Below are 72,089 nucleotides of genomic sequence, written 5' to 3'. Positions count from 1 at the left end.
TTTCTTCCTCTCTGAAATCAATAAAATATAGTTTAAAAATAAAATAAAAAATATATAGATACTATGAGCAATTAGAATCCTAAAGAAGTTCTACCCTGATGGAGTAAACTTATCGTTAGATGCCAGTGTACCTGAGCAAAGCTATTTGCAGACTATTGCAGATGCTGTTGGTGCCCCACCTCCATTATTTCCTCTTGGCTCACCCCCAGCCTCTCTGTTGCTGAGTACCAATTACTAACAGCTCATAGCTTCATTCCTCTTTGAAAAATTTGTCTGGTCTAAAACCATCTACCTAAAGGATATTTGTAAGATTTTGCACCACGACCACCCCAGTCCCAAAGTGATCTGGATCAGTGACCCACTGATAAAGTAGTGCAATAGCCTGGCCCCCTTCCCTCAAAGAAGAAACAACTTTGGTGACATTTATGCTCTAGAGATTCCTGCGGCGTGAAGATGTGGCTACACACTTTTCTACCCTGATTTCTTCACTCCCTTTTAGGCTCCTCCAGACTCCATCTCTGATGCTTATAAAAATAAAAAAAAACCTTTAAGACAATGTATCCATTTTGGTCATTGTATCAGAGCTAAAATTTATGTTTTTTAAAACTCTGACCACCTGTTCTAAAATGACAAACTAGTGTAGGGTCTAAATAAACTCCTTTGGCTAAAGATTGATCTCCTAATGGATCTAGAAAATGAAGAACAAAACAAAACAAAAACAAAACAAAACAAAACAAAACAAAAAAAACAACTAAGAGATGTTGAGCAAGAGCAGAGAGTCAAGGTTATGAGTAAAGCTTGAGTTGGCCATTAGAAATGTTATTGCTATTCCAGTCATATGTTCATATGTCAGGGCTCAGAACACTGAAGAAGGTCAATTTCCTGGCATACTCATTGAGATGAAAAGCTCTGTCATGCTCAGCCGACTATCTCCAGTTCATTACTTCTACAGCAGAAATTAGATGGACTTCGAGCAACATAAATAAACTTGATGAAATATCTAACAAATATTCCAGTAAGTTTGAATTGATAATATAATTAAATGGATCAGTAATATAACACAAATGACTATACTTGAGAGATATAAATGGTCATAGTACACTATCTAAGTATATGGCTGCATAGATACACATTAGAACATCCTTTGGAGCTTTTGCAAAATACCTTGACAAATTAAATAAAATATTCCATTTCTTCAACCTTAGGTGATTCTAATTGCTGGCTCTCCTAACCTAATCCATAAACTTCATTTTACAAATATAGAAACAAAGGTACAATACTGATAGGGACATACCAGGGAAAGATAGCAATTTGGGTATAGAAATAGTGCTATAACTCTACTTATAAAAGGCAATCCAGTGACTATAAGAATATGTGATAGAGTGATGTATGATCCATAATATATCAGTGTGAGATATATATATATATATATATATATATATATATATATATATATATATATATATATATATATTTTAGGTCTAGTAATAATTAATGTCGTTTTCTAATACTTTTTTAAATCGAATTTATTTAAACAATACAACAAAATTTAATCAACAATATAGTTGCCGTTGTTTTCTACTACTTGTGCCCAACGCTCAGGAAGCATTTTAATCCCTCTGTTATAAAATTCTTGTGATTTTGATGCAAAAAATTCGGTCAATGCATTTTGAGGCATTCTTCATTATTAAATTTTTTTCCAAGAAAGTTTTGCAAAGAACGAAACAAATGGTAATCGGAAGGGGCAATATCAGGAGAATATGCAGGGTGAGGGAGAACTTCCCATTCCAACTGGCGCAGTTTTTCAGCAGTGATTCTTGCAGTATGCGGTCGTGCGTTATCGTGGTGAAGAATTACGCCCTTCCGATTAATCAGCGCGGGTTCTTTTTCTCTTAAAGCTTGGGCTAACCTTTCCAATTGGGCACTATACACTGCACTTGTAATGGTTTGGTTAGATGGTAAAAGTTCATACTGAAGAATTCCTTTAAAATTCCACCAAACACACAACATCACTTTTTTCGCATGCAAGTCAGGGGCTGCGGAGCCTCATTTTTGTCCAACCATTGAGGCTGCCTTTTCAAATTAACATACAGCACCCATTCTTCATCTCTGCTAACAATTTGCTCTAAAAACGGCAAACGGTTTTGACAAGAGAGGAGCGAACTGCAAATTGTGACTCTTTGATTACGGTTGTTGTCGGTCAACTCACGAGGAACCCATTTTCCAAACTTTTGGACTTTGCCGAGTGCACGCAATTGATTGGAAATTGTTTTTTGTGAACAATTTAAAGTTGTCACAAGCTCTTGTTGGGTAATTTGAGGATTTTGCACCAAAAGAGCTTGAAGAGCTTCTTGATCAAAATTGGACACACGGCCTCGACCACTCTTGTCATCTAAAGAAAAATTTCCCTCGCGAAATTTTTCAAACCAACGCTGGCATTTTCTGGCGCTAACTGCATCTTGACCAAGAGAACTACAGATGTTTTTTGCAGCCTCACTTGCTTTTCTTCCTAATTGGAACTCGTAAAGCATGCAGTGCCAAATATGCTCTTCATCCGACATCTTCTTAGCCCTAGTTCTGCAACAAAAACCAAACCAAACACAAACTTTTTCAAGCAAAACTTGTTAATTGCACTTCACATGTTCTGTAGATACCACATGTTTGAAGGTTATGTCAATACAAGTCAACGCCAAGCAAGATTTTAAACGAATGTTTAAAAACAACATTAATTATTACTAGACCCAAAATAAATAAATAAATAAATATATATATATATATATATATATATATATATATATATGTGTGTGTGTGTGTGTGTGTGTGTGTGTGTGTGTGTATGTATGTATGTATGTATAAGTGCACTATGTGTACAGTATATTTTATAATATATCCTGTCTATCATAATACATAAGCTCCATTAAGAAATGACTTCATGCAAACAAATATCTAAGGCTTTCATGATGTAAAGCAGTGATTTTCAACTGGTGTGCCACAAGAATTTTTAAAACTTCAGCACTTGGCTATTTAGTCAGGGACTTTCTGCATAGTTGCTGTAGTAGAGGATGTGGAAGGCAAATACATGTGTGCAGTAAACCAGATTCAGGGCCAACAATGCCCCAACAACAATATAACCCACAGCCAAATGTGGAATCACACGCTCTTGTGGCTCCCTCATCTCTGGATTTGGGGTGTATCATCCAAGAACTGCAGCTGTCAAGCCACTGCAGCTCAGCAGCTCCTGTTTTGAGCATCTGACCCCTGGTGGTCAGTGCGGGTCATAGTGACCAGTTGGATGGTTGGACACTTAGCATATTAGCCATTTATATATATATATATATATATATATATATATATATATATATATATATAAAACTATTTTCTCTAAAACTATTTTCTCTCTCTCTCTCTCTCTCTCTCTCTCTCTCTCTCTATATATATATATATATATATATATATATATATATATATATAGAGAGAGAGAGAGAGAGAGAGAGAGAGAAAATAGTTTTAGAATTATTGAAGCTATTAAGAAAAGATTTGTAGATTGAGAGCATTCCACAGACATTATACATGTAGCAAAATATCTTAACTCCCACATTCTAAAAAGAGGACGATTGAGCTACTGAAATTGTATTAATTCAAATTGATAATCCCATTCAGTTTTTTAAAATAATCCTTCACACATTTGTTGAATACAATGAATGCAATGAGATTGATTTATAATAACTGAATTAGCATCTCCTTGGCAAATTCTTAGCAATCCATACCTTGTAATCATAAAATTAAATTGATCAACTTTATCAACTATTTAATCCATCCTAAATATGTCATGAAAAGAGAACTTGAAAATATTTTTAATATAAAGGTCTAGAGTAATGATACTGTTTTATAAGATGGGCTTTTTAAAAAATGACTCCTACAATCTTTTAAACAATCTGAATTTTTTTTTAAATCACAGTGAGGTTGGAAGTACATAAAATAAAATAAAAATTAAAAATATTAAAGAAGAAAAACCAGCATGAGGTCTCTGAGGTAAAAATATGTATCTGGCCCCTCTAGTGAAGACCTCCAAATGCTTGCCTAGCTTAGCTACTCTTTCTAATGGGTTTGCTTACACTTGCTAGAGAACAGCCACCACCTATGGTGCTAAATCCAGCCTTGAGATACAGGCTGGCAGCTCCCTTTGTCTGTCTGTACTTGTGAGAGCAGAACTTGCCCTGCAGTGATTCGCATGGGTGGGGGAGCTGAAAAACAATCTTCAAAGAGCGAAAGTGGCCATGAAGGGCAGGCTCAGGAGAAGAAACAGTGAAAGGGATTAAGTGGAATGAAAAGGGATTTTGTGCAGCAGAATTGTGGGATCTGTTGCTTACACTTGTTAAACAGTAAGAACATCACCACCCCCTGGAGTTCCTAAATAGCATCCTTAACTATGAAGTCGGATATCACAGTCATTCCTTGGGCGAAGTAGTATTGGCTTAAAAGCTGTCAGTCAATAGAAGATACTGTTGAAGTACTGTCAATGTCTGACACTGAGGGTTTTTTCATTGCGAGAGAAAACTACCAGCCTTGGCCACAGTTTTGACTAAAATCTCACGCAGTGGAAAGTGCCATAAGGAAGAAAGAGAACTAAGGAGCCTATTGATGCTACCATTCTCTCTGTGTCTTTTATGTATCATTAAGAAAGGGACTCAAATATGTTCACACCTATCAAATGTCTGGCAAAGAGAGCAGGTCTTACAGAAACCACATTCATAGCATCATTTAGAAAAGTGGGGTGTTTTTTTTTTTTGTTTTTTTTTTTGAAATGCCTTTTCAAAAGCAACATATGTCATTTTGTTTAATAATTTAAACCAGCCATTTTATGGAATGTTTCCCAAGTCATTTATTTGTTATGTGACATAGTAGGAAATATATTCCGTGCCTTCTAGTTTAAAAAAGTAATTTCTTAAATATATCATCTCTTATTACTCAGACAATTATGTGACTGTATCTTGCTATACAAACTTACACATGAGGAAACTAAATCTTTGAGAGTTTAAGTATTAGCTGCCTCCTGCATGCCCCACACTGGGGATTGAGCCCATAGCCCAGTTATGTGCAGGAATTGAACTGCAACCTCCTAGTTCACAGGTTGAAGCTCAACCACTGAGCCACACTGGCCAGGCTGAGCAACTTATACACTGAGTGGCCAGATTATTATGATCTCTGAATGTATGTGTGTGTGTGTGTGTGTGTGTGTGTGTGTGTATGTACACACACACACACACACACACACACATATATATATATATATATATATATATATATATATATATATATATATCTGGTGCATGATATATATATATATGTGTGTGTGTATATATATATATATATATCTGGTGCATGAATTCGTGCATGGGTAGGGGAGCTGAAAAAGAATCTTCAAAGAGCAAAAGTGGCCATGAAGGGCAGGCTCAGGAGAAGAAACAGTGAAAGGGATTAAGTGGAATGAAAAGGGATTTTGCGCAGCAGAATTGTGGGATCTGGCCAGCCTGTCCAGGGGTAGGGAACATGGACGATTGGTCAGCCTGCCTGCTGGTTGAATTCCTGGTTCAGGGGATAATTTGCATATTAGCCTTTTATTATTCAGGATATACACTGAGTGGCCAGATTATTATGGGTTCAGTAATCATAATAATCTGGTCACTCACTATATAAGCTATTGACAGCAAACCCCAGATTTAAATCTAAGTCTCTAATATCAAATTTCATGCATTTCACTGCCATGCATTGTTATATAGAAGAATGGAGTTAAAGTACCATCATGGAAAGATATCCTCACACTCTTTATATAAAAATAAAAATACTATACTCATTTGCAAAGATTTTGGTATTGGATCTGGAATTACATCAAAGCTCTTCTGCATCCAAAAGAACCCATGAGGAGTTACTTAATTGTGCTGAACCTTGATTGTTTTGTGTGATATTGTAATCAGTATGTAAACCCAGACCCTTTCCCAAGAATGCCTAGTAAAGTTGTTATATTTTTAAAATTACTGCCCGACTGGTGTGACTCAGTAGTTGAGCCTGGAACTATGAACTAGGAGGTCATGGCTCAACTCTCGGTCAGGGCATATGCCCAAGTTCCAGGTTTGATCCCCAGTAGGGAATATGCAGGAGGAGGTCAATCAATGATTATCTTTCATCATTCAAGTTTCTATCTCTCTCTCTGCATCTCCCTTTTTCTCTGAAATCAATAGAATATATTTTAAAAAAATAAAATAATTCAATAACTCTGAATAATATTAGCCCTAGGGAATTGTATCAATCTCCCTCAAAATCAGATAATTCTCTTTTTTATGTCCCAGTAGCCATCTATTCTCACAGAGCCAGAGCTGTTCAATTATGTCTGTGTCGACAAGCAAAGTGTGTCTGTATTTGCACATGTGTGCATTTGTAAGGTGAGAAGATTGAGGACAAGCTAGATACAGAATGACAAATGCCACATGATCCAACTTATTTGTGGAATGTAAAACAAAGTCATAGAACCAAAGAGTAGAATGGTAGCTGTCAGAGTTAAAGGGTGGGAAGGGGAAAATGATAAGTTGGCCAGGGGTACAGTTTCAGTTATACAAGGTGAATAAGTTCTGGAGCTCTCATGAACAGCATGGTGATGAGAATTAACAATACTGTGCTGAGTAGTTAAAATTTGATGAGAGTAGATAGCTACCTAGTTGTCTCTTTCACATATTTAGGCCCTACCAAAAGCTAACTGACCCCTCTCAATTTATGTTCACCTTGTTTTCTACCACGTAGATCCACATTTTCTTATTGTTATCTCTGTCAAAATCAATGATATTTTCAGTGATGTTTTCATGTATCATTTTTTTTTTTACATTTTCATAGATCTTTTATGCCTTTTGTAAACCCCTTTAAAATGTGGATATATATGTAATTGCTTTGTTTTGTGTGGCAAACATCTCAATAAAAATGTGAAATTAACTTTAAAAACTCTACATTTCAAACTTCAGTTTCACAGAACACATTTTTGCCTCTTAGATGGAGTAAAAAGCACCATGGGCCAATTGCTCAGTGGTGAGTACATTCATTTCAAACAGTGCTCAACATTTTAGGGGAAGTATAGGTCCTTTCGGCTTCTGTTGTAGAACATATCCATAAGTAGAGACCGTCTGGGCTGCTCAGACTGACATAGTCGCCTTCACTCGTTGTCAGTCAGTATTTTCTTTCGGCTATCCAAATGGCCTTTATAGGCCTTACTAGATGCCCAGTGCATGAAGATTCATGCAAGAATGGGCCTCCCTTCCCCTGGCTGTGGCACCGCCTTTGCTCTGGAACCTGAGCTGCCTTTCTGCCTTCACTCCTGCCCTGAGCTGTATTCTACCTTCCCACACATCCCAGAGGCCTGGAACAGCTGGGGCAGTGTGGAAAGCCTGTGTCCCACCCCACGCCAGCTGCTCAGTGCTGGTATATGCAAATTAACCCACCATCTTTGTTGGGTTAATTTGCATACCCAGTTCTAATTGGCTGGTGGGTGTCATGAAGGTATGTTCAATTTGGATCTTTCTCCCTCTTTTTTTTTTAAATATATATTTCATTAATTTTTACAGAAAGCAAGAGAGAGGAGCAGAGAGCTAGAAACATCGATGAGAGAGAAACATTGATAAGCTGCCTTCCGCACACCCCCCCGACTGGGACGCACCCGCAACTAAGGCACATGCCCCTGAGCGGAACCGAACCCGGGACCCCCAAGTCCGCAGGCCTGTGCTTCATCCACTGAGCCAAACTGGTCTCTGCTGGATCTTTCTCTTTTATAAACAGTGTAGATGGTGTTCAATGCATCTACATAGGAATAACGGTTATTTCATGCAACACTTTTATTTAAAAAACATTTTTATTGGGTTTCATTTATTTTAATTCCTATTGGAGAAGTGCCTGACACCCTGGCAGATTTATTAAGGCAACTTGTACAGTGTTATCCTTTACATGAATCTTAACTTTTCTATCTCAGGTTAGACTGTTTTCTTCATACTTGAGGTCATTTACCTGCAATGTCTGACTATTTCATTTGTTATTAAAGTTTCCTCAGTGAATCAGTAATTCAATTATGAATAGTTCCAGAGTAAGCCACACTCCATATAGGCTCTTCTCTCTTTTCTATCTCAGGTTAGACTATGATCCATAATGCAAGGTTGCCAATTTTGTACATGGATTTTTATTTTAAATCCATGTTTCTAACTCTGTAGCAGTGTTTGATATCTTCATGTATCTCATTTGAGGTTACAGAAAATTTATCAGTGTTTTCTTGCAAAGATAGTATGCAGTTCTGGGCAATTGATACTTATTAGTGAGTTGGTGAAGAAAGACCCTGAGGGAAATATTCTTTTTGATTACTTTTCCTGTGGAAAGAAAAAAGAAAACAACAAAACAATTTCAGGTGAAACATGGTCTCCTTGAAAAGAAGTGAAGGTGAAACTTCTGCAAAAGAGTCTGGGCCAAGAAACTGCAGTAACAACTACCTTATTTATTCAGAGAACATATATTGGGCTCCTACTGTGCTAAAGGCAATTCAGTTATGTGAGGTACAAAGATAACAAAAACAAATTGTTTCAATACTCTCTATTAGCTCACAATTAATGAGTGTGATAAATAAGTGACCAATTAATTTTTTAATGTAATTGTGAGAAATGATTCGGTACAAGTGGGGAAAGACTAATTATATATTTAGATAGAGAGGAAGATAGTGAGGTAGATATTGAATATACTTTATCTATTGATTTATCTAGAAAATAAATGATTCAGGCATGCCCACTTAATTTGGCAACATAAGAACAACTTAAAATAAATTTAAAAGAACTGATTAAAGAAGGATGCAATATAGCAAAATTTGCATTTTTTGAGTGACACATATCCTCATTGTAAAATTGAAGATAGTTTTAGAAAAATAGGATTTAAAGGATAAGTTAAATTTTTTAAAGAGTAGAGTAAATCTAAGTTCCACTTTGACTTGGCACAAATTAATCTGATGAAGATATGTTGATAATGTAGTTATGTCTCCAGTTTCAGGAGGGGAGACCTCACTATAATGGAATAGATGGTATTGATGAGAAAAGTTTTATGGAAAAGGTAGAACTGGAGTTCAACTTTGAAATCAGTTTAATATTCAAATACATAATGAGAAGGGAAACAATTTAAAGATTGGGAGAATGAATTTCGACAGCTGGAGAGAAAATAATCCTTGAATATATCTATTCTTAACATTTTAAATGCTCCTTTGATGGTGACTAATATTTGTCTTTGTGGTTTCTTACCCCACAAAACCACAGAGATTCTAGAAAAGTTCTATAATTGCCACTAATTTCTCCCGCTCTGATAAGCATGTTAAATTTCTACACTACTGCTGAAACCCACTTTGAGAAACTGAAAACAATTCTGTTTTCATCAACATTGAATTACAGATATAAAATATTGTATGGGAATTATATTTGATAAATGGGAACATTCTGTGTTCCATATTGAGTGCAGATGGTTCCAGTGTCTTTAATACATGTATCCATTTGGCATTAGCACATTTGTGTATCACAGTCTCTTTCTCATTTAGGCTTAATGATGGATAAGGTCCAAATAATACAAGATGTTCCTCAACATGTTAAACTTCTGGTAAGTAAGTGAGCAGACAATGAGCTCTCTTTTACTTAGTATACCTCACATTCTCAGCATACTTGTTCAAGGACAATCTGAACTTTTCACTTCTGGAAAAAAAATAAAAAAATATATATATTTTTTAAATGTACAATTGCTTTCCTCCAAAAGAGGGATGCATACTTTATCTGAACTATAAATTTTGCAGTGCTTCTAACATGTCAGATTATTTTCTGTAGGCTGCAGCCAAATGTTGAAGTTGGGGCAACTATCAGTGAGGTTTAGAATTTGGGGAACTGTCAGTTTACAGAGTTGTCTAGAGTTAAATTAGGGAAGAGAGGTCACCTACATTCTTTATTCATTCTAGCTGTCAAACATCTCCTCTTTTTCTCTTTTACTTTTGTTTCATCTTTGATTTTTTATTACTTCACTCCATATTTCATCCAAATTAACACAATTTCTCTTTGATATTTCAATAGATAAGCCCTAACATGGATGGTAGTAATCCAGTTGACAAGCTTACCAGCAAATGCCACTCTATTAAGTAAGATATCTCTTACCTCTTTTTATAAAATGTGTGGAAGCAATGTGAGAACCTAAATTATGAGAAACCTTTTTAATCTGTTAAAACTTTTATATGAATGAATAAATAATAAAAGGCTAATATGCAAATCAATCAAACGGCAGAATGACTGGTAGCTATGACACACACTAACCACCAGGGGGCAGATGCTCAATGCAGTCAGTGTGCTCCCATAGGGGGAAGGGGGTGCCACTCAGCCAGAAGCAGGGTTCATTGTTGGAGACCACAGCAGTGGTGGTAGGAGCTTCTTCAGCCTCCATGGCAGTTGAACATCCCCCAAGGACTCCCAGACTGCAAAAGGGCGCAGACTGGGCTGAGGGACCCCTTAAATTTCATGCATTGGATCTCTAGTTGGTTAATAAAACTATATATAGGCTTCAAGTATACAGGTCAATAAAACATCATCAGCATACTGCCTCATGCACTCACCACTCAAAGTCTCTTTCTGTTGTCACTTATCCCCATTTACCCACTTTGACTCCCATCCCCCTTTTCCTCTGGCTATCATAATAATGAACTTGTAATATTTGTGAGATTCTTTTGAAAATCTCCACACTTAAATTTAATTGTGTCCAATTAGACATCTTGGAAATGACCTATGATAAGAATGGCCTGCATCAGTTTGAAGGAAAGTGTCTGTTAATGAAATATGTTGCTGAAAAAAAGATTAAAAGTTTTCTACACTGACGGGGGTCACTGATTTTCAGGATGAGCTCTCATGCCCTTCTTCTCTAATGTGTTTCATGTCCACACAAAAGTACTTCTGCAAGCTTAACCCTGAGAACTAAATCTGGAATTCCTTCTGCTTTTAATCCCCTTTTGTCCTAAGGCAGTAAAGACCCATTGTGTACCAGTGAACTAGTATAGTTCTGAGAACAGCAAGGCATTTCTCTACATGTGTTTAATAAAAAATGAGCATATCTCAAATCTCTGGATTATCTTACGATTTATAGGGTAGAACTTGCACACACTATTGTATTTCTTTTTTCTCTTTCTTAGTGCCTCATCCCCCTGTTCTTCTAGTGTATCCTTTCTTGCTCAAGAAAAATAAAACTAAATTTTGAATTTCTTCCTTCCCTTTTTTTTCTTTATCATTTTGCTTTTTTGATTATTTTTTGCTTTCGTCAATTATTTTCAGAATAGGCTACCTTTATTTTTTATTTTATTTGTCTTAGTTTCATTTGTTTTTCTCTGTGCTCCTGCCTTTATTTCATGTTTAGAACTGTTTGTCAGCCTTTTGGGTTTTCCTACCTTTTATTTCCCCTTTGTTGATTCACTGGCGCTCTTATTTTGCTGCCAGAGTCAAAACGGATGTGAAACCAGTGTCTCGTGTGGCTTTGCTCTGTTCTGCACCACATTTTTCTTTTATGTTTTGTTTGTTACAAATTATCATGGTTTACAAACCCTTCCAGGCTTTTCAAAGGGTTTTGTATTACTAAACAGGAAAAATAAAAGTATGTAGGAGTTTCAAAGGGACAAATTCCCTTTTAGAACTCAGGATGCTTAAGCAATAGAAAGTTGGTTGAGTGTATTTTCCAACAACGTGAGGTAATGTGGTTGCTTTTATGAATGTCACAGAAGTTAATGAGGCAATTTCCTGTGGAATCACAGCATGGCACAGAGCAAATCTCACGGTACATTCTGGGGTGGGGGGGGGGGGAGCATAAGGCCTCTTTGCTCACTGGTGATTATAGTTTCAAAGTAATTCAGATAATAGTATCTACTGATGAAAAAATGATCTCTGACCCAGGTTTATCCAGGGCCTCATATACCTGGTAGCAAGGTAGGCATATGGTAACTGAAGGTATTCTTTTCTAAGTTCGTTGTTGATCCAAATGTAAAGGATTCTAAAGAGTCAATGTCCACCTTAAGATCTTGTTAGATTGTAGCTCACAGATTTCTTGAGGGGAGACCTAGGGGTCATCTCTGGCTCAAGAAGAAGACGTTACTGGGACTGTAGTGGTTTATACAGAAGAGTTCCAAGAGCTTAATGAATCCAGGTGAAACACAACAAAGCAAAACCAACTTAAAGGTCCACAGGAGGCTAGACTGCTGGAATGACAGACACAGCTTTGCCAAAGAAAGACTGCCATGGACATTATATCACTGAGAATGTTGTGTTTCTTAGCAGCACAAATTCTTCACTGTCCAACATTCACTTTACCCTAGAAGTTTGACTGTGTGGGCCTGGACTATATTCTCATGATCTTCATGTGAGGATGGTAGGAGAAGTATCCAGCCTCTCATCTAAGAATTGGATTCATTGGGATTCTCGGGGGTGGAAAAGTCCTTGAATAGAAGAAGGCAAGATATAGGTCAGCCAAGAAAATGACATGTCACTTACATACTTACTTTCTACTCTCTTCTAGCTTTCTCTGTGATGATGGACCAGATCAGTAAAGCACTCTTTACTTCTGGGTTTGAATGGCTTCGGTTTGGGGAGAATAGAGATGGAAAGAGGGTAAGGTCTAGCTATTTATTGCCCTAGTTTGCTTTCTTGGTTCTCAAGAAGTCAATGGCCAGTTTCCCTACCCAAGGCCACAACTGCCTTCTGAAGCAATAATCTCTGTTCACTTTTCTCCTCCCACTTGCCCTATCAGTCCTAAGGTTAGAAAAGTCTTTCCCACTTCTGCTCAACCCTGGGAATGTTACAATTTCTTATATTTTAACTCTGTTGACAATGTTTTCTATTTCTTCTATTAAATACATTTATTAACCTGTTGATTACCTATCACATGCCTAATATAGTATATTATTATATTTTTTAAAATGAACATTAAATCAACATCTATATATATTAAATCCTAAGCAACTAAACAACCAAACAATAAGTTGACCAGTCCCTATGACGCACACTGACCATCAGGAGCAGATACTCAATGCAGGAGCTGCCACCTGGTGATTAGTGTGCTCCCACAATGGGAGTGCCACCCAACTGACCAACCCATCCCAGCGGCCCACCAGCCTGGCGGCAGCCATTTTCTCCTTCAGTAGTCCTGCAAGTTCAATCTATGGAGAAAGATCCAAACACCGATGGACTGGCACTGCTGGCAGTATCCCAAAAGTGCCGCCAGCCTCCTGGAAGCCGGCCTTGGGAACCTTGGCTGCTTTCTTTCCCTAGAAATGATATAAAAGCAGCTGCCAGGTGGCTCTTGACAACAGGTGTGGATGTCAGTGGGACAGATCTGGATCCCAGGCCGGTAAGGGTGTCCCACCACCCACCCAGAGGGCCAATTGTGCATCTACCTCCCTTTGGGAAAAGCGCCAGATGCAGGCTCACAGTGGCAGCTTGAGCCTCTCCTGATTGGGACTGACTGGGTGTGAGCCTGCAGCAGGTACAGTAGGGCCAGGATGAGCAGGAGTGGCAGGCTGGAGCAGCAGGTGGTGTTGGACTGCCAGTTTGGGCCCAATCCCCACAGGCCACCCCGAGGGACCCCACCCATGCATGAAACCATGCATCGGGCCTCTAGTATAATTATAATTCATAATTCAAAGGTATCACCTAAATAAATCTTTAGTGTCACTAATTATATACTAGTCAGACTTTAAGGAACACTGTCCTGTGCACTTTTTATATTACTTAGCCTTCCTAAATATAACTCAGACTTGGTTTCTAAAAAGGATGTGGAGAGAATGTCCCCATCAGTAGTATTTATTCTATGAAAAGTGACTTTTATAATGCAAAGAATAAATATAATCAAATGAGAGCATTTATTAGGGATAATAGTATAATTCTTTTATGTAATAATATCCAGTGGGGCTGAGGGATATTAATAAATCTACAAAAATGCTCACTTAAGACTACATGTCAAATTTTACACAGAAAATATTTGGTATACTAAATTCTCAACAAATACCATCACTTGCTTTCAAATGTATTACTTTTATCTTGTTTCTTTGTTTGCTTTGAAAAATATTACATTTGTTGCCTCTTTAATAATAATGCTAATATATCTTTTAAAATTATTGTATAAAAGTCATATTGTTTTATGTATATTATAAATATATCTTGTTATGGGGGACAACTCTGTAAGAAAAATGGTGAATTACAGGTCACATATCTTACCCAAAGGTAAGATTTTAATTGTTTCAAGTGAGTATGAGTTAATCATAGAAAAACGAGAAAGCATAAAGCAAGAAAATGAGTCTACATCCTGGACTTATCATTTTTAGCATCCTTGACTAAGACAAAGTTTTATTTGTAGAATTTTCGAATCTGACCATTTGAATGTTTAGGTGTAAGATTTCAACTGCCTTGACTGCTATGTATACACCAGGAGCCAGGAGTTTAAAATTATTCTGAATTAGAAAGAAAAAACATTGGTGACAGAGTGATAGAGTGGTGAGTTAGATATTTTTCATAATATACCTTGTGTTTGTTCTTTTGGATAGCCCTCTTATAAAAAAACTGGACCGCCGATTTTTTTTTTTTTTTTTTTTTTTTTTTTTAGCAAATTGAAATACTAAGAATATAGTCATTGATGAATCGCTTCTGAATGTGGACCCAATTTAGAACAGAAATGGATAGGCAAGCTGTTAACAGCAGGACAATATAGGGGTATAAGGATAGAAGAAGAGAAGAACAGCATGCTTTCATGTTAATTTGGTCTGTAACCTTGGCACTAAAGTGATAATAGAAATCTCATAAGGTGTGAACGAAGGTCTCCAACCAAGCTAGTGAAGATGTTACATTATACATCAGTTATAAAACCTCTTTTGAATATATATATATATATATATATATATATGTGTGTGTGTGTGTGTGTGTGTGTGTGTGTGTGTGTGTGTGTGTTTCATACTTAATAACACTTAACCTACTGGTATTGTGGAGTAGTAGAAAAAGCATGCCCTTTGAGGTTAGATGAATGGAAGTTAGCTGAGAACATGGGCTGAGCTGTTTAACCTTTTTGCTTTTGGTGCTCTCATCTATCAAATGAGAATATTCAATCATATTATCTGAAAGGTCTTATTGAACTCCATAAAATATGTGGCTTTACATGTGTTTAATGATATGGTAAGATAGATACGGTGAAATAGGAAGAGAAGTGGATTTATTTCGAGATAAAACATACCTGGTTTTGAGGTCTTGACCTGCTTAGATCTTATTCTTCCTCACCTTGTGATCTTGAAACATAAGTTGTTATGAGACTACAATTTCTCCTCTTCAAAATGGGAATAATAATTTTTGGTGAAGGTGTTCTCATTAAAGAAAAATTGGGAAAAACATAGAGATGCACTTTCAAATGGACAGTTATATATTGGATATAACTGGGTCTTAAGTAAAACTTTAGTTGCCTAAATTTAGATTTTTTTTTTCTGGAAAAATAATATCCCTGGTTTCAGGCAGCTAAGAATAGGAATGATTCTTGCTCCATTTTCCATGGCTTGCTATGGTATTTTGTGTTAAGAAGTTGATGTAACAAGATGGTGGATTCTCTATCTTCCTGGGTCCCTGGTAGATTAACAAAACAAGCTCCCAGCAACCAAAGAGAAATAAATCTTTGTTATTATACCACAGACATTTAGGAGTTAATTTGGTTTTATAACATACATAAACATTTATGAGCCATGGAAGCAATTAAGCCTTAAAAATTGTTTAATATTGAGGCTAAAGAGAAATAGCTATGTTGAATTCACCTGACGAAGTATCAATATTAAGCATGCTTAGACTTCAAGGAACAAAAGAACTCTGGGTAGTTAAGTAACAGGACATTTGAGTTTAAAAACACAGTATTGCCTTGACCTGTGTAGCTCAGTGAGTAGTGAAAGTGGCTGAGATGACACATCAGAGAGTAGTTTGGTCCCAGAGAGGCATGTTTCATATTAGAGTTCACTAAAATTGAGCCAAGTCCATATCAAAAATGAAGAAAGTTTAAATGAGGAAAATTTTCTATTCAATAGCAGTGGTGGTTCTGGAATGTCACTCTGTGTCCCTCTTCCCCAGAAGCTCTGTGTTCCTCTTCCCCAGAAGCTCATTATTCTAAATAAATAGTAATAATTTTTTTAAAAATTAAAAATCTGGTTTTGTTTATGTACACAGGGATTCAGGGATTTAAGGCAGTCTTCTGTCTTAGGTGAGAAAGTAGAATTTATATATTTATAAAGTAGAATATATATATTTATATGAGCATATTTATAATAATATCAATATATATAAAATTGGTGTGCCTGCTTATGTTAGTCTTTATAGCTAACATAATCCATGAAGGCAGGGATTTTTTCTGTCTCGTGTGGCTCATAGTAGGAACTCAATGAATATTTGCTTTATTTACTCATAAAGTAAGTAAATAATTTAATAAAAGCAGTAGGTGAATGAATGAATGAATGAATGAATGAATGAATGACAGGTATAAAGATTGGACACAAGTGTTTGGATCAGGAAGGTGTAGCTTTGTGGCATGGTAAATGCTAATCACTTATATTAGAAACATTGGAAACAGGGTTTAGGGCAACAAAATGAAGCCTAGGAATGTCCTTATTGGTAGATACTGATATTTTAGTATCTTTCCCATCTTAGTACCAGGGGCTAGTAGGGTAGATGAATTATTTTCACACTCTAGGATTTAGTAAACTTCTAATCTGGACCCCAGGATTCTCTTTATCAGCTGTCTGAATTTTATGTTCACTCCTAGGCATATTCTACTTGGTTTTAACTTTTCATCCCACCTCTCCATATGCCTTTGTCTGGCTAATTCCTATTCATCTTTTAGCTCCCAGAAAATATTATATTCTCCCAAAACAAAGCAATTTCCGTGTTTAACAGTACTCATACTTTTATATTATTAAAGATCAGCTTCTCTTCAACGTTGATTAATCTGGAACTTTTTATGTCTAGTTTGTTGGGTCCATCATAATCATTTAATTAATGAATCCCCTAATACCTAACACCTGGAAATTCAGGGGCTCACAACTCCGTTTTATTAATAGTAATTTTCCGTACATTACCCAATTGCATTTTCAGTGCAGAACATTCAGGGGGAGGGGGTGTTCTATAATAGCCCAAAAGTAAGAAAATATATCTCTACTTTTGCCATAGAAGTGAATACACACATAAAATATTTATGCCTTTTATATAATTTATTTCGAACCTTTCTAAAGTGTGAGATTCTTAGAATCACACAGCCTTGGTAAAATTATGTAGATTAAAATTATTTTTTTAGGTATTCATACCACACTGCACTTTCTAAGCCTCATCAGTAGGAATCCACAGGAAAGATTGAGGTGGGAAGATGAAAGAGAATAACAAACCAATCTCACAATATCAATCTGGTAAGGATAATGGTAGTGTATCTGTGTGTGAAACCTACACACAAAAGTCAAACTTCCCTGGACAATGCAATGGAAAAGGACAGAATCACAGCCCTCATTCTTCATAAACATGCATATGTTTACAATATAAAATAGTCAGAAGATTATGTTGAATGTATTATTACCAGTACTTAATATTTAAAAAACACAGAAAAGGGAAAAAAAATTATAAGGAGTAAAAATTATCAAAATGGAATTTATTAAGAATTGTCTTCCTGTCTTTCTGTAAAATTCTGTGAATAATAACTTGAAAATTCTACCAAAAACATTGTAGAAAACAGGTAAGGGCAGAATAAATAAACAATCAGTATCTGTGAAAGCATAGGCATATCACACATGGACAGACATAATCAATCTTAAATCACTGTTTTGTAAGGAGATTCACTTTTCTTTTCACAGTTCCAGCCAGATTCTCTTACATATAACTAAGATGTAATAGATACAAAATAATAGTATACTTAAATATACTATACGAATCTTGGCTTATGTCTCAATATCCTCATTTGCAAAAAGGAGGGGGGAAATAATAGTTTTCCCCTAAATTTTTTACAAAGATTAAATAAGTTAGTAGTACCTTACATAATACATAATTGTGTGTTTGTGTGTGTGTGTGTGTGTGTGTGTGTGTGATTTCCAATTTGCAGCTATTACTATAATTGTTAGTACAGAGCTATCATTATGGAGAACTATGTTCAACAATACTTGAGAGGTTGTGTTTTATTGCTAATGTACACATTATTATTAATAATATGTACATTTAGGATACTGACCATGAAGAGCTTTGCTATCTTCTTTATTATATTCTGTAAGATGTTATCCTGAGGATAATAATAAGTAATATTTGTTATATAGTAACCATGTCAGGCACTTTATATATTAACTGGAGGCCCAGTGCATAAAAATTCATGCACTTGGGGGTCCCTCAGCCCAGCCTACACCCTCTCACAGTCCGGGAGCCCTTGGGGAATGTCTCTATGGGAAGCGGGCCTAAGCTGCAATCTGGTCTCCCTCTGTGGGAGGCACCCAGTGGGGCGATGGGGGGATGGTGCAAGCTGAGAAACAGCTGGCCCCACTCCCTGATTGCCCTCCTGCCATTGCCCTCAATTGCTGCCATCTCCCAATTGTTATCCCCTCCCCTCCCTCTGCCCACTGGTACCCACCTTGACTGGCCTGTTGCCGCCTACTTGCCAGCCCCACTCTTCACTAACTGGTTGTTCCACAGTTTGGTCAATTTGCATATTAGGATTATTTTAATTATGAAAAACAGATAAAACGGAGATCCTCATGCCATCACCATATTATGTTTATGGAAATTGATACATAGAAGATCAATGACTTGCTCACAATCAAACAATTAATAAAATTAGACACAGAATTTGAACTCATACCTCCTAAATTTTTGTTTTAACCATCACATTTCTTTTCCTGCCTCTTAGTGAAGATTTTTCCTCTCCCTGTGCTTTTTTTTCCCCTCTTAAAAATTGTATAAATTAACTTAAAACTTTTGTCAGGAAAAAAAAAATTCTCAAATGATGAAACGTAAAAAACCATTCCCCATTATATAGAAATGGATAGCCATATTCATTCATTTATTTTTAAAATATTAATTTTGTTCTTATAGTGAACCAGACTGTTTTCTACATGTTAGTGAGAAAACATTGAAGGGCACATGGGAGCTTTTATTACATTATTTTAAATTAAAATGAGAACTAAAACACCATATCGAGATGATGACTATTGAGCAAAGAACTGAAGAGTAAGTATTCAGAAACCCAGAAGAAGGGAATTCCAGGGAAAATAAGAGTAAGTGGAAAGCTTCTGAGAAGGTTTTTATTTCTGTGTGTTGGAAGCAGTATAAGGTGGCCATGTGGCTGGGATAAAATGGGAAGAAAATAGGGCACTGGGGTAGTGCCATGCACAAGCACAATATTGCAGGCCATGTCAGGGACTCTGGATCTCACTTGAAATCAGATAATTAGACTTTGAATTGTTGCTAATAAAAGAGTAATACAAACTAATTTAGTTTGTGACAGACAGCATCATTTCCTACTGCTTGATGGGGAAGAGACTATAGGTCAAGAACTAGGGAAACATTCCTGAAAAGGCACAATAGTTCCTTATTCAGAGGAATCATGATGAACATGGTGAAAATCAGATAGAATATTTGCTCAAGATAAAGCTGTGAGTTACTTACGGTGATATTATCAAGCATTCCTCTAATTATTAGAGCTTCTGTAGTTGTCCACATGAGCTCTCCTATATAATAAAAGCCAAACATGCTAAGTGTCCAGATGTCCAGTCATCTGTTCAACCAATCAAAGTGCAATATGCTAATGATATGCTAAGGCCTCTCAACTGATTCCTATGACGACGTGCACTGAGCACCAGCTAGCAGATGCTCTGACTGGTAGTTTAGCTTGCTGCTGGGGTCTGGCCAATCTGGACTGAGTGACATGGGCCGGACATGCCCTGGATCCCTCCCATGGCCCCTCCCCCCAGCTGGCCCCGCCCCAGATGGGTTCCCATTAGGGACAGGGCCAGCCAAACCCTAATTGTGCACAAATTCATACATTTCATCGCTCTAGTGTGAGCGATAAAAGCCTACAAACTGAGTATGCATTATATGGTGAGTAGTTTCTAAGTGGAATTAAAACTGACCTTTGAGTAGTTGTAGCCCTGAGTATCAATAATATAGTCTTTTCATTGTGTAGGCATCATTGTGAGGATAGTAGTCAAATAACCAAAAGTTAGGATCTAAGATATGGTGCAAAAACAGGATTTCACATAGGTATGGTAAGGGGTTTTGTGTGGTAATAAGGAAAAACAAAAATAATTTTAGTGGTTGTCAGAATTTTGGCATCCTCCAAAACTGTATGCATATTTTGAATGATTATAAAGCCAGTGTTTATTAGCATAAAGTTCATTTTCAAAATTAAATGTTATTATCTGTTAAAGTGTGTATATATTTTTTGGGACACCATTTATACATGCCATAAAAATGCCCACAGTGTTAACAGTGGCAAAGCAATGTATGCATGAGTACATGAGTATTCATCTTCTACTGCTAGTACTACTAAAGCACTACTAATAATTTCAATGGAATTAAAAGGGGATGAGAACTTTTTTTTAATATATTTTATTGATTTTTTACAGAGAGGAAGGGAGAGAGAGAGACAGCTAGAAACGTCGATGAGAGAGAAACATTGACCAGCTCTTGCACACCCCCTACCGAGGATGTGCCTGCAACCAACCTACATGCCCTTGACCAGAATCAAACCTGGGACCTTTCAGTTCCCAGACCGATGCTCTACCGCTGAGCCAAACTGGTTTTGGCAATGATGAGGACATTTTTAACTGATAATTCTTTATAATCAAAAGCATATCAAGTTTTTGTGAACTGGAGGATGATACAATTCTGAGTATCCTCCTTTAGAAAATAAATGAAAAATTATGAATAAAAAATGAGTTTCACAGCCTTGCAAAAGCCTGTGCAAGGAAGAGGTCCAGAAACATAATCTTTATTAGCTTTACTTCTTATCCATCATTTTCTCATTTATTGCTTCTTTAAGTTTTAGCTAGCAGTCAGCAAAGCATTTTAAACACTAGGATTATAAGCTGTTACACATGACATATTGAAAAATGTAGATTGTGTGTGTGTGCACCTGTTTTTGACTTTTGGTCTGTCAGCCTATGCAATCCATTCTTCAAAATTATAGGGAGAACTGAGAAGTTTCAAGGGGAAGAATGGAAACTCAGAACTTTACTGAGACATTTGTACTAAAAATAGTCAGAATTGAAAAAGAAGAATCATTTTTCTAAAGACATACCATCTTAGGCTGTGATATTGTCAGTTCTTAGAAGCTGGCTAGGGTCAGTTCCTCTATCGCTTGAATATGAAATCTCAGGAGATAATATAAGAATTAGAAGAAATTGTGTTTGTTATTTTTTATGTAAGCTCTTTATTCTTCTTTCATATTTCAGTTGTGATCCATAATAGAGCTAACGGTCATGTTAAATTTTTTTTTTACAAAGAAGTTAACAAAAAGCAAGATTTTGTTAGAAATTCCTGAGGATGGGGGGAGGGATTCATTTGTGTTTTCAGTGTCATTTAGAAATTAACATGTCATTATTACCTCTGGCACCTTAGATACTTCCTCGTCACAAAGTTTAGATCTACATGCAAAATAGATTTAGAATAACCATAATTACATTGCCTTTCTTCCTGTTCTTCCTCTTTCTTCCACTCCTTTCCTGGTTACACAGGAGCGGAGTAAGGCTGTAGCCCATGTTTTAGAGTGCATGAGCAAGAGTGGTCCTGAGTGAAAACAGAGAGGTCATATAGAAACTATGTAAGAATCTATTTGGACAGGATCTTACCAAGAAGAGTGTTTGCCAATACTGAGCCGGGTGCGCAGGTGCACATGTGGTACATGTGAGTCCCAGCATCAGGCCAGTGGCTTACAGTCACCACTTCTCTTTGGGTAACCGTACTTTCTTAAAGCAAGACTGCCATGCAATTGACTTATTGTGGTGCTCATTTCACAATATGCTGTACTCTTGAAACTAATATAATCTTATATGTCAATTATATTCAATGATTTGAAAAAAGAATGGTTTACCGCGTTCTCCCTTTTAATGATAGTTAAGAAAGAAATAAGGGTACTACCTTTGTTATTTTGCTTTCTAGTTATAGACGTGTGGTGAGCTACGATTTGTGATTAAAAACAAGAAAACAAAAGAGTTATGTCTTCTCCCCCAGAATATGTATCTAACCTTACTAATGGGCAATTTAAATAAAAAGGGTAAATTATTTAGATAGATGTGTCCATTATACCATGAAAAATGAGGTCAAGAAGACATATAAACAGCCAATAGATATATGAAAGTATGTTCAACCTCCCTGGCAATTGGTAAAATGCAAATCAAATGAGATACCATGTCACATGTGTTAGAGTGGCCCTTATCAACTTGACAAGTGATAGGTAACAATGGTTGGAGAGCTTGTGAAAAAAAAAAAGGGAACTCTCCTTCATGCTGGTGGGAATGTAGACTGGCACAACCACTATGGAAAGCAGTCTGATGATTCCTCAAAAAATTCAGAATAGAGCTGCTATATGACCCAGCAATTCCTCTCCTGGGCATATACCCAAAAAACTCGAAATCATGTATTGATAAAGATATATGTGCCCCCTATGTTCATTGCAATATTATTCATGGCGGCCAAGCCATGGAAACAAACAAAGTGCCCTGCAATTGAGCGCTGAATAAAAAAGATGTGGCACATATACACAAGGAATATTACTCAACCAAAGACAGGGTTAAATAGCACCATTTGCAACAACATGGATGGACCTAGAGAACATAATGCTAAATGAAATAAGTCCGTCAAAAATAGCTCAGAACTATATGATTTCACTCATATGTGGGATATACAATTGAAACTCATGAACACAAGCAGCGGCCTGATGACTGCTAGAGGAAAGGAGTTTGGGGAAGAAGGAGGCCCTGATATATGGTGACAGGAAAAAATGTAACTTTGGAGAGTGGGCACTATGCAGATCTTGTAACATAGAAACCCACACCTGAAACATGTTCATGCTGACCAATGTTACCCCAATATGGAACTGAAGAAAAAATCAGAAATCAAATGTTGATTTATGTAATTGGATAGAATAAAAAATATTGTTCATATTACTCAGGAATCTATATCTATATATCTATATATCTATATATCTATATATCTATATATCTATATATCTGTATATCTACATATATCTATATCTCATCTATATCTATACCTATTTATATTATCTATCATCTACATCTAGAATCTGTACCTATATCTGTCTACTAGAGGCCTGGCACACAAAATTCATGCACTGGGGGGTGGGGGGGGGTCCCTCAGCCTGGCCTGTGCCTTCTTGCAGTTCGGGACCCTTTGGGGGATGTCTACCTGCTAACTTAGGACTGATCTCCCCGGGGATTGGGCCTCAGCCAGCAGCCAGACATCCTTCTCACAGTCTGGGGGTCTCACGGTCTGGGACTCCTCTCTCCTTACTCCCCACCTGCAGTGGATGTGAGAGAGGCTGCCACACCACCACTGCACTCTCCAGCTGTGAGCCTGTCTCACTGCTCCTTAGCACTGCCTGGGAGGTGGGAGAGGCTCCTGCCACTGCCGCTGGTCTTGCCAGGCCTGAGCCCAGCTTCTGGCTGAGCGGTGCCCCTTCTGTGGGAGTGCACTGACCACCATGGGGCAGATCCTTCATTGAGCTTCTGCCTTCTGGTGTTCAGTGTAGGTCATAGTGACCAGTCATTTCACCATTCAATCAATTCACATATTATTCTTTTATTATACTAGCATAGGATATCTGTATCTATATCATGCCTATATATCTATCTATATCTATATCTATCTATGCTTTCTATGTTTATATATATATATATATATATATATATGTATATATCTCTACCTATATGTATATCTATCTATATCATCTATATCTATCTACAAATATATATTTATAGCTTCTTTAGCACAATGGAATACCTCCTGCTGTGAAAATGTACAGCCAAAATTTTAAAACTGCTCTGCAAAGCAGTCTGTCTATCAAACTTTTATTTGACTGGCCTGTCTACCATGATTCTTAGTGTCTACACATTTCAAAACCACCAGTGTGGCCTCATAGTTTCCATCCTTCTCTTTATGATTCCTCTGTTCTTAAGCAGTTCTTTTTCTAGTTTTCTGATATTGTATTCCAATAGTCCACATGGCTATGAGAAGGAGCCTTCATAGATACAGAGCTAAGCCCACCACCTAGTTTGAAGAACGTTTCACACTCTCTACAAGCCTCCCAAACTTCACTTCTTAGTTTTTGACCCAAAACCCCTTTCCTCCAGCAACGTGTAATTACATAGTTTCTCCAAATTGTAGGCTTTTTGTGACCTTCCGACTTTTCACATTTGCTATTTCTGCTGTTGGAAATTCCCTTTCTGTCCTAGCATCTGGGTTCAGGGCTCTTCATCTTCATTTAATCATTTGCCTCTGAACTTGACCTTGCCCTAGCTCTATTTCATACATAAAGAGATTTATTTATATTTCTAGCAGAAATAAATCTCTGTATGGTTATGCCTATTCCTGACTTCCCAACATTTAACTGAAGGCTTAGCCTAGAGTAGGTGCTTGATAAGTACCGTTTTTCCCTAAAAAAAAGACATCCTCCAAAAATAAGACCTAGCGCATGGAAAGATAAGACATCCTCTGAAAATAAGACATAGCGCAACTTTGGGAGAAAAAATTAATATAAGACACTGTCTTATTTTTGGGGAAACAGGGTATTTGCTGATTGTATGAATGAATAAATGATTAATGCCAAGATAAATAATGCTGGAAGGAAGTGAAAAGGGAAGGGCTAAAATTTGGGAATTTTCTAAGCTATGAACAATTGTTCTTCAAAACCCAGGACAAAATTATAAAATTGTTTGCTACTTTTCAGTAAATTTAGGTCTTCATTACATTTTATGAGTTTATTTTGTGCCCTGAATTGAAAATTTTCCTAATGCAACTTGTTTTAATTGTAATCTTACAAGTATTAGTATTTAGAGAAGACAGCAATCTGATGGTGTGATTTTCAAAATACTAAAACTTTTTCTGGGGAAAAAAAAAGTTTCTACAGGCAAATGAAATTATTCCTAAAATTATAAAGTTGGATTTATGATTCATAATTTTAAGTTTTAAAACTTAAGTATACATTAAAAGAGTGGTTTGCCTTACCTTCAGCAGAGTCCTTCCATTTATGCCAATGAAGTCAAGTGTGATTAGAATTAGTGTAATAACCACATTGGAATTCAATTCCTGAACAACTTATTTATTATTTTGTGGTACTAAACTGGTAACTTAATTTTTGGAAATAATTACTTCATCTGTCAGAAATAATAGTAATGATATGATATTAGAACCAACATATTACAGTCAATAAATAAATTGCTTCTAGAACAAAATTGCCTATATATAAATATTTTAAATGTATTTTTATTGATTTCAGAGAGGAAAGGAGAGAGAGATTGAGAGAAACATCAATGATGAGAATCATTGATTGGCTGCCTCCTGCATGCCCCCTACTGGGGATCAAGCCCACATTCTGGGCACGTGCCCTTGACTGGAATTGAACTCAGGACCCTTCAGTCCATAGGCCGATGCTCTATCCACGGAGCCAAACTAGCTAGGGACTATATATATATATATATATATATATATATATATATATATATATATATATATATATAAATCTTGAGTAAAGATTAGCTTTTCTAAGTTTCAGATTTCCCATCTGTCTGTAAAAAGTATAATAATATGCAAAGTGTCTCCTCTAGAGTAACACTGGGAGGCCAGGAGTTTAATAACTCGCTATGACATGCGTTGACCACCAGGGGGTGGTACAGAATGAAAGAAGGGCCTGGCCAGCAGCTAGCAGTCAGGAAAGGGAGGCCTCAGCTGGCAGCTAGAAGGCCCTGATCAGCCCTGATTACCAGCCAGGCCTAGGGACCCTACCCATGCATGAATTTCGTGCACTGAGCCTATGGTGATAATAACAACAACAACAACAACAATAATAATAATAATAAAATGTGTATACCTCAGGTTTGTTCTGAGGATTTACGTGGGTAACCCAGGAAGAATGAGTGTCTAACACTCAATAAAAGTTTGCCAATATTTTTTATTTTCTAAATCTTGTTTTAAAGACTGGTATACAGTTGTTTCCTTTTATGTGTTAAAAAAAATTAGCATAGTTCTTCTCATAGAGTAAAAGCCCACCAAATTTATTATACTTACATATTTTTACATAGATACTTATTAAGTTTCTTTTTACATATAAAGCATTTCGCCTTAGCTTTGTAAAACTTTGAAGCCCATTTCCTGCTCTTTGAAAAGGGAGATGAGATACTACAATAGTTAAAGAGGAAAAATAGTTACTTGGGATTGTTTATAAATTTAATGATCCAGATCATTAATCAAAGCCACATCATTTAGAGTATATTTTGTTTTCTGCCATAAAATAATGAAGCCAAGCCTCACATAAAAGAAACTAAAAATGACATTCCACCCCCCAAAAAAATAAAAAACAATGACGTGAAGCTTGGAATACAAGGGGGCAATAGAAGGCTGTGATCCTGTCTCCATTCATACATTCGATGGTGCACATGAGATAAAGGATATAAAAACCTGTGGAGAGAGATTCTTAAAGGGGGTCATTCTAAAAGCTTTCAGAAGTGCCTCTCAGGTGGGCAATAGCTCTCACCGTGAAGTTTGCCCCCAAACAACTAATATCAAACTCATTTGTATCATTTCAATTTGGAGCTTTAATCATTAGATTACAGAAAACATTTCCAAAAAGTTCTCTAATAATCAATTTGAAATATTAATAAAGGTCCTGAGAGACTTTTTTTTTTTGTGGTCCCAAATATAGTATATTTCTCCTCATGTATTATACATTGTTTAAATTTGTGTAACATAAATAATACATAACTAAGTAATTTGTTTATAAGAAATACACTTTTTGTTCACTGTTTCAACTTCATCAGCATATTGTTATTCATATTTCCCAGGTAAGCTAATTACCTACGCCAGCTGAGTCTTGGTCAATGTGCATAGCATGTAAAACCATTAGGAGGAATGATATCAAATTTTGAAACAGGCTGTGAGTCATCGGATGTTTAAATTTAAAGGAAAAGTAAATTTGTACAGATTGATTTTATCACTCAATCCAATACATTTTTTGTGTAAATGTACTTTATTCATTTTAATTTCTTACAAGGATAATATAGATAAAAATCTAATCTGGAAAAACTATGTAACAAAGTGGAAGTTCTAAGCTCTTCCCAGTGTGAATAATATTCTTCACTTAATTTGGAAACACAATCTCTTATAAATAGGATGCAATGTCTCGCAGACATATCTTCTTCCAGAATGACTCTCTTGAACCTGAAAGGATTCTTTCCATAAGGATTTCAGACTTCAGCAAATTAGCCAATGTTGACAGTAGTGCATTTAAGATTTCTTGGTGTATGAACTAATCTGGATATCTTGGAGATTTTCATTCTGGTTAAATTCTTCCTACTCTTACACTCTCTGAAATGTAAAAATACAAGCAAATTGTGTTCTATGCAGTCTCAATGCAATAAAATGAGTTGGTTTATTTGAGCATGAGTTTATGCTCACATGGAGTGCTAGGGAATAAAATCAGAAATAAATTGGCACTGTATTTATAATTCTATTTGGAGCTTTTAATAAGATGTTCATGGGGAATAATATTTCACTGGGTGTCAGAACATGGAGAAAATGTAAGTTAGTATTTTTTATTTCTCTTAAAATTAATTTCACAAATAAGCATAAGTAGTCTGGCGGGCATGACTTAGTGCTTGAGTTTTGACCTTTGAACCAGGAAGTCAGGGTTCAATTCCTGGACAGGGCACATGCAGGCTCCATCCTTAGTAGGGGGGTGCAGAAGGCAGCCAATCAATGATTCTCTCTCATCATTTATGTTTCTATCTCCCTCCCCTTTCCTCTCTGAAATCAATAAAATACATATCCTATCTAACAAAAGAGTAATATGCAAATTGGCTGTCACTTCAACATACAAGATGGCCACCTCTATGTGGACACAAAATGGCTGCCACAAGATGGCCTGCAGGGGAGGGCAGTTGTGGGCAATCCAGCCAGCAGGGGAGGGCAGTTAGGGGTGATCAGGCCTGCAGTGGAGTGCAATTAGGGGTGAGTGGGCTGGCAGAGGAGGGCAGTTGGGGGAGACCAGGCCTGCAGGAAAGAACAGTTGGGAGGGGACCCAGTCCTGCAGGGGAGAGCAGTTAGGGCAATCAGGCTGGCAGGGAAGCAGTTAGGTGTTGATCAGGCTGGCAGGGGAGTGGTTGGTGGATGATAAGGCAGGCAGGCAAAAGCAGTTAGGGGCAATCAGACTGGCAGGCAGACAAGTGTTTGGGAGCCAGCAGTCCTAGATTGTGAGAGGGATCCCAGATTGGAGAGGGTACAGGCTGGGCTGAGGCACACTCCCTTCTCCCTCCCATCCCCCTGCATGAATTTCAGGCCTCTAGTTTAAAAATAACAAAAAATAAAACAAAACAAATAAGCATAAGCAGGTATGAAGGTATAAAAAATTATTCTTTTCTTCACTCTTTTTCTGGGTAGCTACCACATCAAAAAAAATGAGCACCCACTTCAGTGTCAAACCTCACTCCTGAGTCCCTCTTCATTTCATGTTTGTCACTTCCCTCTTCCCCAAAACTGATATAGTTCTAGACATTACCTCATAAAACCATTATGGGATAATAAGAATGGCAACATTATCAATTCATATTTACCGAGCAATTTTAAGGTAAGAATACATACTTAACAGAAATTTTTATTATATATATATATATATATATATATATATATATATATATGCCCTAAGCGACCTTTAGACCATTTGACTGGTAGCTATGACATGTGCTGAGCACCAGGGGGCAGATGCTCAATGCACAGGCATGGAAACATGGAACAGAATGATGAATCTCAGAAGAAAGTGGGGAGGGGGATGGCAAGAAGAGATTCACCAAAAATCTTATATGCATACTAGAGGTCCTGTGCATGCATTCATGCACCAGTGGGGTCCCTCGGAACTAGCCTAAAGGGATTGGGCTAAAACCCACAGTCCAACATCCCTTGAAGGATCCCAGATTGTGAGAGGGTACTGGCCAGGCTGAGGGACCTCATTGGTGCACAAATCTGTGCATCATGCCTCTAGTAGTTGATAATATTCTATTGGTGGAAGTCTGAGACATATATTTTTTTTACTCAACAGCAGGCTTTGTAATGGCCTTGTATAAGTAATTCTCAGTGATAAGTTTTGAAGGATGTTTTGGAACTCCAATAGAAATGTTTTGTTTTGTTTTGTTTTTGGATTTGTGTGTGGGGTTTTTTTTGTTTTTTTTTTTCTAATTATTTAGTTTCAATACTAGTCCCTTGCCTACAAGGCAACTGACATGTCTCTAGCTGACTGCTCACCAGCACCTTGTCTCTTCCTTTTATTTGATCATAAAATTCTAATTCTCAGCTGATGGAAGTCTCTAGTAACTGAGCAGAAGAAACTCAGATATCTTGAATCACAATGAAGGGTCAAGAAATTTGAGGACTAATTTGTCATTTTTTTCATGTTTTCTGGAAAGTTCTTTAATGAGGTTTTTCCTGAGAAGAGCAGTTTTTCAGAATGGACATTTTTGTCTGAGGTGCAATGTGACAAATATTTTTCAATTTTTTTTGAAAAAAGAATAAAACTTTTTTTGAGGAAGAGGGTATTAAGGACATTCATTATAGGATAGCTGTCACATCATCTTTATATGCCTTTTGCTACCTTTTTCTGCTCTTCCATATTATTCCCTCATTTTTCCTCTACTGCCCCTCAGCCTCCTTATCCTCTTCCTTCCTCCTCCTCCTTCTCTTTCTCCTCCTTTTTCCATCTTTATCTGCCTATTTACATACAAACACTCGCCTATCTACATACCACCAAATAACTATAAAGATTATAGATAGATGAAATATACATAAATAAATAGATATGTAAATATATAAATCAGCAGGTCCTGTTGTTTCATTGTTTCTGTAGAGTCCTACAAAGATCAGAATAACTCAATAGGTGCCAAGTATTCACACACCCTAGGACAAGGGTGATACCTATGAAGAACAGGCTAGCAGTAGATAAAGATTATGAAATGACTTTTGTTGGCAATGTTCTCTACCCTAATCCGGGATCCTTAAGTAAAGTTAAAAAGTTCACTGTGAGGCTGAAGCAATTGATAGTGAGAATTTCTTTAGAAATATTGAAGTGCATTATCAACCCTTTGTATAGTTTGAGGAAACAAACAATGACATTTGATATTGCCAGGAAAAAGCCTCAACCAAGTAAACTGGCTAGCTCCCCTGACTGAACAGAGAGCTATGGTAGGAGAGCCTTGCAGTGGTCACAGAAGTCAGCAACAAGGACTGGCTAAGACCGTTTCAACCCGATAGGGAGGAACAATTCACCAGAGACTGATCCCAATGCTCATTATATCATCATTGTACTGAAAACTATCACATAAATCACACCCCCCTTGCCTTGACAGTGGAACAAAGACCATGACACTTACAGAACAGACCATATTGGGAACAAATCCCCTCCCAACCAGGAGGTGGAGACATAATTGGATGCCACAAAATTCAAAAACATAAATTCCCAAGAACTAACTGACCACATGTGGAATTCACACTCGAATTGGACTGAATCCCCTCTGACGTGCCCTTTTTGCTTTTTCCTAGTGGTGCCCAGGCACTCACCTCTTTCTTTTTCTCTATCTGAATAAAACTTGCTTCTTCTCAGTCATTTCTCTTGAAGTGTTTCTTGGCTGAGTTAAGAACCTGAAGGTGGCCCATGAACAGTCCTGGACCATACTGGGTCAGGGCCAGCTCCCAGCACAGAAGTGGTCCACTACAGTTCCATGATACTTTGTGATTGTACCAGAAAGTGGCTTGAGGTGCAGCATTTGATTCAGAGCTGATAGGTTGTAAGGTGCCAGCCCAGATAGTGTTCCCAGAGCTGCAGATGAGAGGAACACACCCAGTGGTGTATGTGTAATAACAGAAACTTGGCTTGAAGGAGAGGGTTAATAGTTGGTAATGAGGAGACAGAAGGAAGCTAGATAGACAGGGGCAGGACAATTGGCGGGGGGGGGGGGGGGGGGGGGTGCGGGGAAGCAGAACCTGGGAACCTTAGGCACCTCAGCTGGTCAGGGGAAGAAGGGTGTGCTCAGGAGACATAAACTTTAGAATGGATGGATGGTGCTAAGATGAGCAGCTTGGTGATAACTAATCACAGGACAATGAAGCAGATAGTCAATCCCAAGAATGATACCAAGGCAGGAGCTAGCAAGACTGTATCAATCCCTAGACAAAAACAAGAAAACAAAAAACAAAACAAAACAAAACAAAAATCCCCTCTATCTCTCCTCTCTCTCTTCTCTCTCTCCTCTCTCTCTCTCTCTCTCTCTCTCTCTCTCTCTCTCTCTCTCTCTCTCTCTCTCTCTCTTCTTCCCCTTGGCATTTGGCATGTGGACCTCACACATGGACTAGTGGACTGTCATTGGCTTGGATGCTGAAGTACACCAGGCTACAACATGGAAAGGAAGCTATGGACACTGGCCTGCTTTTGGAACCCAGCTGCACTTTTTCTAGGACTGGCTTCCCTCAATAAACTTTGCTTCAGCTAACTTATTTTTGTCCATGAAGCCATTCCTTAGTTTTGTGAGACAACGAATTTGGACCACCACATTTTGATTTCAGTACCAGTCATAGTCAAACCACAGTGTAGCAGTCCAATCATAATCTCCCTGTCTCCTTTTTCTTTGTCCACTATTCTACTCCTGCTTAGGAGTTGAATTGAGAAATAGAGAAGGGGAGGAGTTGACTTTGCTTTCTTCCTAACCACAGGTTTTTCAGGCTGAGATTGGCTCAAGAGACCGGAGGTTTACAATAAGGATGAGACTGTGAAGAGTATGTATTTCATTGGAATGAAATCTGTACCTGGCTGAGAGATTTTCTTATTATCTGAGGGTAATGAGAAAAGTTACCAGGCATACCAAGAATTGCAGGAGAGTCAACACTGTGTAGTTGAGGAGGAAGGGAAGAGATGATCAACAAGGGAAATAAAGCAGGCAGGGGAAAGGGCAAAGAGTCACCTCTTCTGACCCCGACAGAGCACAGCTCATTCTGTTGTATGTATAATCAGAATTATCATGTGCCATTCACTGGGCTAAATACTTTACATTCTTTATCTTCTTGACATTCATTTAAATTTAAATCCAAATGCAAGCATTGCCTTATGTGATAATGAAAATAGGGTGAAAGAAAATCGTATACAACATGTGCAGCAGAGCCATAGGAGAGTTCGGATTTGAGAGGGGAAGAACATGGGGCTGCAGTAGGAGAATGTCTATGGATGTTTAAGTAGTTTCCAAAATGGGCACAGGGAAAACAACAACAACAAAAACCAAAACCAAAAAAAAACAAACAAATAAAAAAATGGACATAGGAGAATTGTTCTTGAGAGCTAATGGTCATTGCTTGGGTAGTATTTATCAAGAGTGTGAAAAGGCCAAAACCTGTTTGGCTCAGTAGATAGAGCATTGGCCTGTAGACTGAAGGTTCCCAGGTTCAATTCTGGTCAAGGGCATGTACTTTGGCAGCTGATCGATGATTCTCTCTCATTGATGTTTCTAACTCTCTATCTCTCTTCCTTTCTGTAAAAAAATCAATAAAATATGTTTTAAAAAAAAGTGGTGAAGAAAAAGAGTTAGATGGTAAAATCATGTGCAAAAAGGGTTGGAAAGAAAGCCACAGAATGTGATTTCTGGAGAAAGTAAAAACTTCTGAGGAAAAGTACAAGTCATTCACATGCTTTTCATTTCAAGCAAAGCTGTAGCATTTATTTCTCCATGATGGAAAAAGTTTGCTTTTATATTTTAGATTCCAGTATATGGCAGTAGAGAAAAAGAGAATTTTGTTTAAAGACAAATATCTTTCTTGGTATATTTTTCAAACCAGGTTAGTTTTATTTGGAAAGCCAAAAATTCATAGGTTCTTCCTATTTTAGGGAGAAAAAAGCTCTCAAAGTTTATGGGTGTTGATTTTTTGTTACTTACCCCCAAAGCAAACTCAGATATTATTTTATCTGTGAATTATGGTTTGGAAAATAAGTTAGAGTATCAAATATATGTTGCTGTTATTATGAGATCTAGTTTTTTAGCCACATACCTTAAGCCATCTAAAAAAAGAAAGAAAAAAGATATGTCCACTTAAACACAGACAATTAGAAGAAAATAAATATAAAGGTACAAGTGTGCAACATTCTTTTTTACCTTTTTGCAAACATTTAAAACATGAATTCCCTACAGAGAATAGATAAAAAGAAATTGAGTGCTTTCTTACAATTTGCAGATAGAATAATTTGTATATACACAGTAAGGTTAAGCATTCCAAAATTTTAGATCTATTTCTATGCCTCACAGAATTAGAAAAACAGCAACTGTATGTTTCAAAAATGTGGTAGCTATTTTATTGTTCTCTAGTCACTCATGTAATTTGACCATATTTACTGTTGACTTAGAAAAAAAGATAGTAGTAACAATATAAAAGCTCAAAGAATAGCTTTCATCAAATAGAGGAAAAGATTCACCATTATTTTAGGTAATGATGAGGAAAACAAACAAACAAACACAAATACTGGCAGTTGAAACATGAAAAAAAAATTTTCTTATTTAGAATTTTTCTTTTCTGTTTGTTGAATAAACTTTATTAGGCTCATTTTGAAATTTGTTGTTTTTCATATGTGAAGGTTGAGCAAGAGTAAATGGAAACAAAATGGTCGAAGCATTCCATAAACATTTGCTCATTCAAAGTTTGGTATTTCTGAATCACATTCAATGTCAAAGTGGTCATTGGACGTTGGTCAAAGTGTCAGCTTGTCCACATAGCATCATTCCCTATCATCCAACCATCTCCAAGTATTTTTAAAAAAATATATTTTATTGATTTTTTTCAGAGAGGAAGGGAGAGGGATAGAGAGTTAGAAACATCGATGAGAGAGAAACATCAACCAGCTGCCCCCTGCATATCCCCTACCAGGGATGTGCCCATAACCAATGTACATGCCCTTCACCGGAATCTTACCTGGGACCTTCCAGTCTGCAGACCGACACTCTATCTACTGAGCCAAACCAGTTTCGGCAAGTATTTCTTTTTTAAGTAATTCTTTTTGCCAGCATTGGTTAATAGTATTAAATAAGTTTCAAGTGTACAGTTCTGCAAAAGCAGCATTTTTTAAAATGAGTGTTCCACTGTTTTCTTCAGATGTTTTTCCAAACTGGTAAGAGCCATTCTGCAGGTTTGAATTGATAAGTACCTCCTTCTCCATTCACAAGCCCCTCAGTAACTGCTGCCTGGGTGGTGGTGATTGGGAAATGACCTGGATTTCATAAATGTTAAATGTGAAAATGTACACCTGGGGATTCACAAAATATTGTCAGAGAGCTTACTGGTGACTTTCAAATGCACTCTTAGAAAATAGAACACCGTAAATTTCCTCAGGACTTGTTTAGGATGTAAAGTGATGGAAACAAAGTAATATTTGCATTTGGAAGATTATCCTTTAGTTCCTTACTGCAGAGAACAGCTAAAGGGTATTGAAACCTTATTCATTCTGTGCTTTATTGCACTGTAGCTCTTGATTTTTTACACTATTATCCTTCTCTTTTCTTCTTGGCTTAATTCCTTTTTGTTTCCTTTATTCTTTTTCTTACCTTTGACTCTCCCAAGAATCTGAGTGCCTTTTAGACACCCAGACACATGTGAAAGCATAAAAAATGTTTCTAATATGAACTAATTAAAATTATTATGAAACATGAAAAGGCACCTTCATCATTAACTTTTAAGATAACCCAGTCTTTTTTCTTCCTCTCTTACTAAAAAGGATTCAAAATTTCTTTGTTCCGTCTCCTCCTCTGCCAATCTCTGAGGAAGTTCAGCCTTTCTTGTTAATTCCCTTGGGGGTATAGCTGAAGACTTCTGACTGAAAGGTCAGTGGCCAATCTTTAGAAGAGGACATAGAAGAATAGTCACATAAGCTAGGAAGATCTTGAAAAGACAGAAGGACTGAGGAAGTTATCCGCATGTGATGACCCCACGCGCTGTGTATTTAGGAAGGACCATGGTGTTCTATGTGTTCCCACTCTTTTTATTTAGGAAATATCTGCAAGAAACTGTGAAAGTGGTCTTGATTACTTTTTTAAAAAATATATATGTTTTTTATTGATTTTAGAGAAAGAAAGGGAAGAAAAATAGAAACATCAATGATGAGAAAAAAAATCTTTGGCTGGCTGTCTCTTGCACGCCCCCTACTGGGGACCAAGTCTGTGCCCTGACTGGGAATCAAACCAAGATTTTCTGGTTCCTATGTCAAGGCTCAAATACTGAGCCATGCTGGCTAGGCATGGTTACCTTTTTTGTTGTTTGACTGATACACCAGGATGAGAAATAGGCCATGTGGGTCACAAAATTATCAGTGGTACTAATGTTATTGTTGTCATTAGCTAGTTAATATCAATAAAAGAAGAGAGCAAAAGGAGAGTCTGCCATTGTAAGCCTGGTCCTCTGGGCAGCTTCACCAGGAAGCTCCAGCTTCACACAGCATTGTCCCTCCAAGGGGATTAACACTCCTCTCTTCCCCCATCTGTTACTGGATTATTGCAGGGTGAAGGGGCAGATAGCCAAATGCACAGTAGAAGTTGGATGATTCAGGGGAGGTGCTTGCCTTTTAGTCTAACCTGGGAAAAAATAGATTGACCAGGGGTAGACCCTATCCGAAGTGCAGGACATCTTGGAAAGTTAATTGCTTAGTTTGAAGAAGATCCTAGTTAAAGTCTCCAGATAGCCCTAGCCAGTTTGCTCAGTGGGTAAAGTGTTGGCTTAAAGAATAAAGGATCCTGGATTCCATTCCCATCAAGGGTTACGTACCTTGGCTGCAGGCTTCACTCCTCCTCCCCCCCCCCCCCCCACACACACACACACACTACACACTTTGGTCTGGGCACATGCAGGAGATAACCCATGGATATGCTTCTCTCTGTATTTCCCTCTCTCTTCCCCTCTCCATAAAAGTCAATGGGAAAATATACTTAGGTGAGGGTTAACAAAAAATACTACTAATAATAATAAATAAAATAAAGTCCCCAGACAAAGAGTTTCCTCTCTCCGGTTGACTTTTGCCTCTCTATTGCTTTGTAACCAGCATTTGCCATGTGTTTACGTGTGCTCTCTCCATAGCCAAGTGGCCTTAAGCAACTACATGGCCCATGGCTGTGAGGACCCCACACACAATGGACTGCACCTGGGAACACAAGCTGAGCCAGCCAGAAGAAGGATGAGCTGTAATATGGTACAGGAATTCTGGGCAGTGGCCTTTGTTCTGGCCCTGCTAAATGTAAGATTGGACTTCTTCCATGGCAAGGACAGACAGAGATGGGGACCATACCCCCCTTAATTTTATATCATCTCTAAAGCTTTCCATGGAAACCCATCCTCCCTTGGGAGCCTCAGGAAATTCTTTTCCTTGAGGCATCCCCAGAATTCCTCTTCCACTGAGTCCCAAATCCAAATGCACTCCGACAGCAACGCAGAAGGAAAACAGGCAAAGTGTTTTCCGTTTAGAGAAGCAGTGTGTGCCGGCAAGCTGGGAAGGACACACCCCAGCTGAAAGTTCAATGTCAGACATTTTAGTAACACTTTGGACGAACGTGATTGTGAAAGGAGATTTAGGGGTAAAATAGGCAGGTTTAGGGAATTTTAGGAATATAGGGGGTCCATGGGGGAACACTGCAAAGGTGGGGGCTTGCAGCTGCCAAAGGCATACATTCACAGAGGGAAAAAAGAGGTGCCACAGGATAAGGGAAGAGGAAGACATCCATTCACAGAAAACAAGGAAAAGCCACAGGGTATGGGGATAAAAGGAAACACTTTCACAGGGGTAGAGAAATGCTGACAAAGGGGAGATTTTCACAGGAGATAGAGAATTCTACCACTGAAGGGGGAAAGGAAAGGGAGTACTGTTAGGTTGAGGCAGGGGGGGAAGCCCAAAGCTGATGCAAGCATCTGCAAGGTGGCTAGCTGGCTAGCTGACCCTTCCTAGGGCCTTCCTAGATCCCTGGCCTGAGGCAGGAATTCCACACCTCTCATGGCCTCCACCCTCCCCTCACTAAACAGCTGTATAAAAGAAGTACCTATGCCGCTTTTTGGTGCGAACTTCCCTGGCCCACCCTCAGCCCAACTCCCCTCTCCTCCCCCCCACCATCACCACCACCTTTTAATAGCCTGAACTCCATGTCTTGCATCTGAGTCACAAACCTTTCAGCTGGAACCTTCCAGGTACCAGGTGGGTTTTGAAGCTAATATTCTATCAATTGGAAGGCAGCATCAAGAGGCAAAGAAATGCAGTCTTTATAAACCTTAGGAAAATGGAGCTTAGTGGGTCCTCCCTGTGTAGACGTCTGTACTTGTTTCTAATAAATTGTCGCCTTTCACATCGCACCTTTTGCCCACAGCTTCGTTGTTTGAATCCACCTGGACAAGAACCCTGGAAAGAAACCACCCTTGCATCCTGCTCAGGAAAACAGCCCGACTCAATTGCAGTTGAAGCAGACAGTGTGAAACATCAGTCAACATTACATACATAGTTAAAAAAAAAAACAACTTTTGATTGCAGTTGCCCTGTGACACAAACAGATAATCACAACAAAAATCAAAACAAAAAGATAAGATTTGAAGCTGCAGTTTAGTAAGACCTAATGATAGGCCTGATTTTATGTGCTGCTCTGACATCTGTAAAACCTGGGGGGCCTGGTTTGGCCTAACCACAAGTTTTCCTCTCTACTTTGCTCCTAAGAATAAGGCCCCCTCGCCAAACTGAAGCATCCAACTTGTATGAAAACTGCTGTTTGAAATTTTAACCCTGCTATTTGGCTTCTGTGGATTTAACCTTCCCCAGATAAGGCCAGGCTCTGGTTGAGGTCTCAGGGCCCCAGTACACACTGCTCTTTAAGAACTTGCAAGAGGGGGCCATATTTGGGAGACAAAGAGTGTAGAATCCTATAAATAGGGAGAATTCCTGCATGTTGGGGTCCAGAATTTGAGATATATTTTCCTCTGGACTCACACTTAATAAATGTAACTCCATCTACCTAAGTATTGCTTTGTTCTTCTTTGGTTTTCTGTAACAAACAACCCTCCATATCCAGGACATCAGATGCAGTCCCAGCTTACCCCTGAGAAGCAAGTTTCAGTTTCCCGCCAGCCTGTGGCTTGATTCAAAAAGCTAATCATATCCTGTGTGGGAATGCCACGCACTTAGTATTTCAAGGTCAGCCTCCTTCAGCTCTCAGTTGCCCTGTCTGAGTCTCACCCTAACGTGTTTCTTTGTGGCATGCCAGTGCTTTCCGCCTCTGGGCTGAGGAGTAAACTCGTCTTGCTGTTACCCATGTTGGATGGCCTGAAATTGGCCATTCCCATAATCCTGTGGGACGGGTTTCCTCCTTCATCACTGAGGTGAAGAGAAGTCAATTAAAGCCAGGGAAGGTGTCTTGTGCAGAATAAATGTCCGACATCACTGTGTTAAAATGAAGTAGTATTCATGACTTAGAGCAAGTACAGACATTCACACCTACAATTTCACATTTGGTCAACTTGCACTGTTTGCAAGGCTCCATGCTTTCAAATATTGAAAACTGAGTAACCACACTTCACAAGAACAGCAAATCTCTAGTCCGCGGAGGAGAAGATGTTTTGTAACGCTTAGTGTTGCCTAAGTACTGAATTATTTCTGAAGGGCTGTTTTTCCAAACATTCTTTTTTTAAGATTTCAGGTGAGCTGGTTTTTGTTTTTTTTTGTTTTTTTAGCCCCAATAGCCTGAAACTGCCTCAGGACAGAAACGCCTTTTTGTGTTTTCTCCTTTCATGAGCCTGCCTCTGGGCTGTGCTAAGAGGAAAAGGCAGCTGCTTAGTTTGCTATCCTTATGGAAAGACTGGCCGGTCATGTAAAAAAAAAAGCATTGGGATTTGTTTATGTGTTGCTTTATATGTTTCACCTTCTTACACTTAAAAGAAAAAAAGCCAGATAACTCATCCCGTGCACATCAGAGTGATGTGGGCACACCAGGGCACCATGCTTCTTGTTAATCTTTCCGTTTGTGAAACTTTATGTTTACAGTAAAGTTGTTACCGGCTGGGACCTCTGTTCTTTTTGTTGATGCAGAAAAGAATTTAAGGTCAACAAAAATAAAAGTAAAGCAAAATGGGGTTTATTGAGGGCTTGCCAGTTTGTGAGGTGGGTGGGGGAGAGACAGAGACAGAGAGAGAGAGAGAGAGAGAGAGAGAGAGAGAGAGAGAGAGAGAGAGAGAGAGAGAGAGAGAGGAAGAGAGAAAGAGAGAGAATGGCAGAAATTCATGCTACCCCCCCAATTCCTGGGTTTAAAAGAGGGATTTTCTGGGTGGAGACATTCATTTGCATTCAGGTTGATTGACAGAAACTGTCTTTTTCCCTTCTGTGTTCATGCCCTTTCCCATAATGCATACAGAAATACCCATTGGGGGTGGAGTCAAAACTGCAAATTTTATTATAATTTGTCCATGGCCCTAATAAGATGGCATTGGCATTGAGGTCGTGTAATTTTTCTCTGAGCTTTTGCCAAAATCTAACTGGCTCTGAACTAGCCTGCTGGCAGTCTGCTGACTGCTAGCCCACCCATAGAGGCAGGCTGAGGCAATATTGGTCTGACCCTTGTTCAGTACCCCAGGGCAGGCCCCACCCCAGCCGCCTATGTCTAACTTCCTACCTTACAAAGTAGCAACCCAAAAAATACCTGCAAACTGAATATAAGTTCTATAGTAGCCTGATAAAATATTGTGATAGAGTGTTGAAATTGTGCACTAGTTAAACAAATTATGACATTAATGTTATGCAATGTCAATTATTATTATTATTATTATTATTATTATTATTATTATTATTATTTTACTGTTTTCTTTGAGTAATCCCTCACACTGTTTGTCATTATCCTAATATATAAAAATTATGGGTCTGTCATGACCAGAGGTTTAACCAACCAGAAGTCAGTCCTGCAGTCAGCTCTGGGTTGCTGAGGTGACCCAGCACTGACTGCTGAAGGAGCTGAGAAGCAGGCCTGGAGAGAGGACTTAAGAGAGCAACAGGGTCTGATCCTCAGCCTCTGTGGAAGCTGTTGATTAGCATTTGCCTATCTCTTTCTCTCCAGGCCTGGCCAGCAACCGTGCCTCCATTTCTCTCCAGGCCTCCACTGGAGCTTCTAATCAGCCCTGCCTTTCTGATCAGGCCCTATTGATAGGCACAGAGATACTGACTGGCATAGAAACCAACCAATTAGAACCAAATCCAGATCAACGGTGAGGAGCCAATGGCTGCCAAAGAGACAAAGCTTTTGATGCTGACTGGCATAGAAACTGACCAATCAGAACTAAATTGGCCAGCAGAGGAGGGCAGTTGGGGATGAGATCAGGCCTTCGGGGGAGAGCAGTTAGGGGTGATCAGGCAGGCAGAGGCAGTTAGGGGTGATCAGGTCAGGAAGAAAGGGCAGTGGGGGGTGAGATTAGGCTGGCAGGGGAGGACAGTTGGGGGCAACCAGGCCAGGAGGGGAGGGTATTTGAGGAGGACCAGGCCTGCAGGGGAGGGCAGTTGGGGGTGATCAGGCCAACAGGAGAACAGTTAGGCATTAATCAGGCTAGCAGTGGAGTGGGTTGGGGTGATCATACTGGCAGGCAGAAGCGGTTATGGGCAATGAGGAAGGCAGGCAGTCGAGCAGTTAGGAGCCAGCAGTCCCAGATTGTGAAAGAGATGTTGGACTTCCAGTGTAGGCCCAATCCCTACACTGACAGTCGGACATCCCCCTAGAGGTCCCAGGTTGGAGAGGGTGCCAGCTGGGCTGAAGGATACCCTCCCAGTGCATGGATTTCGAGCACCAGGCCTCTAGTAATGAATAAATGTCATTGTTGCCATTTCAATTTGTTTATTTTTTTCCGTTCTTCTTAACTGATTTTTATTAGATTATACATCCCCTTAAATACTGAAGCTGGATGATTTGCATATTTTCCTAACTTCCTAATCTATACTTTTTGAGCTATATGCTTTATTTTGATGGATGGTGTATTAGGAGAAGTCAAATAAAGAAAGTGGCAAAAATCTATGTACAGAGAATTTAGACAATATTATCCCATTTGGGGGCAAAAGAAATACATTTAGAGATTGTTAGAGATTTTAAACTGAAACTTTTATTTCCCTGATATACAGTTAAGTGCTCCTTTGAAGGCTTGTGAATATTTTTATCTTGTCTCTCAAGATACAAGAATGAAGTGAATTTTATTACAGCTTGACAGTTTTGTGAATGTTTTTTTCTATTAAAGTACTTGATGGAAGCACAAACCTATTGGTATTAATTTATCCCTCCGTTCACTTTATCTACAGCAACACTAAAATTGTCCTAATAAAATATATAAATATTTAGTCATTAAATTTAAATGAGTTATAGCATAAAAAGGAATTAACAATAATATAAAAATTGAATAAATTTGACTATATTAAAAGTAATAACTTCTATTCATCAAAAAACACAGCTGAGGGAATTAAAATGCAATCCACAGAGCAAGAGAAGATATTTTCAATGCATATATACAACTAAATACATTTATCTAGAATATGTAATGACTATCTGTCCCTCAAATATTATATTAAAAAAAAAACAATAGAAAAATGGTCAAAAGACTTGAACAGACACCTCTAAGAGAAGATAATTAAATGGCCAAAAATCATGTCAAAATCTGCTCAACTTAATAGTCATAAGAAAATGCAAATTATAAACCTTAATATGACATCTATTTACATATCAAAGGCCAACTGGAAAGATGAAAAGTACCAATATTTTATAAGAAAGGGGAGCAAAGAGAACACTCATTCCCTGTTGGTGAGAATGTAAATTGGTACAACTACTTTGTAAAACTGTAAGATCTGATAAAGCTGAATAATTAAATATCCTCTGAGACACAGGTTCTACACCTTATCGTACATTTAATAGTAATGTACACGTATTCACCCCCAAACATGAAAAAACAAGTTTATCAATGCACTATTTGTCACATAACAAATTTGCAAAAGTTCAAAGGCCCATAAATAGTTAAATGACTAAACAACTTGGAATGGATTCATATAATGGATTACTGTAGGAATTGGAATGAACAATCCAAAATTTCACACAAGAATTGTAATTCTCACAAGTATAAGAGGAGAGAAAAAAACAACCGACTAAACCAACATAAAAGCACACATATTGTGTGATTCCTTTTATATGATATTTAAAAAATAAAACAGGCAAAGTTAACCTAAACTATGTTAGAAGTTGTGTTGTTAATTTATTCTGTTGCATGTAGTACCTGGAGGAATAATAGTGGCTTTTAGGATGTGATAATGTTCTGTTCCTTGATCTAAGTCCATTTTGTTGGTAAAAAATTACTGAGTTGTTTGTATATGAAATATGCACTTTTCTGTATCTATATTTCACTTTAATATAAAGTTAAAATTATAAATCATTGCTAATATTTTCATTATAGTATTTTAAATCAAGTAGTTCATAGTTCTGCTTCATAGTTTAGAGTGTAGATCTTAGTCACTCAATATAAATTATACTTTATAGCATATTTCCCCCCATTATTCCTGTAATTAAAGATATTTCTATTGTTGTGTGGAATTTTGTCATAACTGAGATTGGTACACAAATTATAGATTCCTAAACTTTAGAAATATAAGCCTGAGGGGATAATGGGGATTGTTCTTAGAGGAATGGAAATGATATATACAAAATTATAATCTGACTCTTAAAAGTCATCCAATAGCCTTGACAAGTGTGGCTCAGTTGGTTGGGTGTTGTCCCGAGCATCAAAAGATTATTGGTTCTATTCCAGGCCAGGGCACGTGTGCAGGTTGTAAGCTTGATCCCTGGTAGGAATTGTGCAGAAGGCAGCTGATCAATGTTCTCTCACATCAATGTTTCTCTCTCTTCTTCTCCCTTCCATTAAAAAAAAAAAAAAAAATCGCCGAGGCTGGTTTGGCTCAGTGGATAGAGCGTAGGCCTACGGACTGAAAGGTCCCAGGTTCGATTCCGGTCAAGGGCATGTACCTTGGTTGCGGGCACATCCCCAGTAGGGGGTGTGCAAGAGGCAGCTGATAGATGTTTCTCTCTCATCAATGTTTCTAGTTCTCTGTCCCTCTCTCTTCCTCTCTGTAAAAAATCAATAAAAATTTTTTTTTAAAAATAAAAAATCTATGAAAATATTTTTTAAAAAGTTATCCAACAGTTTATTCCATACTTTCCAAATTAATCATGACAAGCTTGTCCTGATTATTTCTGTGCAGAGGGAGCTACCAAAAATATTCAATATGATGGATAGTATGGCATGGAGGATCTAGGCAGTAGGTGATACTGAAGTTAGCATAGGCATCATTGCTATTGTTCCAGTTGGTCAATTCTTTCAGAAAAGGAGTTAGATAAATAAGATCATATTTCATAGGAAAAGGATGCTCATAAAAACCCACCAGGTGAAGGAGGGCTTTAACAAAGCAAATGTCTTCAGGAAATGACCCCACTTTATTTCTAAAAGTACTTTGCTTTAGAGACAATAAATATCAAAGATCATTCACATAATTTTTTGACATGGCAGGGTTGAAACATAATAGGGGGCTAAATTCATTGGATGGCTTTCTTTTTCTCCTTGGTGAGAGAGACAATTGCAAAAATACTTTCATCTTGAACAATTCATAAGAATCCTATCTAATAAAGATGGAATACTAAGCAAATTTACTTGACAAAGATGGTGGTGCCCAGGCCCGGACGCTTGTGTTGTTGCCATGGCAACATCTCAGGTGTTCTGCCCCACCCGACTGCTCCAGGCCTCTGGGCAGCACACGTGCAAAGGTGCAGAGCAGCCGGGGCAGGGCAGGGCGCCTGCTATGAGGGGGGAGGACAAGGGGGGGAGGGAGCTACAGGAGGGTGGCAGGGCAAGAGTGAAGGCTAAATGCAGTCACCAGAATGAAGACTTGGGTTCCAGGTGACAGAGGGAAGCCGGTGTCAGCAGCCAGAGGAAGGAAGGACTATTCTTGCACAAGTCTTCCTGCACAGGTCTTTAGTAATAAAAATAAAATAATAAGGTCCAAATGTTCTGAGTCTTGGGATCACCATCCCTGCAGTAATGATGGATAACCTTCCCTGCCCTAATGACTATCAGGTAGAACAAGTGAAGTAATGCTGTTGTTAAGAGCCTTGTATTGGTAGAGAAAGCTAGGCATCCAACAATTGATCTACACATATGTTATAGTTCAATTACAATAGAAATTTATGTGATTATATATTATATATATATATTTTGTATACACACACACACACACACACACACACTGAGACGCCAGATTATTATGATCTCTGAATGCATAATAATCTGGCCATTCAATATATTAACCCTTTGCACTCCGAACCATTCTGGACATTGGCTACCAGCTACTCCGAACCATTCTGGACATTGGCTACCAGCTACTCGACGCTACTTTGTGAAACGTGCATTGAATTAACTCAATTCCCCGTAATCACTAATAAGCTGCAATGTCCCCTGAGAGGGGACATCCGAGTGATATGCTAGAATTCCGATGTCCCCTGAGAGGGGACAGCGGAGTGCAATATATATTATAATATATCTATATAGTTATATTAGAGGCCCAGTGAACAAAATTCATGCACAGGGGAGGGTGGGGGGGTCCCTCAGCCCAGCCTGAACCCTCTCCAATCTGGGATTCCTCTCATAATCCAGGACTGCTGGCTCCCAGCTGCTTGCCTGCCTGCCTTCCTGATTGCCCCATAACAGCTTCTGTCTGCCAGCTTGATTACCCCCTAACCACTCCCATGCCAGCTGGATTGATGTCTAACTGGTCCCCTCCCAGCCCATTTGCCCCCAACTTTTCTCCTCTGCCGGCCTGGTTACCCCTAACTGCCCTCCCCTTGCAGGCTTTGTACCTCCCAACTGCCCTCTCCTACTTGCCTGATCACCCAAAACTGCCCTCCCTTGCAAGCCTGGTCCCTCCCAACTGCCATCCCCGGCTGGCCATCTTGTGGTGGCCATCTTGTGTTTACATGGGGGCAGGATCTTTGATTACATGGGGGCAGCCATATTGTGTGTTGGAGTGATGGTCAATCTGCATATTAAAGTCTTTTATTAGATAGGATAGAGGCCTGGTGCATGGGTGGGGACCAGCTGGTTTGCCCTGAAAGGTGTCCCGGATCAGGGTGGGGGTTACCTTGGGGTTTGGGGCGGCCAGAGTGAGGGTCCTGTGGTGGTTTGCAGGCTGGCCACACCCCCCAGCAACCCAAGTGGAGGCACCGGTATCTGGGATATATTTACTTTCTACAGTTGAAACTTTGTAGCCTGGAGTGGAGCTAAGCCTCCTGCTTGCTCCATGGTGGCAGCCATTTCTGTTTGGATTTGTTTACCTTCTATAATTGAAACTTTGTAGCCTTGAGTGGAGGTTTAGGCCTGCAAGGGCAGGCAGAAAGCTTGGCTTTTTCTTTTTTCCGTGAAACCCAAGCCTCTGTGGCTGTATCCATCTTGGTTGGGGTTAATTTGCATACTCACTCTGATTGGCTGGTGGGCATGGCTTGTGGTTGTGGCCTCTGGAGCAGAGTGGTGGTTAATTTGCATATTACTATTTTATTAGATAGGCCAGTGCACAAAATTCAATGCATGAGGGGGGGGTATTCCCCAGCCTGGTCTGCACCCAATCTGGGACCTCTTGAAGGATGTCCTACTGCCAGTTTACAGGTATTGGGCCTAAACCATCAGTCAGACATCCCTCTCACAATCCAGGACTGCTGGCTCCAGCCGTTCACCTGCCTGCCTGACTAATTGCCCCTAACCACTCTGTCTGCCAGCCTGCTCACCCCCAATTGCCCCTGCTGCTGGCCTGCTCACCCCCAACTACCCCCTCACTACTGGCCTGTTTGGCCCATCTTCCCTCTCCACTGGCCTGCTCACCCCCAACTGTTCCCTGCCCCCCTCCCCCACCCCCCATGCTGGTCTGCTTACTCCAAACTCCCCCCCACCCCCAGTGTCCTGATCACCTCCAACTGACCCCCACTGATGGCCTGCTCACACCCAACTGGTCCCCCTGCTGGTCTGTTTACTCCCAGTGGCCCAGTCCCCCATCCTGGCCTAATCACCCCCAAAGACCCAAACTCCCAGCCCCTCCTTTTTTTTTTTTTTTTTTTTTTTTTTTTCCCAGGGCCAAATAGAAACAAGTATCTGGGATTTATTTATCTTCTATAATTGAAACTTTGTATCCTTGAGCAGAAACCAGGGCCAACCAGGACAGGCAGGAAGCTTGGCTTTCTCCATTTCACGGGCAACCTAAGCCTCCTGCTTGCTCCAGCTCCATGGTAGCCACCATTTTGTTAGATTTGTTTATCTTCTATAATTGAAATGTTGTAGCCTTGAGTGGAGGCCAGGGGCAACCCAGGCTACCAGCCACTCCTTGAACGAGGCCAGGACATCCTGTGTGGGTGGGAAGCTTGGCTTCCTCCATTGCCAGGGCAACCCAAGTCTCCTTCTGGCTCTAGTTCTGTGGCCGCTGCCATCTTGGTTGGGTTAATTTGCATACTTGCTCCTGATTGGCTGGTTGGTATGGCTTGTGGGCATAGTGGAGGTATGGTCAATTTACATGTTTCTCTTTTATTAATGTAGATATATACTGAGTGGCCAAATTATTATGTGTTCACAGGTCATAATAATCTGGCCACTCAGTGTATATATATTTCAAGATTTTTTCATGGAGATGAAAGGCTTTTGATTCAAAAAGTCAAGCAGGGTCACAGACTTATTGAACTATCATCTTTAATTCATAGCTTTCAAATTTAATGTTGGTATTCATATAACCTAGAATAGAACATATAGAAAATGGCACATATAAATTTTTTTGGCCAGTCCTGCAGTGGTAGTGCTGCACAATATTTTTGCTCACACTTCATTTCTTAGAACACAGTCCCATGGCCACATCCAATTGAAAGATAGGCTAGGACTTTATAGAATAATTTTTCAAGAAAAAGAAAAATTGGTGAAAGCTAGCAATAACTATAATATTCACCTACATATTTGTACCTTTACCACTGTAATCAACATAAGATTCATTATATATGCAAAATCCCTGAATTGGTTCTCAGTACACTTTTTAGTTTGTACATGAACTCATGCCCTTATGATTCCAACTGTTGTCTACTTCTCAAACATCCGAAACTCTCCATTCTTTTCCACAAATAGTGATAGCTGAATCATATGATTCAGTTCTGAAAACTCATTGTCTCATTGGTATGACTTTTTTTTTCAATGTTATATCATATACATGGTGGGATCCAGTCACCAAGTAAGTCAGAAATAGTTTATCTATAGACCAGTCTTTGAATTACCTGGCCAAGGCATACATAGCTGTCTCATGATATTTTCCAATGCACATAGATGCTATAAGTTCAGTTTCATTGGTCTATCACAGTGTTTCCCAAACTTTTAACATGTGTGTACCCCTTCTATAATTTTCGTAACACTTAGTACCTCTCTTACTCATGAGACCATAGAATTAGGCCCAGCTAAACACGGTGCAATGCATATCCCCACCAAACTCCGGTGCAACTTGTACCCCCACCAAACTCTTCCTGTACCCCGTACTTTGGGAAATCACATTGTCTTCAAAGGCATTGTTTAAACAAGTGGATCAGTCTTACCATGGCTTTAGTAATGTTAATGTCCTATGGTCCTCTCTTCATATCTTATGAGTTTTTTCCCCAAAGTCTTCCAATCTCTACTAGTTAAACTGATCTTAATACATTCTTTTTAACTTAATTAAAACTAATATGTTTATGTTTAATACTTTTCATCACTATTATCAAAGATGCACACATGATACTTAAATTAAAAAACCACTGATAATAAAAAACTAACAAACATTATTTTCTAAGCATTCTGTAAGATCTAAAGAAGAAATAAAATCATTATCTATATTTTAGATATAAGGATACAACAGAGAAAGGTCCAGCAACTTGCCCCACATCATATAATTAGTACATTCAGGCCAGGATTAGTTTAATTCAATATGTATGGACTTAGCTACCAACCTTGGACCTCTTATGATAGCCAACCATATCAGGCTACATTAACTGTTGCTGGGAAGCTTCAAATGTACACAAAATAAATTATGCTGAGTCACATAACAGATTACCTTCCTTTTATTTTCTGAATTATCTTCTCTATTGATATTTGGAAGTATCCTCTACATCACATAATCTGAGAAAGAAAAAAAAAAAAACTACTGTGGAAAATGCAGGATTTGTTTATATTAAGAAATAATGTCATAGACATGATAATACAAATCAAGCTGCAAACTCATTTATTTAAACAAAATACCTTCTTGTCTGATTTGTCTTCATTTCCTCTCTGGTACCTGTTCCACTAAGAGCATGAGTTCAGAATAGCACTTAGGTGGTTTGTGGAAAGGAAATGATTCCAAGTAAGTGGTACATTCTCAGTTAATTATCTATTAATGTCTGAATAACCTTCTTCATTTGTTAAATTATATTAAAAATCATCAAGTGTCTTTATTATTTTTATTCTCCCTTGAATATTCTTTCAAGTCCTATGATACCTTTTCTTTGAAGGAAACCCTGATATATTAAAGTTAAATGTCTTTAAATCCAATTTAACTCACCTTCCATATGTCATTGGAAATATGTAACCACCAAGGGGAAGGGTAAAATGATCAATTTTACTGGTGTATCACAGAAATACATTGAAAGTTTTACTTTAACATTTAGAAAACTTTGCTAAAAAAGAATTATGGAACAACAAGAGGCCTTTTCATCTCTAGATCCTTTTCATGAGAAATCTCAAGAGAAAGCTCATAACTGTTGTTTCTATATTCATCTGAAGGGAAGGAAGGGGACAAACAATTGAAGGTGAATTTAACAAGATTTAAGCAGTAAGACTGGAATTAAATGTTGAATGTAAAAGAGCTATCATCAGACACTTGCAAAGAAGTATGAATCTAACCGTGTCTTCATTAAACTTTCAGCTTAAGCTTTCTAAAGGTTGAGTAAAATATTTTAATTTTGTATCTATCAAAAATCATGAGTTAAAGGTACAGAAACCTTTGCTGTAGTCTATTTTTAATAGATGTTTCCAAATTCTATTTAACATACCCATTTTAAATGACAGCACCACCTCTTTTGACTAACCTTGAGAATAATAAAAATATATTAAGAAGATATGCTTCAGTACTGATTACCAAATGCTATAAATTAGAAATTAAAAAAAAACACTGGCTATAAGAAAATATTTAGAAGACTATGCAATAAGTTTTATTTTTAGGAATTTAGAGATTACTGAATATCTTGAAAAATCCAGCCAACCCTTTCTTATACCTTCTCCTATATTTTCTGTCTTAGACAGTTTGTACCTTTGTTCATCTACTAGTAATTACCAGGAAGCTGGAAGTTGTCTTAGACTCCTTTATCCTTCAATATCTATAAAGGAGTTACTCACCTCTAGAAGGTTTAACTTCCTTATCTCTCAAAACCATCTTTATTTCTTTACCATCCTATTGAAACATAATTCTCATACATTGTAATTCATCCCTTTAAAGTGCACAAATAAATGGTTTTTAATATATTCAGAGTTGTGCAATCATCTCTACAATCAGTTAATGGATGGATGAATAAAATATGGCATGCCCAACAGTGGAATATTAATTCAGATATAAATAGGAAAGAAGTACTGACACATTCTAAAATGTTAGGTCATTATTGTCATCCTCAAAGGAAATTATGTACCCATTAGCAGTCACTCCTCATCCTCTCCACTACCAGCACCACCACCATCAGCAATAATAACCTCTCCCGCCAGTAGTAAAAACGAAGGATCTCTTACCCTTTGAGACAGCATGGAGGAACTTGGAGACTGTTATGTTAAGTAATATAAGCTAGTCAGAAAAAGACAAGTATCACATGATCTCACTCATATGTGGACTCTAATAAACAACATAAATTGGTGAACAAAATAGATTCAGAGACATGGAAGCATGGAACAGACTGACTGATCTCAGAGGGAAGGGGAAGAGAAGAGAGATTAACCAAAGAATTTATATGTATACATGCATAACCCATAGATACAGACAATAGTGCGGTTAAGGTCTGGGGGATGCAGGGTATAGGGAGTTAGTGGAGGGGAAAAAAGTATATCTGTAATATATAAGTGTATAATAGCTCATAAAATATAATTTGCAGATGGCCTCCAACAAGCACCATTTTCTTTCCTTCTTGTAGGTTCCTATTGCTTCATCTTTATTATTTTTAACATTGTTTACATTGTCAAATTATTTATTATATATCCTTGTAACTATAATATATTTTTGACACAAAATAAGGCATATGTGAAGACATATTTTTGAGTTATATATGTTACTTTGAGAAACACAAAATATACCTTGATCAATGATATATTTAAATGCATTTCACTGAAGTAAAAAAATAGTGTTCAAAAACAAGACCCAGCATAATCAACAAAATAAACACAAAATATATTTGAGCAATAGTTCTACTCATATCCTATGTAAAAAAGGCTGAGTGCCTGTTAAGAGGTCCATGTTGCTATTAAAGGCTGTCAGAAGGCACTCAATAACCTGTGGATTGATAGTGTGAGTTAAAAACTCTTCTAAGATACAATTGGAGAACAGAGTACTAGCAACCTCAGCTGAGAAAGACAAGTATATGACTTTACAAATCATTGTAATGAGCACCCTCACAGTGCCCAGCACATCTAAAGGTGAGTGCCAAACGTGACCCTGCACTCTTTGAAAGGCTGTCACCTGGTTTAAGAAGACTCTGCTTAGTCATTTGACTCAATGGCCTAACCTATGTCAGTAACCTGGAATAATTCTGTAATGGTCTGATAACGGGAGACTGGAAAGACAGAATTTAGATATTAATGATCGATTTTCCTCATTGTGAAGAACTTGCACTTCACTACGGTTTTTTGTTTGTTTTCAAATGTAATTTTTTTCTTTTCTTCTTTGTTTATTCTTGGCATTAATGTGATTGTTATTGAGCTACAGGGTCTAAAAACTTCTGGGACTTAATTACTTTTATATTTTTATTTTTTAAGATATCTTTCATTGATTTCAGAGAGGAAGGAAAGAGGGACAGAGATAGAAACATCAATGATGAGAGAGAATAATCAATTGGCCACCTCCTGCACACCCCCTATTGGGGATGGAGCCCACAACTCAGGCATGTGCTCTGTCCAGAAATTGAATGAGTGAAGCATGAGTTCATGGTTCCATTTTTGGACAGGGCACATGCTGCCAGAGGCCTGGAGAGGCTGTTGTGGTACAGAATGTCTATGTTGTTGCCTTGGCAACAACACAAGAGCACCATCCCATCCCAGCCATTCTGCGCCTGTGTATGCAAATTAACCCACCATCTTTGTTAATTTGCATACTCACTCCTGATTGGCTAGGGGGTGTCATGAAGGTATGGTCAATTTTCATCTTATTCTTTTATTAGTATAGATTGTTGATTATATTCCTTTTTTTTAAAATATATATTTTATTGATTTTGTACAGAGAGAAAGGGAGAGAGATAGAGAGTTAGAAACATCAATGAGAGAGAGTCATCGATCAGCTGCCTCTTGCACACCCCCTACTGGGGATATGCCGGCAACCAAGGTACATGCCCTTGACCGGAATCGAACCCGGGACCCTTCAGTCCCCAAGCCGACGCTCTATCCATTGAGCCAAACCGGTCTCGGCTGATTATATTCTTTTGCTTTACTTTATATCCCATTATCTTTCTCATCCTGGTCAAGCACCAATCTTCACTGCCTCAGAGGGAAATGTGAGTATCTACCAAGGCTGTTTGCTATATTAATAACCTTGAGAAGCTAGTCCAAAGCAAACACTGATACAGGACATTCAAAAGTGCCAAGGAGCACTAGTTCCTCAATGGGAATCCTTTACAATGTGATCTCCAAGGGAGCTGCAAACTATGGATGGGATTGGATCCTCATGGTCGAGCTTACGTAAAACATGCCTATCGTATAATAGAACAGCAATATCATAATAATGGTCACCTGTCCTAAATAATCACAGAAATATTAATGCCATCATTTCTCTTTCTTCTATATGAGGTATGTACTATAGAAACTGTTCGACTTTATCCTGTGCTGGGATCATAAGAGGCTGTCTAACCTTGGCACCCAGAGGGAAGCTGGCAATAGGCTTCCCTGGCACACAGGAGAGAACATGCTCTTTGGTCTTATCTCTGCCTCCATGCACGTCTGTGCTGCCTGCTATGACATTAGGCAGGTCCGTTTGTCATGGAGTGTCATTTGTCAGAATGAATTATCCACAGTCACCTACACTGCTTTCTTAGGTCTGCCGGTGAGTGTCCCTAGGTGAAAACCTTCAACTCACCATAATGAGAGTGCCACAAGATGAACTCCTCACTTTAAATATAAAACCAGTTCCATTGCTTCAGACACAAAGCGCCAGAAGAGAGGAAAAAAGAGTATAGGCTAAAGCTCAACCTTATGCCCACATGGCAAAGCTTCAGTGACCCTCTCTTCCCTGCCTCTGTTTCTCAGGGAATATACAATTTTTTCTGAAGACACTAGTTAGGGTGGTGGGATTTCAATTCATTTTGCTACACAACGATACCTTTCTAACTAGGATGACTTCCTTCTTCCAAAGAGCATAGAACAGTGAGGACATTAAAGGGTACAGGACTTAACAATTAAATCTGTCATCTGTGTTTATTTATTAATTAAATATTTAAAATGTAACTTCAATATGCCAGAAAAAAGAAAGAATTGTAAATAAATTCTGCATGGTCTTCGATCTCATGACATTTGCCTTTTTGGGAAAGGGAGGCCTGCCCAGAGGGACAAATATGTAAAAACTAAATAAGATATTTTAAGGGATTAGTAAGTATAACAAAAAGAGAAAGAGTTGTAGTTAGGAAATGATAATTTTGGTCACATGATGAAAAAAAGTTATTTTTGAGATGTTAAAACAGTATATGAATAGTAAGTATAATCATGCAATTTTACAATTACGGGTAAAAATAAATAAAATGCTTAAGTGGGCAGTTGCTGGACATTATGAAGGAAAATGAGGCAAGTCAGTGTGGGCACCATAGAATGAATGTTTGGGGGACAAGGATTCACAAAATGAACAGTGGGTCACACTTCCTCTTCCTTTCATCTTCAGGTTCTAGAAAAAGTGGTTGACCTTACTGTACAGAAAACTGGAAACTTAATGTAATCATAACCCTGGGGAGAGAGAGAAGGATCCCTAATGCCTGGGAGGTGGCTTCCTACTGCCAGTTGGACCATGGTGCTGCTATGAGTTGTGCTGGCACTCAGCTAGATCTTAGTGACCACTTTCTGAACACACACACACACACACACACACAAATTCACACAACATCAACATTAAACTGGACCACCTTGTCACCATAGTGAATCAAGCAAAAACATAACCTCACTGTTATGTGTGAACTCAGACAAGATGACAAACTCCCCCACCCCAGCTAATTTGAGTGACTGCTATTTCTTTTCCAGCTACAGCTTTCATTGTTCCCTTTTCTAGGTTGAAATATTAGGAAATCAAATTGCAGAATTATCCTCACTTCCCAACATCATTTAATCTAAAGCAAATTTCTAATTCTTTACATTTGCCTCCAGGTCATCTGACACAAGACAAGAATCTTACAATAAGCATTTTTAAACATAGTCTGAGTTGTCCTTCAATTCCCTTAGCAAGTTACACTTTTGCAGTCATACTGCAAGCATCATTTAGCAAAAGGCAGAGCCCCAAGCATCTTGTGACCACAAGGCCATCTCTCTCGAAGACCCCAGAGACAAACTGCACTCAGAAGCAGACTAGCCCAGAATGAAGTCAGTCCCAAGTTGCAACACATTTCACCCTTACCCTGCAGCCTTTACATTTTTTTCTTTTCTTTCTGGTGTGGGATTTGGGAGTGTAGTAAGATGTTCTCATCTAAGGTCTGCAGGTTGATGGAGGTAGAATTTGTCCTTCCTTGGCAAGCAAGTGCTTCCTGCGATATGAATATATACCTTTTTAAGAAATGTATTTTTATTGATTTCTGACAGGAAGGAAGAGGGAGAGAGATAAAACATCAATGATGAGGGAGAGTAATTGATCAGCTGACTCCTGCATGCTACTCAACTAGGGACCAAGCCTGCAATCTGGACATGTGCCCTGACCACGGAATCAAACTGGACCTCACCAGTGAGCCAGCACAGCCAGGCTGACCCGTACCTTTAACTGAACATTTTAAATGCTGGGTCTTCCACTATAAGGAACTTTCACTCCGTTTTACACATTAGGGAATGAAATCTCAGAGAGAGTGAAACTTAAGGTCACACAGTTGCTGAGAATCTTCTTATATCGCCCCCTTCAGAAGACCTCAAATAGGGGAGAATTTGGGAGAGTGAAGTGGGGAGGGGAGATGCTCTGACTGATAAAACTTAGGGGCAAAGGAACTTGAGTGTGAAACTTTCCTTTATATTTGCAATGACTTCCAACCACAGTCCAATGTGTTCAACCACAGATGTATTCCCAGTGGTATTGGCTGGAGGGCATTATACCACTGAAATAATTTCTTACATCTAATATAAACACAAGAGTAGTACAAGGATTTTGTGTGTGTGTGTTTGTGCAAGCGTGCACACATATCCAAGGTAAGACATATATATATTAATATATTTGTATTGATTTCAGAGAGGAAGGGAGAGAGAGAGAGAGAGAGAGAGAGAGAGAGAGAGAGAGAGAGAGAGAGGAGAAGAAGGAGGAGGAGGAGGAGGAGGAGGAGGAGGAGGAGGAGGAGGAGGAGGAGGAGGAGGAGGAGGAGAGGGAGGAGGAGAGAGAGAAGAAGAAGAAGAAGAAGAAGAAGAAGAAGAAGAAGAAGAAGAAGAAGAAGAAGAAGAAGAAGAAGAAGAAGAAGAAGAAGAAGAAGAAGAAGAGGAAGAAGAAGAAGAAGAGGAAGAAGAAGAAGAAGAAGAAGAAGAAGAAGAAGAAGAAGAAGAAGAAGAAGAAGAAGAAGAAGAAGAAGAAGAAGAAGGGAATCATCTATTGGCTGTTTTCTGCAGGTCCCCTACTGGAGTGGAGCTAGCAACCCCTGGGAATGTACCCCTGATGGGTAACTGATCCGTGACTTCCTGTTCATAGACTGATGCTCAAACTGAGCCATTCTGCTCGGGTGGTAAAATACATTTTACATTATCTTTGTGACTTGGATCTGGGAATTGAGGAGAAAGGAGAATCATTTCCAGACTGGTAGCTTTTCATTATACCCACTTAATATTAATATTACTAAGAATTTAACATATTGTGTTCCCAGTGCAGTATTAAAGGGGCCAAACTGATCTTGCGTATGATGTAAATAAGTGATAAAATATCTATGTGGGGGAAAGAGGAAGGTTATAAAAGAAAATAAAGATACATTTTTTCCCAAGAGTAAGTAACTTTTCCTAGAACCCAAATTTAGATATCATTACCAATTAATCTACAAGAACATAATAACAGTGTAACATATGGAAATTGCCTCAAAATTGCAGGGAATTGGCAGTTCATGCTTTTTATATAGGGTGCTTGGTGAAATGTGCTCATGCAAAATGACTTGAATTAGAATTTTGAGAACAAATAATGGTTAAAATATTTTTAACACATAAAAAAAAGAGACATTCAAAGTTACCCAAAAATTAAATGCTGAGAAAAAAATTTACTTAGTCTTAAAAAAGGTCAGCACTTTGCTTTAACAATTAGAAACATTGAACACCAGAAAGAGACTTAGTTGGTAAATAAACACTCCATTCAATATAGTTGTATCCAAAATAAATTGATTATATAAATGTGATGCTCTCTTACATTAAATCTGTTTTTCCATGGAGAGAGAGGGTTCCATTCTCAGACAAGTGATTGCTCAATAATTAAGGGTGTGAGTATTACAAAAATTGTTTTATGAAATTTCATAAATGGCAGCAACCTAGTGTCAGGACTAGATACTGGTATTACTGTCAGTATTTGTGTTCTAGTCATATATATTCACTTATGGGCATATATACTTCACTTTCAGTTGTCAGAATGTGATACCTGTCTCTGATTTAGATACCATGAATCAAACAAATTGTATAATTTGGACAAAAATATCATGATAGAAAATTGTATTTTATGAGGAAGTATTTGGTGAAAAAAAAATAGTATGACTGTTTCTTTTTTAAAAAATATCCAATTCTGGAAGTCCTAGGGAATGAATTTGGAGGCAGTCTGCAGACATTTATTCTCATTTCTAAGTGAAGGACCCAATAAAAAAAAATGATCTCCTGCTATACAATTTTTCCTTCCAAAAAAAATGAATAGAAGAGAAAATATCAAAAAAGTCAATTTTCCTGATTAAAAATTAAGCTCAACTTTGACAATGTGCCCTCAAATGACCCAGTCAGTGATATCACATTTTTAATTTTATTATTAATTGTGATTCATATAAAATTTGCCAATATTTAATCCCAACTAGTTGTCATTTCAACAAGATAACTTTAGCTTCTGATATGGCTTTCAATAATCTCCACCTCCTGATATTCATTCTCTTAAGGATTATAAGAAATAGTATAGGCAAAACATAATGAGAACTATCTTCTGTAATTAGTTCATAAAGACTGGGGTTTTAATCCTGTTGGCATTCCTAATTTATTGCCATCTCAGTTTGCAGGAATTGATGAAACAAACCGTTCTGTTAAGATGCCCAAAGGGGAAGGAAAGTAGGCATGGCCTCCAGCCAAAGCGAATGAGGCACTGGGGCCCTCAGTCCAATTCCTGAGGAACTGAATCCTGCCAACAACAATGTAAATAAGCTTAGAAGAACATCCTTCTTCACTCAAGACTTCCGATCAGATTGCACACTTATATGAGACTGTGAAGCAGAGAACCCAATGAAGCTATAGTTAGATTCCTGACTCACAGAAATCATGAGATAATAAATATTGGTTGCTGGAAGCCACTAACTTTCAGTATAATGTGCTATGTCGCAAGAGTTAAATAATACAAGTTATATAAAATATATACATGTATATCTACAGATTTGCTGCAGTATATGGTAAATGAGACTGTACATAAGATGTGAACATTGTTTTCTAAGATCCAAGAGAATGAACTCAGTACCAACAATAAAGTGAGATGCATGATTAACTCAAAGTATTTGCAGCTTCCACAAATACAAATTCTGAAAATAGAAATATACCAGGGAGAGGATGGGTATAGTTGGCATATTCTCTGGCTAGGGCTGCCATAACAATAAAAATCTAGCCAATGTAGTTAAATCCAAGATACATAGGTTATAGAAATGGGGTGTCCTCTCACATTCCATCTATTTCCTCATTGAGAGAGGTTGTTCCATCCTCAGACAAGTGGTTTAGACCTGATGGCTTAAAGAACAGATATTTTTCTCATGGTTTGGAGTCCAAGAGCAAAGTGTCATCAGTTTGTTTCCAGTAAGGCCTTCTTCCTGGTTAGTAGATGGCAGCCTTCTCACTGGCCATAAATCTGTAAATTCTCATGGAGAGAAAGAGTGTTCTCTTCTTGTAAGGGACACTAGTCCTATTGGATTAGGGCCGCACTCTTACGACTTATTTTACCTTATCTCCAAATATATCACATGGAGAGTTAGGGCTTTTTCATGTGAATTTTAGGGGAACATAATTCAGTCATTAAAAGTGGGTCATTTTGTTTCCCTGTTTTTGAAAAGTATTCAATATTTTGGAGGTTTAATAATGAGTTTATGAACAAAGATCTGTTTGTTCCTTAACATATATAAACAAAATTTTTCAAATATAATGCCAATCAGTAACTTTCATTTGTAGCAACTGAAAAATATTACTTATCTGTTTGTTTGTTGGTTTTGGCTCCTGGACTAAGCAAGTACTTTTATATTTAGCCAAAAATTTTCAAATGTCTTAGTGTATGATTTTTTATTTTAGGCAAACTCTCTAGCTTTATAACCATTTTATTGATTTTTCTTTTTCTTACCCAAAGAGGAAATGATCTAAAAAGCAATTATTTGTACAGGTTTACTAATTCCACTTTAGCTAAAGTTCTAAACTGTGAAGAGCTTTTTTTACATCATGGACCATTTATCTATCTCTATATATAAAGGCCTAAGCAACGGTTATGACCAAATGACCGAATGACCAGTCAACTAGTCACTATGATGCTCACTGGCCACCAGCAGGCAGACACTCAATGAAGGAGCTGCCCCCTGGTGGTCAGTGTACTCCCACTGGACATGTGCTCAACATGTCCAGCAACCTCTTGTGGTGGGCCAACCTCTTTTGGTCCCTACCTCCAAACCCTGAGCCAGCTGGCCCAAATAGGTACTGGACAAGATGGCCCCAACTGGCCCTGATCAGCTCCAATCACCAGCCAGGCCGAGGGACCTCACCCATGCACGAATTCATACACTGGGCCTCTAGTTTTCTAATAAGGGAACACACTGTTTCTATTTTAGGGGACTTCCAACCATCTAAAAGAAGGTACAATATTCTGTTTACCAATTTTTATAAATGAGTTTGGAATATGTGGGTCTATGAAATCAACCTGTGATTATTAAATTAAAACTAAGCTGTTCAGCATAGATTATGTGAAAAAGTTTTAGCGGCTCCACCCTATGGCCTATAACTATAAAAGGTAATTTTGGAGTTTTCTCTCAAAATGTCTTTGGGTTTATTTTTCTACCTCTTTCTTTATATGAGAATGTGTAATTCCCACCTTTAGTGCTCAACATGTCCAGCAACATCTATGAGTGTGCAGCTGACATTATCTTCCTTAATATTTAGTATTGTTTTATATTATAATTTTTTTATATTTGGATATAAGAAAATATTCCCAAGCCTCATATTTTTGCTTACATAACTTTGTTATGACAAGTAAGGGTCCCTGATACTTTTCCCTATATTAACTAATGCAATTATAGTCACTTCTACTTGCTCTTAAAGTCAGAATATTTTTTAAATAAAACAGACTTAACATCCTGAGAGATAATAGTGACTTTAAATCTGTAAATAATATTTGTTTTAAATAAGAAAACTCTAATTCTGATTCTAAAATGAAATTACCTAGTGAATCCAAAAAATAGGATAATGAACAAATGACATGATATTAAGGAAAAAAATTATCCTGTGATGGAATTTACATGGAAATTGTGTCTCTTCACAATATTTGGTAAAAGGAATATTCACTGTGTACTTTCAGAATGTTAAACTGAAGGTCATACACAGATAAATATTTCAATAGATATTATTATAAAAAAGAGATGCACTTGAAAAGCATTGCCTTGTTTAAACAATAATCTATGAATTAAATATCAAAACATGTGAATATTAATTCAAAATGTGTTATAATTTAACACAATCAATATTATTTAGAATTTACATTGAAAACAATCACCAATAGGTGGTGCTGCTGTGACTAAATTTGATTAAGCTTCATGTAAATCTGACCCCAGATTCTACTACTTTTACTTTCTTGTATATTTCTATCTTACAGTCTGCTTGGCAACTGCTCAGTAGTGCACTGGTTATAAAATGTCACTGAAGATAAAATGTTTTCAAGTATTTAGAAGTCTTTTTCTATCACCATCATTTAAAAAGATGAAAAATAGGTCAGAGATCATAGCTATAAAAAATACACTGCTTAAGGTGGTACTTATCTGATAAATGAATATACAAGTGCTTGACTCAACTGGAGGTTATGAATTTTGCATAAATCCCTTTATCAAGGTTGAATTACATAATGTCTCATTTAATGGCATATCTATGTGACATTCCTTGTCAAGCATTATTTTTCTTTGTCAGACTAAATATTTGATTTGTACGATATAAAGAGTATTTCACTGACAGAAAAAAAGGCATATTTTCAATTTCCAATTAAACCTGAAGGATCAGTCTAGTGAATGCATAATGTATAACTATGGAAAAGTATGATTTTGGACATATAATACTTAAAGTAAAACACCAAATCTATTATAGTTACTTTAATTTTATTGTAAAAACATTTAATTATAAACAAATTTAAAATGAATTCAGATAGTTGGTATAAGAACTATTATAATAAAATTTGATACATGCAATGATTTGACGCAATAGAAATCACTTATTAAAAGAAAATGTTAATAACAAACCTTTAGTTTTACATTTATATGATAGTTTGAAAATACATTTATTTAAAACTATGCTAGATATTAAAAAAAATAATTATCAGGCTGTATCAAGGGGAATATTCTATAAATAAATTGTTTTAATTTGTCTTTTCTTTTTTGAATAAATTCATAAACAGAAATTAAAATTTCTTTAACCAGTAAAAATGAGATTTTTAAAGCCTAAATTATAATTTTTATTAGCAGTATTTTATCCCCTAGTTTTTTCAATTTTGCCCATTCCCTCTGTCAATTACATTTTAGCCATTCTGCCATATAATATCATTCAATATTATATATTTAGGCTGCTAAAAATATAATTAATTTAAAATAAAGGATGACTTAATATTCTCTATGTTATACAAAATATTAAATGCTAAAGTTGAGTTGTGTTCCTCCCATTCATAAGTTGATGTCTTCAGGAACTCATGAACATGGGTAACAGTGTGATGATTGCAGGGGTGGTTGTCTGAGGGGGCAGATGGGGAAAGGAGGTGGAAGAAGGCATAGAGCGGATAAGTGGTGATTAAAAAAAAGAAATAAAATAAGTTTTTTTTTTAAATTAGAGAAAATAAATAAGTAAAAACAAACAAACAGAAAAACAACAGTGACCTTACTAAGAGATAAAGTCTTTAAAGAGGTAATCAAATTGAAACTAAGTCATTAGTTTTCAATCCAAAAGGGCAAGTGTCCTTGTGAAAAGGGAAATTGAAAATAGATACCCATGGAGGGCAGACTGAGGTGAAGAGTCTAGAAAAGACAGCCCTCCAGAAAGCAAGGAGCAGGCTGGGAATAGACCCATCTCTCACAGCCTCAGAAGTAACCTACCGGACCTGCACCTTGAACTGGGACTTCTACCCTCCAGAAATGAGAGACAAATGTTTGGTGGTTTAGCCACTCTATTGTCATTTGTTTGCAGTCCTAGCAGACTAACACACCAGTTACCAACAATAATAACTGAAAACTTTGTCACTATATCTTATGATTCAAACAACTTTATAATGTGAGGGGGAAACACCATTTCCTAAGTAAAGCTTCTGATCCAATTATATATATAGTTCTCCTATCTTGAATGTTAGTACCTTTTTCTAATTACAATTCACTGAAAAAGTAATTTATGTGACCATTAAAAAAAATCACATATGTTAATACTAGAGGCCCGGTGCATGACATTCATGCACAGTGTGTGTGTGTGGGAGGGGAAAGGGTCCCTCATCCTGGCCTGCACCCTCTCACAGTCTGGGAGCCTTTGGGGGATATCCGACTGATGGCTTAGGGGAGCGGACCTAAGCTGTCAATCACACATCCTTATCCCTGCCATGGAGGCCACCACTGCCGCTGGACTCGCCATCTGTGAGCCTGGCTCCTGGCTGAGCAGCACTCCTGCTGTGGGAGTGCACTGACCACCAGGGGACAGCTCTTGTGTTGAGCATCTGTCCCCTGGTAGTCAGTGCACATAGTAGAGACTGGATGTTCCACTGTTTGGTCAATTTGCATATTAGCCTTTTATTATATAGGATTAAATAGATTATCATTTCCTAAGAAATTAGAGTATTCTTGATCCTTAAACTTGCAAAAAAAAGGTAATTATTATTCCAAGAAATGTCATAAACAATTGAAAGTAGAACATTTTATACAGTAGAATATGTATTGCAAGCCATCTTGACCATAATGTCTAATTTTCTGTTGATAGAGATTTATCATAGTCAGCAAATACTTTCGTGGAAAAGGAGAGCATTAATTATTGAGGGCAACTACTGAAGTGTTTGAAACTCTTTTTATTCAATTAACATATGACAGGCTTCTAATTTTGCATTTTCTTATTATTCTTTCAATATCAACATGTTAACCTAAAGAACATGCCCTAGTTCTTCCATCTCTCTCAGTGAAATACATTTCCTTTTGGAACTTTTCATGGATTTGTTTTTATAATAACTCTGGAAGCAAACAAATATGGCAATTCTTATTCAGATGATGATGACCTTTTTTAAAATTACTCTCATTTGGACAGGCAATACCTGAGATATGTGCAGAGTCAGTTCACTGAAAGCTTATGTACTTGGAAAGGAAAAAGGCAGAAATTGTAAATCAGAAAAAAAAAATTTTTTTCTTCAGAGTTTTACCTGATTTCAATTCTAATTTGTTCATAATTTTCCCTCTCTCTCTCTCTCTCTCTCTCTCTCTCTCTCTCTCTCTCTCTCTCTCTCTCTCTCTCTCTCTTTTTACAATAAAGGTGTAATCCAAAACCAACCTTTATATTTTCTACTTTATTATTTTAAAATCTACGCTTTTAACTAATTTAGACCAATTATTTTTTACTACTAAGACACTTCTACAGCAACAAAATAACCATAATCACAACCATACCATGGACACACATATTGAACGTAATTGGAATAGAGGCACTGCATTGTCTCCAGAATGGCTGCTAGACAATCTCCAATTTAAACACACACATGTTAGGCATTTTAAATAATACTATAAAAAATAGTAGAAGTAGTCAGGCATATTAAATGAGTCATCAGGAATAGAGAGGACAAATGGAGACAGGATATTTGTTTTGTTTTTATAAAGAAAAGTTGAAAGACCTTAATTGCTCAGAAAGCTCTTAAGGTTGGTGAAAATCAGTAACTCACAGTCTTTGCAGTGTTAAACATGAAGCAAGCCTGTAAAACTCTCAGCTATTGAGATATGCCTTTTGGGGACGTTTAATTCTCACTTGGGAGAGCAGAATACAAGTCTTGAACTTGGAGTCCCCAATGTAAAATTGATATGAAAAATACTCATATATTTTTAAAGTCTAGGGGGAGAAAAAAATGACCATTTTTGTTGGCAAGTATAATTCTGTTAGGCTCTAGGTAGCTAAATTGATATCTTTAATTCTTGCTCCAATAGATTTGATTCTTAAAATACATTTTTGAGATGGTTTAAGAACACTTTACTGCAGTCTCTTAAAAATGTACTTTAATTTAAAGCCCTCAAAATATTTGAAAAACCTATAACATTTGCTATTTATCGTTTAGTGTGCAATGTATGAGATCTGAGACACTGGGAATACCGTTGTTGTTGTTGTTGTTTCTAAAAAGAAAATGTAAACTGCAAAAACCCCTTCCTTATAGACAGAGAATGGTATGTATGGGAGAAGCATGAGGCATAGAATGAACAAATTCTATTAAACAAGAAATAGAAATGTTGAAAACAAGACTTTTAACGATATTGCCAATGGCAGTTTCAGGGCAAGGTTGTTTCTGAATTAGAATGTCAATATTTCTGGAAACTCTCTAACCAGAGCAGAAAGGTGCAGCCAAGATAGTGTTCTAATTTAAAAACTTAATCAAGTCAATATGAACCTAAACAGTTTCTAAGACTCTGCTCCATGTCAGTTCCGGTTCAAAAGCTTCTCCTTAACTTCCATTTCCTGTTGTCTCTCCCCACTGCTTCCTACCATGTTTTTTTCCAGACCCATGCAACTTACTGCTTTCCCCTAAATGTAAATGTAATATTTTTGCTAACTCTATACTTTTAAATATATTATTTTAGGTAGTATCTTCCAAATTGTTAAATCAAGTCCTGGATCAAATATTTATAGAACCTTTATCCACCTTTCCTCAAAAAAGGCAACAATCATTCCCCATTTTGTGAGGTCTCATGTCACTTTGAACTTTATTTGTCCATATTAAAGTTAATGTCCAAGTCAGTTTTCTGAGAAACAAAGCCAGATATTAAAGATGGAGATTATTGTGCAGGTAGTTTTGTTAAGGCAGGTCATTTTGTTGTGTTGTGTTGTTGTTTTTTTTAATATATTTTTATCAATTTCAAAGGGGAAAGAAGAGGGAGAGAGAGCTAGAAACATCAACGATGAGAGAGATAGGCTGTCTTCTGCATTCCCCCACATTGGTGATCAAGCCAGCAATCCAGGTATATGCCCCTATAGGGAACTGAACTGTAACCTTCTGGTTCATTGTTTTGAGCCATGCCAGAATGACTCAGCCAGGCAAAGGGCAACACACTTTTAAGACTGTAAAAGTCTGTGAAGCAGGAGAGGATAGGGAAGGAAGCTAGGCAAATAGGTGTGTGTAAGAATATATTCTCGCCAAAACCGGTTTGGCTCAGTGGATAGAGCATTGGCCTGTGGACTGAAAGGTCCAGAGTTTGATTCCGGTCAAGCGCATGTACTTGGTTGCGGGCACATCCCCAGTAGGGGGTGTGCAAGAGGTAGCTGATCAATGATTCTCTCTCATCGATGTTTCTAACTCTCTATCCCTCTCTCTTCCTTTCTGTAAAAAAAATCACTATATATATATATATATATATATATATATATATATATATATATATATATATATATAGTGATATATGCATAATATATATCACATATATCATATATATATAATATATTCTTACTGATTCAAGAGGTAGCTCTGATTAGCTCCTCAATGTCTCATATATTGATATTTACTTATCAAGATTACATTCTTTGCAAAAGTCATTAAAAAATCAAATGATACTCTTGAGAATGGCAATGTATTGTTGTCTATACTGTATCGATAACATATATGAAAGAACAATGGATGTCGTATAGAAGAAAAGAAAAAAGTTTACAAATGAAACCTACTCATTTAAAATATTCTAAATACAGTATTTTAAAAAATGTTTATGTTCACACAATCATATTGAAAATCATATTTAACAACAACAACAAAACCCAAAGCAAAACCAATTAAACATGACTGGTCGACCTTCTTTTTGGATAAGGGATGCTAATTGACAACAGTACATGGACCAGAATTGCTCTGTGAGAACTGTAGAGACCTAGTGAGAAGCTACAGTGCCCAGGCAATTATAAAACCTAGAAGTGAGTCCAGGAATATTATCTACATTTGGCACACCAATTCATGGCTTTCTGTCTATGCAGGGTAGCAGAGCAACCAGGATATTACACGCTGTGTGGGATCCTCCTTCAGGATGAACACAAAAGCGTGGGCCATGTGCCCAGGGCTCTAGCTTGTCTGAGTGCTGCTCTTGGGACTGATTTGTCTCACTCGGCTCATAGCACTGACAAGACCAGTGGTAGGACTTGCAAACTACTGAAAACAAGCAAGCAGCTCCACATGTTAAAGCAGTCACTTTGTAGGCAGACACTGGGAAGAGAAAAGTCTCTATAGAGATTGGAGAGGTCCTGCAATGCCCAGCAAGGCACACGTCTGCCAAGTCACCTTCTCTATAGGCTACGGCTGAGGTACAAAGACTAAAATCCACTGGTGTGCATGGAGCCACTCTGGCTTAAGAGCCTCATCTATATCTATCTATATCTATATCTATCTGTATCTATCTATCTATCTATATCTATATCTATATCTATATCTATATCTATCTATATCTATCTAGATCTATATTATTGATATATCTATATATATTATATCTATATCTACATCTATATCTACATCTATATCTATATCTATCTATCTATCTATCTATCTATCTATCTATATTTATATCTCTATCTATCTATTTATATCTATTTAGCTAGCTAGCTATGCCTAAGCGACTATCATGACTGAGGGATCAACTGGAAGGACTGATCTACCAGTGACTATGATGCACACTGACCACCAGGGAAGAGATGCTCAATGTAGGAGCTGCCCCCTGGTGGTTAGTGAGCTCCCACAGCCAACCTCCTGGGGAAGGCCAACCACCTACAGTCCCTCCCCCTGCTGTCTAACCTCTCACAGAGTTCAGCATCCATTCCTTCTGCACCTGGCCAGGCAGCTGTCGCCTCCTCTTCTGACCCTGCCAGTGCCTTTGGGTCCTAGGCTGGGACAGGCAACTGGGGGATGGGTGATTGAAGATGTGGTCCCTTTTCCAGGGGGAATGAGGGCCAGCTCCCTCCTTGAGGCTGGCAGCCAACATCCCATGGTCTCTCTGCTCTCTCTCTCCCGGGCCAGCAGGACCCAATCAGCCTGGCCCCAATCAGCCTGGCCCTGATTGGCCTTGATCACCGGCCAGACCTAGGGATCCCACCCATGCATGAATTCATGCAGCAGGCCTCTAGTATACCATAAAAGGCGGTAAGTCTTGGGACAACTCTATGATCAAAGCTTCCAATGTTCCCTTGAGACATGTACCTCCTCATTTATGAGTCACCACTCAGAGAAATGCAAAATAAGGATAACTTCTGCCAGGGGCTTCAGTTCTCCCAGTGGTGGTGTAGCTTTTATCATAAAATATATTATATATTGCCTAGTAACATAAGTGACACAACACATCTTTATCTGTTTCCAGGGATTAGGAAGTTAACCAAAGGATAAATATCCAGGCAGAAAAGGATTTTGTTAAACCTTTGCTCTCGTTTGTGAGAACCAAGGATGCTATTCTGAGACTTGACAGCCCTTCTGATATAAATGTTGCTAAGTAATATATTAGGAACCAAACACCAACTGATATCATAATTACATATAAGAAAATTCAAAATGTAATTAATTTTTTCAGATATAAATTAGTTACACTATTAATAGAAAATTTTATTATTGATGCTATCTATTTAAAACTAAGAGCTATATTTTTCACCATCGAACATAGGAAATGTATAAGCAAATTTAAGTAAATATTTTTTATTTCTTGGTACATTTTTCTAGTGATGTCTTAATATAAAAGAATTATTTTAAAAAAGATTGTAACATTGAAGATCCACATAAATTATGGGTAATCATTTGTTTGAAATGATTAGCTTATTCTCAATAACTGTTATTTAGTGTACAAGAATGCAAAATAGAGTCTCTTCTTAGCACAAAGGATGTTCTTATTGGTAAGAGAAAAATATAACTAAAATCCTGTTCTTATGTTTTAAAATTCACATTTTAACTGGAGATCAGTGAATAAAAATAAAAGTAAAACACCTTAAGTGGGATAATATAAGTATTTCAAAATGCTATGATAATATTAAAAGGGAAATATCACTTAAGTTTTTATGGTTCAAGAAAGATTTCATTGAAGGACTGACATTTGAACTTGGCATTGGGAAAAGTAAAGTTTAATAGATCTTGAAAGCTATTTCACCAAAGGAAGAAAGTGGGGTAACTCAGAGAGATATAGATACATTTAGCATGTTTATTAAAATGTAGTTTGCTATTTGTTGGAGTGCAAAGCAAGAGCATTGGAGTCTAGGAGTTGGAACTAAAAAAGATAAATAAATAAATCTGGGATTAGGGGCAATATAGTAGTAAGAAAAGCTAAGCAATTTTAAACCTGCACTGAATTGGTGTGAAGTTTATTATTTACAAGAGTTATATGCATAGATTTTGAAGTCTGTATTGTAAATAAGAATCTTAAGACCCAAGGACTATAAGTCACTTTTTAAAAAATCAATATTCATTAAGTATTATCACTAAAGTTAAACCTAAGTCTGTCTGACTTAAAGATTCAAACTCTTTCCACTAATCCATTCAACCAAAAAGATCAGTAAATAAACTTGTATATCATGCTAAAATATTATTATTATTAGGATTTATGAAATTACTTAGATTATTTAAAAACTATCAAAAGTATGACATTGTAAAAAGAACAGCAAAAAATAATGATCCTGGAAGGAAATAACAATGTTCTAATGGTGTAACAGTATGTCCAAAAAAAAAGCCACTTTAAAAAATCCTTGAATTTATAGGTATTCCCCTTATTGGGTTATGGTAATTCCCAAGAAATTTACCCATTAACTAGTAGCCTGGTACATGAATTCATGCACATTGAAAGAAAATGAATTAGAAGAAATACTTTAATATTGCTATTTGCCCTTTCTCCATAATAAAAGTGTCAACCAAATTCAGGATCAACAAGGACAGATTGAAACACATGCATGCAATTGGCACCAGTGAGAGCTTTATATATAGCATCTATGTGTGTGTCAACTTAGCCTTTTATATATATATAAAATAAACTTGCTTAATTAGATCTGAGTTTCTGATGTAGCTAAACTTTTTCCAGCCCAGTGAAGTACCTAACTTCTCTTTCAGGTAATTGTCAGAAACACAGCAGTAAATATCAACACAAAGCAGATTATTGTAGATCACACAGGGAGAACAAAAGGTAAAATATTTAATTGTAGCAGTGTTTGACTATTTTCTGTGCAGTGAGAAAACCTGAAGTCATTTTCAAGGTCCACCCTTTCTTACTTCTTTTCAGTCCGGTCAAGTTTCTAAGCTTTCTAAACCTCCATTTTCTGTCTAATGAAAAGAAAATAGGATTCCACTGGGTCTTCTGTCTACCTAATCCAGGACTTCTGAGGATCAAATAAGTTGAGGCATGGGAAAACACTTCACAGACATTTGGTTAAAGTGTAAAATGTTCCCACCTGGCTCCAAAGCAAGCCGTGTCCCTGGGCTGAAGAAACTGCAAGGAGGCTAGTTGCTAGGAAGAGGATGCTGGGCATTAGTAGGTGACATCATTACCTGGCGCTCCCAGCCACCGTTTCCAGGCTGGGCTGGGCTGTGGGCTGCATTTTGCACCATGGGATCTTGGCAATGTCAGCTGTGATTTGGTGTGTTGTTGCTCTGTGGTGGTGGTGGGGCCTGGGTTGAGGGAAACTGAGTGTTGCTCTGTGGGCACCAGGTCTGTGGTGCTGTTTCTCTATAAATGTCCAGTGCACATCACGGCAGCTATTGTATTGAGCATCTGCCCCCTAGTATTCAGTGTATGTCATAGCAATCAATTGGATGGTCGAACATTTGGCATATTAGCCTTTTATATATTTAGATAACTCATTTTCTGCAGTAGTGGGAAGTCCATCGATCTTCAGAAGCTCAAGTTAAATTATGTAATTGATTAAAATATACTCTGTATTTCTTTTTTGGTTCCATTAATTTAACTTTATCTTTCATGTGTGTATGTGCACGTGTGCGTGCGTGTGTGTGTGTGTGTGTGTGTGTGTGTGTGTGTGTATGCACACACACACACACAGGCTGCCAGCATTTCACCAAGTGTTTTAGCTTGAGAATTGACACTGGACTGCAAAGAAAGTCAAAACAAGATATTTAATTATTCTCTGGACCTACATAATAATTTAGAGAGTATAGAGTGTCTGGGTGCAACATTTAAAGAGAGTCTGCTGAAGCCATCAGACGAGCAAAATCCTTCTCCACCAGCTTCAGTGTGTAGTGTGTTTGAAGCCTGCTGTGAGAGGTAAAGTTATTGGCAGAATTTGTTTTTCTCTCCCTTGTCATTGCAGTGTCTGATCCATTTGGATAAACCCTTATCATTGCTAGAATCATGAACAGGAAATAAAATCACTGACATCAGAGAAACTTATTCCTTTTCCAAGAGCAAACATGGTGATTTGTACAAGGACTCAAATTTCCTGATTCTTTTGGATAGTACATTGACCCAGACATTTATATTTAAAAGGAAGGAAGCCGTTGGCAATTTCAATTTACTTTTAGACACTGACCCTGGATGTTATAGAGGCAATAACTTGCAAAAGATCGTGAGAAGGGATAGGAAGCAAACTTGTCACAGATAAAAAACTTTTATCTTTCCAGTTTGTTATTTAAAATAATTAATAACTATTTGTGAGCAGATGGAACTACTCCAGTTCTACCACAGTGGCCTTTTCTGTGTGCCACTTGCAGCGCTTATGTCTATGGCACTAGGCATTTGAATCAGAAAAGCTACTTTGGAAAGGACCTGAATTTAGGGTAATAAAAAACTTCTGAAATGAGTCCTGTTCGTTTTCAGGCTATATGCAGCTGCACCTGTTCAGACACAGTTCCAACTGGCTGTGGTTTAACCACTCCCTCAACACTCTTGATTAAGAACATGGCTTCATCAAACAGGTCGGGAAGCTCTCACACCTGTATTTGAGTTTAGGGTTTCTTCTTTCAGAGGTCGGTCTTCAATTTTGTACAGAAAATTTTGTACACAATTATTTCTCTGCATCTGTCTCAGAGGCAGCCCTATCCCTAGGAGATGATATATGCTACCACCTCACCATACAGCAGAGAGTCAGACGTTGCTTTTACCAGACATTTAATTCCTTACCCCACCCCCTAGCCTCCACACACACACACAAAACTGAGACAGAGTAATCAATGAAAAAATTTTGTGAGCATAAGCTTTATTGTCAGGATAACCTGGAGCACAAGTTCCAACTCTGTCCCTAACTGCCTGTGAAGCCTTAGTTAAGCCACTATAGTTCTTTAAGTATTATTTTACTTGTCTATAAAATGGGTGTAATCATTCATTGTTCACATGGCTTTAAAGACTAAGAGAGATTATGTGTTAAACATGCTAATGGAATTCCTGATGCATAAGATGGCTTTAATAAATTGAGGTATAAATTGTTCTTTAATTTTAAACCCAAGGATGTTTAGTCATTCCCACACCCTTAAATATGATAGCCCTATCTTTTTTTTTCCTAATTGAAATCATGTTATGAATTTTAATCATTGAAAATGTGTTCTAACAGTAGTCATAAAATCAACATTAGCACATATACAAAGGACAAGATGTCAGTTTGACATACAAAACACCACATATTAAAATTGGGTCACTAGAATTATAGGCCTATCTCGAATTCATTCCCAAGGTGTCTCTTTCGCTTATCAAGTTGGGACTTCCTTGGCAAGAAATATATCTCTCTCTTCCTCCCTGGGTCCTGACAAATAGTGAATTTTCCAAAAAAAATTTTATGAATGGTAATTTGATAAATATGCTGCATGATAATATTTTAGGAAATTGCATAATCACATTACATAAAAAAGAAAATCAGGAGTCTTATGTTTCTCTAAATGTAACTCTAAAAGCATGAAGAATGGTGTATAGAAACACATAATAATGTAGAAATGAATGAATGATGGGATGTTTATTATTATAACTAATTATTATAACTAATCAAATAAGTGGGTATTTTTCAGTCCTTGATATAAAACTCTACTAGTTCAACTTTTATTCCCATTTAAATATTATTAGTAGATGTAAAATGTACCTTAAAATAATATCATGCTTTTTCTATCTATTTAACCACAGATATCTTCCCATTCCCATAGATTTTCTATCGATATTACACTATACTGTTTTAAAAATAATCCAATGTAAATGTGTAAATAATTTGAAGGGAAATATAATTTTACAACTATATCTATAGATTATTGTTATAAATTGAAAGACAATATTTTATTTTTTAAATTAAATCACTATAAACCCTAATTAGAACTGATAACAGAAAAACACATTTGGATTAAATCAGTGCTTTTGTATACATAATATCTATGTCTACACAATGTATGCTGTTAGACCATAAATAATGACAACTATAGGATAATCTCATTTCATACCCAATTTTCCTGAAGTAACTCTGTTTCTAACTACAGTTATACTTCCAGATTTACTTGTATAACATTCCTACAATTTTTTAAGGTCTCAAGCCAGGATAGAAACTCATACTTTAAAAATAAAAAACAAACAAAAAAATAAAGCAAAGAATTACTCATATTTAGGACTTATGTGTTTTTAGTTTGTCAGTGTCTATGATTTAGAGAAATAAAATTGGGACATAATCAAGAACTATATGCTATAT

Source organism: Pipistrellus hanaki (genome assembly GCF_964339955.1).
Source record: "Pipistrellus hanaki genome assembly, chromosome: 1".
Classification (NCBI taxonomy): Eukaryota; Metazoa; Chordata; class Mammalia; order Chiroptera; family Vespertilionidae; genus Pipistrellus; species Pipistrellus hanaki.
The sequence above is the reverse complement of the archived record's forward strand: the minus strand, read 5'-3'. Positions refer to the sequence as shown.